This window comes from Rutidosis leptorrhynchoides, chromosome 8 (genome assembly GCF_046630445.1).
Source record: "Rutidosis leptorrhynchoides isolate AG116_Rl617_1_P2 chromosome 8, CSIRO_AGI_Rlap_v1, whole genome shotgun sequence".
NCBI lineage: Eukaryota > Viridiplantae > Streptophyta > Magnoliopsida > Asterales > Asteraceae > Rutidosis > Rutidosis leptorrhynchoides.
The window spans coordinates 3,112,142-3,184,230 of NC_092340.1; positions in this window are offsets into that span (position 1 = coordinate 3,112,142).

Genomic DNA, 72,089 nt, shown 5'->3' on the forward strand with positions numbered 1-72,089 from the left:
TTGTTGTTGGTACTCCTTGGTATCTATGGTGCGTATGACGTTGATGCTCGTGGGACAGATTGTGAAGTTGAGGTTTACGACGCGGTTGTGGTTGGAGGTGGTAATGGTACTGTTGGTGTTGATGATGGTGGTACTGGTTATGCTGCTGCTGCTGCTGCTGGTGTTTGTAATCTCTGCACCATATTCTCCAAAGCCACTACCCGAGCGCGAAGCTCGTTGACTTCTTCTATTACACCGGGGTGATTGTCGGTTCGGACGATCGGATAAATAAAATCTAAAATTTGATGTAATATATAATCGTGACGAGATACTCTAGAAATGAGCGAGAAAATGGTGTTCGGACAGGTTCTTCGGTAAGTGCTTCAGGTTCTTCATCAAGAGGGCAATGTGGTGGATGGAAGGGATCACCTTCTTCTTGTCTCCAATGATTGAGGAGGCTACGAACCCATCCCCAATTCATCCAGAATAGGTGATGACTGATTGGTTGATCTATTCCGGTCACACTGCTTTCGGAGCTTGAATGGGATTCCATTTCGGAATCTGAGTGACTTGAACTGATGACGAATTCCATTTCGTACGATTGGATAAAGGATTTTTTTTTCGATATGAAATGATTTTGGCTAACGGATGGTATTCTAATTACATAGAATATATATATATATATATATATATATATATATATATATATATATATATATATATATATATATATATATATATATATATATATATATATATATAGATCAAAAGATTTCGTAGATTACGGAGGACTTTGCGGGATATGTCAGGCAAAGTTTAAAGTAACAGATACGATAAGATATGATTTAGCAGATATGCTAAGATATGAATTTTTGTCTATACACTATTCATGCAATCAATACAGCAAGACGTGTCTTAGACTAAAAATGATAAGCAGGTAATTTTCTGAGGATGATACGTAGTTAATTTTCGACACAAAATGATAAGCAAAACTTTTGACATGCAGATACGGTCGAAGTCCAGACTCACTAATGCATCCTATCGACTTATCAGTTAGACACACTAATGCAGACCTGGTTCGCTAAGACCACCGCTCTGATACCAACTGAAAGGACCCGTTCATATACATTATAAACGATTCACAATAGTTGATTACATTGCGAGGTATTTGACCTCTTTATGATACATTTTACAAACATTGCATTCGTTTTTAAAAGACAAACTTTCTTTACATCGAAAATTGACAGGCATGCTTACCATTTCATAATATCCACTATCCAACTATAAATTGATTTAATAATAATCTTTGATGAACTCAATGACTCGAATGCAACGTTCTTCAAAATATGCTATGAAAGACTCCAAGTAATATCTTTAAAATGAGCAAATGCACAGCGGAAGATTTCTTTAACACCTGAGAATAAACATGCTTTAAAGAGTCAACCAAAAGGTTGGTGAGTTCATTAGTTTATCATAATCATTTATTTCCATCATTTTAATAGACCACAAGAATTTCATTTTCAGTTCTCATAAATATACGTCCCATGCATAGAGACAAAAATAATCATTCATATGGTGAACACCTGGTAACCGACATTAACTAGATACATATAAGAATATCCCCTATCATTCCGGGATCCTCCTTCGGACATGATATAAATTTCGAAGTACTAAAGCATCCGGTACTTTGGATGGGGTTTGTTAGGCCCAATAGATCTATCTTTAGAGTTCGCGTCAATTAGGGTGTCTGTTCCCTAATTCTTAGATTACCAGACTAAAAAGGGGGCATATTCGATTTCGATCATTCAACCATATAATGTAGTTTCAATTACTTGTGTCTATTTCGTAAAACATTTATAAAAATTGTGCATGTATTCTCAGCCCAAAAATATAAAGGGTAAAAAGGCAAATGAAACTCACCATACTGTATTTCGTAGTAAAAATACATATAACGTCATTGAACAAGTGCAAGGTTGGCCTCGGATTCACGAACCTAAATTAATTATATATATTTATATGTTGGTCAATATTTGTCTAACAAATTAGGTCAAGTCATAGTGTACCACAATCCTAATGCTCGAGACTAATATGCAAAAGTCAACAAAAGTAAATTTGACTCAAAATAATTTCTAAAAATCTATACATGATTAATATATAGTTTAAATATCGTCGTTTTATATTTTTAAATATTTTAAAAAAGATTTATTAGAGTAAATAATATAATTTATTTATTAATAAATAAAATTTTATATTAAATTTATATAATCAAATATACTTTTATATATATTAAGTAATAAAATTTATAGGGTTCATTTAATATCATAAAGATAATATGATAGGTATTATTAAAGTAAGTTATTACACGTAGTAAAATATGTTTGTATCACATATTTATTTTATAAAATAATATCTATAATGATAGTAAGTAAAAGTTGTATTATTTTGTAATAATAATTATTATTATAAAAATATCAATATTTATAATTACTAAGATGACATTATGATAAAACGATAATTCTAATTATGATAACTTTAATATTTACGATAATTTTTAATATTATCTTTAAAATAATAATAATATTTAAAATAATAATAATAATGATATTTTATAGTAACAATGACATTTCTATTAAAATGATAATTTTTGTTAAAATGATAGTTTTAATACTAACGATACTTTTAATAATAATAGTAATGATAAAAATAATAAGAACGATAATTTTATCTAAATTAATATCTTATAATATTTTAATTTCATCATGATACTCTTACTCATTATTTCCTAATCGTTTCGTTTAATAGCTTTTAATCGTCTTTTATATCGTGTTCATAATAATGATAATAATAGTAATCAAAATATTTAGGTGTTACAATTATTTGTTTTAATTACACTAATATTAATAATGATAGTTACTATAATATTATTAACGATAATACTAATAATTATCTTAATGATAATATAGTAATAATAATAATAACAATAACAATAACCATTTTTAAATAATGATATATATATATATATATATATATTAATAATGATAATAATAATAATAATAATAATAATAATAATAATAATAATAATAATAATAATAATAATAATAATAATAATAATAATAATAATAATAATGATAATTGGATAATAATAATAATAATAATACTAATTATAACTTTAACGATAATAACGATAGTAATAAAAAAACAATTTTTAATGATAAATCCCTTTTATTGATAAAGATAATAATAATGATAATAATAAGATAAAACTAGAACGACGATAAAAACGACGATAACAATAATCATTTTTAATAAAAATATCGAAAATTCAATTGATTATAACTTCTAATCCGTTCATCGAAACCATTCGATATCTAAAGGAAAAGTTCTTAATTTTTCGCTAGCTTTCCAAGGACATGCATATCTTATACCTTATCTCAACCGCAAGTGTAACTAATTCAAGATTCAACCTAACCTGTCTAAGGGCAATATCAAAAGTACAAGCATGCATAATCCTAAATACTCGAGCACTAGTCAGGGATACACTATTAGTATGTAAAAGTTAAATTATGAGTACTCACGTATCAATATTGAGATTCAATATTGCAGGAAAGGTACGTAGACGCAACGGAAATGATAAACACTATATTGACCTCACGAGCATACCCATGAACCATACTCAATCACCTCCATAGCTATAACCCATAATTTCCTTAATCCTATCCTACTCGAAAAACAATTTCGAAATCACTCGGACAACACTCCGTCGTAATATTTTATGTATACTAATAATATCTTGAAATAATACGGAGTAAATATATATATGTAAATCGATTGAGAGAGTTTAGAGAAAAATATTTTCAAGTTTCTATGAAATAATGAAACCTATTGAATTCTATTTATAATAGATTTTTGAATTATTAAAATGAATTATTAAAGTATGAATTATTAAAGTGAATTATTAAAGTATGAATTATTAAAGTGAATTATTAAAGTATGAATTATTAAAGTGAATTATTAAAGTATAAATTATTAAAGTATGAATTATTAAAGTGAATTATTAAAGTTAAAGTAAAGTAAAAATAAAGTAAAGATAAAGTTTAAGTATAGTAAAAGTATAAAACTATGTACGTATTATACGCGTATAAATATATATAATATTAATTTAAATCGTTATATATATTTAATAAAATAAAATATAAATATCGTTATCTTTATCATACTAGTTAAGTAATGAGTTGTCAAAAGTGGTTCTAGATATTTATAAAAGTTATATACGTTTTAATAATAAAGTTCTTTTTAAACTGAAAACGTTTTTGTACGTTTGAAACTAAATAGATCAATCGAGTCTTTATGAGATTCAATCTTCCACTATCCTTTGTCTAGTTCTCAATGATTGACAATTTGTTCTTATTTATAAATTACTTTACCATTTTCCGAATATTGTTAAAATGGAAAGATTTCTCAAATCAACGTGGGCCTTTCAACAGAGACTTGTAATCATAATTTAATATATCTGATAATTCAATCAGTTGATCTTATCTTCTAATTCCATTGATAAACATTTTGAAACAGATACAATCATATAAAGTATTTAATCTAATATTTCATTTACGTTTCAAGTTATAATATATATACACATATACATATATAATCATATTCGTTTAATGGTTCGTGAATCGTTGGAACTTGGTCGAGGTTGAATGAATGTATGAACATAGTTTAAAATTCTTGAAATTTAACTTAACAAATATTGCTTATTGTGTCGGAAACATATAAAGATTAAAGTTTAAATTTGGTTGGAAATTTCCGGGTTGTCACAGTACCTACCCCTTAAAGAAATTTCGTCCCGAAATTTAAGTGGAAAGGTCGTGAATGATAATAAGTATGTTTTCATGATACATACGGGCTGAAAATTAGAGTTTTATCATCAGCGAATAATTTGGATAAACAATCCATTTATATGAAGAGTACGAATGAAGCTAACATAGAAGAGTGAAATGAGTAAGTGTAGATTCTTCTTCTTCCCCTTTTCTTTTTTCTGTATTTCTTCTTTAGAAAAGCTATCTCAAATTACTATCTCTCCAAAAATCAACATAAATATACACTACTTGCTTAGAATCCAGGTGGGGCGAGCGCCCCTCCTGACTACCACTAAGATCCGCCCTTGGTGTCACAATTGCATTGATGTGTATTACAAAGTGAGGTTGAGAGAATATGGTGACGTAGGTGTTTTCTAAGGTGTAAGTATTAGTGTAAATGTGACTATGGATTAGAAATCTCGAAGTAGTAATGATATTTATACTCCATACTATCACAACTTACATTAGTTCGTACTACCACAACATACATCATAATTTGAAACTTAACACTAATATATAGTTAGTGAGATTCGAACCTAAATATCATTTAGATATTCTCAAAAATTGAAACACTAAACCACCTCCTTAGGTTGTTTTTAAAATAATATATAGTAACCATGTGTACAAACTCGGCACACAACGTTTAGAACTTTATACGAATTGAAGTATATTAGTTTGTTTAGCATCGATTCATAAAGATAAATAAGTGATATTTTTAAAAAATAATAATAACTAGTTGTGGAGCCCTCGCTTCGCGCCGGGGCTCCGTTTTAAATGCGAGTTAAAAAAAGTGTTGATCTATTTTGTAAAAAAAAAAAAAAATCGACATCTAACATTGAAGGGTTGTTCCTTTGTGAAAGTTGCTTCTTTTAGCGTTCGAGTTTTTTTTTTTTTTAAAGTTAGTTGATCTATTTTGTAAAGAAGATTATTTTTCGACATCTTTTTGTAGCATTGAAGGGTTGTTCCTTTTATGAAAGTTGCCTTTTTATCGTTTGAGACAAAAAAAAAAGTAGCACAGTAGTAGCGTGGTGAGTGTTATTATTCAATATTTTTAGTGTTAGTGATGAGATAAATAATATTTTAGAATATAGGTATAAAATGGGGGGTTCGATTTGTATTTTAATGAAAGTTAGGGGGTTGGTGTGTGAAAAATGAAATATTAAATATACTATAAAATGGGGGGTTCGATTTGTATTTTAACGAAAGTTAAGGGGTTGGGTGTGTGAAAAATGAAATATTAAATAGTACTATTCATAACTAATAAGACAAATTTTGTCTATTAGTTATATTAGTAATAGTAATAATGATTGATATAGATAAAAAAAAATGGTTAGAAAACGTGGATCATGCGCTTATACTTTGTGATACAGCTTTCGATATTGGGTTCGAGTTTTTATGTGGTGGAAAATTGGTACACTAGTAAATCGAATAAGAGTACCCTCGACTGTCATCGTTGGTGTCACGACCCTACTTTTTCCGTTATCTTTTTCAGTTAATTATTTAACGGCCGTTAACTGTTAGTGTGCCACGTCATTTCTATGATCTATATTATTATTTTTGTATTAATATATATATATATTAATTATTATGTGTTATGTGAATATTTGTATTCATATTTTAAACTTATACGTTTCTACGTCTCGCGGATTTCCATCCGGCGAATCTTTTTGGTTTTCAAAATAACGGTCGAGTTTTTGAGACATTTAAATCCTAAATATTTTAAATATGATATTTTAAGATCATATTATTATATAGTGTATTTATATTTATTTTTCGTCGCGCGTTTGTTATCTTTCCGAATTTTTAATCGTGTAAGTGCGTTTTCGCGTTTCGGGACTCGTTCGGGCTTTCGGGCCATCAGGAAATAACATTTAAGTGAGATGGGCCAAGTGAGACCCACCCCACCCCTAGAATCGGCCGAATGGATGGGGAGGGGATATCCCCTTTTGTTTTTAATTTTTCTCTCATTTATTTTTCATTCCATATTTTCCATCTAAACCTAATTTTGTGCTCTCCTCCTCTCTTCTTCTTTTTTGGGCGACACCACCACCAACCTTCATCATCATCATCATCATCTAAAATTATAGCTTGGATCAAGGAGTAATTAGTATAAACGCGTTCCTCGTTCCGTTCTCTACGCGATAACATCAATCGTTTCTCGATTAGGGTATAAACCCTAACCCTAGAACTTTCAATTTTTCATTTATTTTCTGTATTTTGATGATTATTTAGTAGTATGATGTTGGTGAATTATTGTAATGGTGTTTGTATGCATAGATGTACTCAAAATCACATGTTTTCGGTTTGTAAAATTCTGGACAGCAGCTAATTCGTGTATTCTGAGTTTGTGACTGATATAAATGTTAAAATAAACTATTTAGATGAGTTCCTCTCATCAAGACATTAATTTTAGACTCCGGATTCATGTCGTTTCGATTCCCGGAGCCCTAGTTATGATCAAATTACTATTTTGTTAAAATTGAAATGTGGATTGACATGAAACCAGGTTTGGTCCGACTTTGTGACCTTCCTTGGAGTCTTTAGGGTGTGTTAGTGTGTTAGGACTGATGGTGGGACGAACTTTCATGTTCGGGTCACCTAAATCCGAGCCACGGTTCACCCGGTATGACTAAAACACGGTTTTGAGTAAATTGAAGGTCCAAGTAGTGTCATGGCTGATTACCACGACTTGTGGACTGTTCTTGGTGTGTTCTTGAGTGCACCATTGTGTCGGGTGGTTTGAATAGGCGGAGATGCATATAAGGCTCGCCAGAAATCGACACCCGGGGCTCAGAATACGACCCGATGAACTTTTGAATTAAAACTTATGATTAATTCTAAAACTTATGATAAAAATAATAAATTTCATTATTAATTAATTACTTATGATAAAAGAAGTAATTATTATTATTTAAGACTTATGATATAAATATTTATTATATCATTTAATTATTATTTATGATTTAATTAACATTTTAATTTAACTTACGATTAATAATACTTTTATTATTATTGGAAAATACTTATGATAAGTATTAAATTTATTTTATGAGAATATTATTATAAGACTTATAATAAAGATTAAATAATTATTTAATTATTATAAGACTTAATTATTATTTAATTATGATTTAATTATTAAATACTTATGATTTAATAATTATAATTAGAAACTTATGATATGGTTAATAATTCATTATTAATTAATAATACTTATGATATGATTTAAAAATTTATTATTAATTAATAATACTTATATTATGATTAATATTTAATTAATTAATTAAATACTTATGATATATTAATTATATCACTTCAACTTATATTAACTTTAATAATTCATCTTATTTAATTAAACTTATGTTATGACTTAATTATACACTTTTAACTTTAATAAACATTATAACTTATGTTATTATTATAATTTACACTTTTCAAATTAATGTTGACTATGTTTGACCAAGGTTGACTTTTAAGTTGACTTTCGGTTGACTTTGACTTTCAGTTGACTTTTGTTGACTTTCTAAATAAGGAAACTTTCCTAACTTAAAAACTTTCTAAAAATAGAACTTTCTAAATTTGGAAACTTTCCAAAAATAGAAACTTTCTAAAAATAGAAACTTTCCTAAAATAGAAACTTTCCAAAAATAGAAACTTTCCAAAAATAGAAACTTTCCAAAAATGGAAACCTGCTAGAAATAGAAACTTTCTATAAATAGAAAGTATGTGTCCGTACGCTGTTCCAGTCAAACCGATGCTTGCCGAGTATTGTTCTATGACTACTTGCAACATGTACAATAGCTATCATACTAAGACTTGACCTAAGTTAGTTATTTATATCGACCTGCTTTATTTATAGGTCGGCGTTGTGATCGTTCATGATCACTTTACTCTATTTGCTGTTCGCTTGTTTGTGTAGTTTCTTCAGTTGCTTTTAAGGTGAGTTATAGTCCCCTTTTTTTATACTTTTCAAAGTATATTTTTGGGATGTGATTACATGCATTTTTATTTACGTTTAGACACAAGTAACAGTTAAATTTAATTATTCATTGTGAGTTGGACAAAAATATTCCCTAGTCTGGTAACTGTAATCATTGGTTTCTACCGGTGAACGCGAATCCTACGGATAGATCTATCGGGTTTGACAACCCCATTTCGAGCTAGTCGCGCTAGCAATTTATAATCGGAATGTTTAGTACTTCGTAATTTGTTGTAGATACACTGTCCAAGTGTATATTTTTATTGTATTTGGCAAGGGTAAATAAAGGGTTAAGTGGTTACCAGGTGGCTCATTGATAATGGAATAATGTTTAATGTTTTCTAACATTTTTAAATCTTGTGGTCTAAAGTTTACTTATTATTTAAACCTATAATTCACTCAACCTTTGTGTTAACAGTTTACTTGCATGTTTTCACAGGTACTTGAGTTTTGTGATGCTTCCGCTGTGTTTAGAGGAGTCTGCATGCATTTGGGCAGATTTTATGAAACAATTTATGAAACTTAAGCTTGCATTCTATTTTTGGATAATTTAAACTTGTGGGTTTGTTGGCAAGGTTTTGTGTCAACTTTTGGTTTATTACTATGGTTGGTTGTTTTGAAACTACATATTTTGGTTTATTTCCTTTTTGGGAAACATTTGAAATAAAAGAATGCAACTTTGTTTATTTAATTCATTTAAGTCCGATCAAGCTGTGGGACCAACTGACGGATCCGTTAAGTGTTTTGATGGGGTCGTCACATGTGGTATCATATCGTTGGTTGTAGGGAACTAGGCGGTCTTAATGTGGTCAACCCGTGGTTATTAGGGTGCATTAGAGTCTAGTCTACAACCCGACCTTTTTGCTATAACATTATTATGCATTTCATTTACTATAAGTTATATTATTAGCTTTCATATCTTTTTGGTATGTGGTTTGCGGTTTTGCTGTTTGCAGATGTCGACTTCGAGCGATAACTCTGTTGCTGCTCCTGCTCCACCGTCTCCTGCTAGACGTCGTGCTAATCAACCAGAGATCGATGATCCTGTTCATTACTATTTTTCTACCATTACTCATATGAACCGGGCTTATAATGAAGTGACACGTATTAACGCCCTTAGTGATTGTTTGCGCACTTTGCCACATAATGAAGTTATGGACGAGATCCGTGCCGACATGGGTAACTTTATCACTTTCAAGCATAGGGTTGAGGATGCAAACCGTAAGCGTGATCGAGAAGTTAATGCTAAGTTCGAGGCTCTCGAGAGCACTGTTCGTGTGTTGAAGGAAGAGTTGGATGTTGTGAAAGGGAAGTTGCGTAAGTATGAGGATCCTGCTGAGACTCATGCTGGACCAGCTTATCACACCCGCTCTAAGCGAATGTGATGTGATTATTCATATTGATTATCTATTTCATCAGACTTAATGTCCTTTTTATACATACATTTTGGGTTATGTACGGCGTTTTACCGAGGATTTTATTAAGATTTTGTTATGGGATATTTTTCATTATGTATGGATGGTTATTTTTATGACATCTATTATCATTATCATGTTTTATTTCTGATGTTGTGGCTCTTGGCATGTTATATTATGCGTAATATATGTTCATGTATGTTAGGTGCTATGTATGTTGTATGATGTTATCATAAAATATGTATGCATGTGATGGTTATTTCTATAACAATCATAACTGTCATGTTATTACTCATAGTATTTGTTAACTATTATTTATGATGGTTAATCTTTTCGTGTATTGATCTATTCCTTTATGACACTAGTATTATTCTTGGTATTAACGGATGTGTTGTTCTATTTTGAAGATCATGCCTCCAAGAGAGTCCACTGAAGCGCGTATGCAACGCCTGATCAATGAAGGAATTGCTGCTGCTATGACAGCAAATGCTAATGTTAACGCCAATGTGAACAACAACCAGGTGGGATGCTCCCACAAGACTTTTATGGCTGGTCGACCCCAAGAATTCAGTGGTACGGAAGGACCAATAGGGCTTACTCGTTGGTTCGAGAAGATCGAATCCATTTTCAGGGTCAGTCGGGTCCGTGAAGAGGACAAAGTTAGTTTCGCTAGTTGCACTCTCAAGGATAGTGCCTTGACATGGTGGAACAATCTGGTTAGTAGTTTGGGAAGCGATGTAGCTTATGGTTTGGCCTGGAATGATTTTAAGGAAAGATTGATCACCCGCTATAGACCTCGGGGTGAGCTTAAGAAGCTAGAGGTTGAGCTCAAGAATTTGAAAATGCATGGCACCGAGTTAGATGCCTATGAACGAAGGTTTTTCGAGTTAACTTTGCTGTGTCCTAGGGTTTATGCGGATGAGGACCGCAAAATTGAGGCTTACATTGATGGTTTGTCCGAGAAGATTGAACACGGGGTTGAGTCTAGTGAACCCCAGACTATTGAGGCGGCTATGTCTATGGCCCACAAACTTAATGACAAGGTGTTGAGAAGAAGCAAGACTACAGTTGCTGAAACTAATGAGGAGGTTGTCAAGAAGGCTGATAATGGGAAACGAAAGTGGGATAACAACCGCAATCAAAATCAAAATCAAAATCAGCAGAAGAAACAGGATACCTCAGGTGCTAACAACAGAAATTAGCGTGTGTGTCCTCGTTGCTATAAAGCTCATGATGGTTACTGCACAGTTACTTATAAGAGGTGCTCCAAGCAAGGGCACATTGCTAAAGATTGTACAGTACTTTTGTCGGGTTCTGCTACTCTCGCGGCTGGTGGTAATAATAATAATGTTGGTAATAGAGGTGGTAACGGTAGTGGTAATGGGAAATCGAATAATGGAGGTAATCAAAGGGTTTGTTATGAGTGTGGGAAGCCGGGGCATTTCCGAGATGCTTGTCCCAACAAGAAGACTGCTGAAACTGCACGCGGCCGAGCGTTCAACATTAATGCTAAGGATGCGGAGGAAGATCCTAAGCTTGTTACTGGTACGTTCTCAGTCAACGATTTATCAGTTTATGTACTATTTGATTCAGGGGCTGATTTAAGTTTCGTGTCGAGTAAATTAAGTCCGAGAATCAAAACGCCGTTAACTCCCTTAGACAATACTTATGTTGTTGAAGTAGCTAATGGTAAAGAACTTACTGCTAAGACTGTACATCGTAAATGTAACATTAATCTGGGTGGTAGGGATTTTGAGATAGACTTGATACCGATTGAACTTGGTAGTTTTGATATTGTTATTGGTATGGATTGGTTATCTGCGAACCGTGCTGAGATCGTGTGTTATGATAAGGCTATTCGTATTACTGATGTGATTGGAGAGCCACTGATGGTCTTTGGAGATAAGAAATGCACACAGTTAAATCTTATTAGCTGTATGAAAGTTCGTAAACATCTCCGCAAAGGTTGTCATGCTATTCTTGCTCATGTTGTTGATCCTAGTAAGGAAGTGAAGAACGTTGATGACGTTCACATTGTTAGGGATTTTCCCGAGGTGTTTCCCGATGACTTACCTGGCCTTCCGCCGCAACGCGCGGTAGAATTTCAAATTGATCTTGTTCCCGGCGCTGCTCCTGTAGCACGTGCTCCTTATCGTCTTGCGCCTTCTGAACTTCAAGAATTGTCGAGTCAACTCCGTGAGTTGTTAGACAAAGGTTTTATTCGTCCTAGTTCGTCCCCTTGGGGAGCTCCCGTTCTGTTTGTTAAGAAGAAGGATGGTTCTTTCCGTTTATGCATTGATTATCGTGAACTGAATAAGCTCACTGTTAAAAATCGTTATCCTCTACCGAGAATTGATGATCTGTTCGATCAGCTTCAGGGTTCTTCTGTTTATTCAAAAATTGATCTTCGTTCTGGCTATCATCAGTTGCGTGTTAAAGAATCTGATGTTTCAAAAACTGCTTTTCGCACCCGTTACGGTCACTTTGAATTTCTTGTTATGCCGTTCGGGTTGACAAATGCACCTGCTGTGTTCATGGACCTCATGAACCGTGTGTGTAGACCCTATCTGGACAAGTTCGTTATTGTTTTCATCGACGACATCCTTATCTATTCTAAGAGTGATGAAGAGCATGAAGAACACTTGAGGTTAGTGCTTGATTTGTTAAAGAAAGAAGAGTTGTACGCTAAGTTTTCTAAGTGTGCTTTTTGGTTAAGAGAAGTTCAGTTCCTTGGTTATATTGTTAGTAAACAGGGAATACAAGTTGATCCTGCTAAAATTGAGGCGATTGAAAAGTGGAAAACCCCGAAAACTCCTACTCAGATTCGTCAGTTCTTAGGGTTGGCAGGTTACTATCAAAGGTTCATTCAGGATTTCTCTCGTATTGCGAAACCTCTGACTGCTTTAACGCATAAGGGGAAGAAGTATGAGTGGAAGGATGAACAAGAGGATGCTTTTCAGATTTTGAAGAAGAAGTTGACTACCGCTCCGATTTTGTCACTACCGGAGGGTAATGACGATTTTGTTGTTTATTGTGATGCATCGCGACAAGGCTATGGTTGTGTTTTGATGCAACGAAAGAAGGTTATTGCGTATGCGTCACGACAGTTGAAGATTCAAGAACAGAACTATACAACTCATGATTTAGAGTTGGGGGCTGTTGTTTTTGCGCTTAAAATTTGGAGACACTATATTTATGGTGTTAAGAGTACTGTGTACACCGATCACAAGAGTCTTCAACATATCCTCGATCAGAAACAGTTGAACATGAGACAACGAAGATGGATTGAGACGTTGAATGATTATAATTGTGACCTTTTGTATCACCCGGGAAAGGCCAATGTTATGGCTGATGCATTGAGTCGTAAAGAAAGGACTGAACCTCGCAGGGTTAGGGCCTTGAATATGACAGTTAGATCAAACCTCGTTAGGCAGATTCTTGAGGCACAACAAGAAGCCTTAAAGGAGGAGAATTTCGTGAAGGAGAATGTAGAAAAGGTAGCTAAGAAGTTTGAAGTACGAGCTGATGGTACTAGGTATTTTGCGGGACGTCTATGGGTTCCGAAATTTGGAGGTCTTCGACAACTTATTTTGGATGAGGCTCATAAGTCTAGATACTCTATTCATCCTGGTTCAGGAAAGATGTATCAGGATCTTAAGGAGCTGTATTGGTGGCATAATTTGAAAGGTGATGTAGCTAAGTATGTGACTAAGTGTTTGACCTGTGCTAAGGTCAAAGCTGAACATCAAAAACCGTCTGGACTTTTGGTGCAACCATAAATTCCCGAGTGGAAGTGGGAAGGTATCACTATGGATTTTATTACTAAGTTACCAAGAGTTTCGGGTGGCTATGATGCGATTTGGGTGATTGTAGATCGACTCACTAAGTCGGCTAACTTTTTGCTGATTAGGGAAATGGATTCGATGGAGAAACTCACCCGTTTTTATTTGAAAGAGATTGTTTCTAGGCATGGTGTCCCCGTGTCCATTATTTCCTACCGAGACAGTCGATTTGTGTCGAGGTTTTGGCGATCTTTACAGGAAGCCTTGGGTACTAGGTTGGATATGAGCACCGCTTATCATCCTCAAACGGATGGTCAAAGTGAAAGGACCATTCAGACATTAGAAGATATGTTGCGAGCGTGCGTCATCGATTTTGGAAATGGGTGGGATAAATATTTGCCGCTAGCTGAGTTTTCTTATAACAACAGTTACCACGCAAGTATTAAAGCCGCACCGTTTGAAGCTTTGTACGGTAGGAAATGTAGGTCTCCTATTTGTTGGAATGAGGTTGGGGATGCTCAACTTACAGGTTCAGAGATTATTCACGAGACTACTGAGAAGATTGTACAAATTAAAGAAAGGTTGAGAACTGCTAGAAGTCGGCAAAAGAGTTATGCCGATAAGGGAAGGAAAGATGTTGAATTTCAAGTTGGTGATCGTGTTATGTTAAAAGTTTCGCCTTGGAAGGGCGTAATCCATTTTGGTAAAAGGGAAAAGTTAAGTCCTCATTTCGTGGGACCTTTTGAGATCATTGAAAGAGTTGGACCGGTGGCTTATCGTTTGAAATTGCCACAAGAACTCAGTGCTGTTCACGATGTTTTTCATATTTCGAATTTAAAGAAGTGCTTGGCTGAATTTGATCAGACTATTCCTTTGGAGGAACTTCAAGTTAATAAGCAATTGCATTTTATTGAGGAGCCTGTTGAAATCATGGACCGAGAGGTTAAGACTCTTAAACAGAGCTGAATTCCTATTGTTCGGGTCAGATGGAACGCTAGACGCGGTCCCGAGTTCACTTGGGAGCGTGAAGACCAGATGAAGCAGAAATACCCGCATTTGTTCTCAAATGCCGAGTCAACCCCTGCGCCTGCTTAAATTTCGGGACCAAATTTTCCTTAACGGGAAGGTACTGTCACGACCCTACTTTTTCCGTTATCTTTTTCAGTTAATTATTTAACGGCCGTTAACTGTTAGTGTGCCACGTCATTTCTATGATCTATATTATTATTTTTGTATTAATATATATATATATATATATATATATATATATATATATATATATATATATATATATATATATATATATATATATATATATATATATATATATATATATATATATATATATATATATATATAAATTATTATGTGTTATGTGAATATTTGTATTCATATTTTAAACTTATACGTTTCTACGTCTCGCGGATTTCCATCTGGCGAATCTTTTTTGTTTTCAAACCAACGGTCGAGTTTTTGGGACATTTAAATCCTAAATATTTTAAATATGATATTTTAAGATTATATTATTATATAGTGTATTTATATTTATTTTTCGTCGCGCGTTTGTTATCTTTCCGAATTTTTAATCGCGTATGTGCGTTTTCGCTTTTTGGGAATCGTTCGGGCTTTCGGGCCATCAGGAAATAACATTTAAGTGAGATGGGACAAGTGGGACCCACCCCACCCCTAGAATCTGCCGAATGGATGGGGAGGGGATATCCCCTTTTGTTTTCAATTTTTCTCTCATTTATTTTTCATTCCATATTTTCCATCTAAACCTAATTTTGTGCTCTCCTCCTCTCTTCTTCTTTTTTGGGTGACACCACCACCAACCTTCATCATCATCATCATCATCATCATCTAAAATTATAGCTTGGATCAAGGAGTAATTAGTATAAACGCATTCCTCGTTCCGTTCTCTACGCGATAACATCAATCGTTTCTCGATTAGGGTATAAACCCTAACCCTAGAACTTTCAATTTTTCATTTATTTTCTGTATTTTGATGATTATTTAGTAGTATGATGTTGGTGGATTATTGTAATGGTGTTTGTATGCATAGATGTACTCAAAATCACATGTTTTCGGTTTGTAAAATTCTGGACAGCAGCTAATTCGTGTATTCTGAGTTTATGACTGATATAAATGTTAAAATAAACTATTTATATGAGTTCCTCTCATCAAGACATTAATTTTAGACTCCGGATTCATGTCGTTTCTATTCCCGGAGCCCTAGTTATGATCAAATTACTATTTTGTTAAAATTGAAATGTGGATTGACATGAAACCAGGTTTGGTCCGACTTTGTGACCTTCCTTGGAGTCTTTAGGGTGTGTTAGTGTGTTAGGACTGATGGTGGGATGAACTTTCATGTTCGGGTCACCTAAATCCGAGCCACGGTTCACCCGGTATGACTAAAACACGGTTTTGAGTAAATTGAAGGTCCAAGTAGTGTCATGGCTGATTACCACGACTTGTGGACTGTTCTTGGTATGTTCTTGAGTGCACCATTGTGTCGGGTGGTTTGAATAGGCGGAGATGCATATAAGGCTCGCCAGAAATCGACACCCGGGGCTCAGGATACGACCCGATGAACTTTTGAATTAAAACTTATGATTAATTCTAAAACTTATGATAAAAATAATAAATTTCATTATTAATTAATTACTTATGATAAAAGAAGTAATTATTATTATTTAAGACTTATGTTATAAATATTTATTATATCATTTAATTATTATTTATGATTTAATTAACATTTTAATTTAACTTACGATTAATAATACTTTTATTATTATTGGAAAATACTTATGATAAGTATTAAATTTATTTTATGAGAATATTATTATAAGACTTATAATAAAGATTAAATAATTATTTAATTATTATAAGACTTAATTATTATTTAATTATGATTTAATTATTAAATACTTATGATTTAATAATTATAATTAGAAACTTATGATATGATTAATAATTCATTATTAATTAATAATAGTTATGATATGATTTAAAAATTTATTATTAATTAATAATACTTATATTATGATTAATATTTAATTAATTAATTAAATACTTATGATATATTAATTATATCACTTCAACTTATATTAACTTTAATAATTCATCTTATTTAATTAAACTTATGTTATGACTTAATTATACACTTTTAACTTTAATAAACATTATAACTTATGTTATTATTATAATTTACACTTTTCAAATTAATGTTGACTATGTTTGACCAAGGTTGACTTTTAAGTTGACTTTCGGTTGATTTTGACTTTCAGTTGACTTTTGTTGACTTTCTAAATAAGGAAACTTTCCTAACTTAAAAACTTTCTAAAAATAGAACTTTCTAAATTTGGAAACTTTCCAAAAATAGAAACTTTCCAAAAATAGAAACTTTCCTAAAATAGAAACTTTCCAAAAATAGAAACTTTCCAAAAATAGAAACTTTCCAAAAATAGAAACTTTCCAAAAATGGAAACCTGCTAGAAATAGAAACTTTCTATAAATAGAAAGTATGTGTCCGTACGCTGTTCCAGTCAAACCGATGCTTGCCGAGTATTGTTCTATGACTACTTGCAACATGTACAATAGCTATCATACTAAGACTTGACCTAAGTTAGTTATTTATATCGACCTGCTTTATTTATAGGTCGGCGTTGTGATCGTTCCTGATCACTTTACTCTATTTGCTGTTCGCTTGTTTGCGTGGTTTCTTCAGTTGCTTTTAAGGTGAGTTATAGTCCCCTTTTTTTATACTTTTCAAAGTATATTTTTGGGATGTGATTACATGCATTTTTATTTACGTTTAGACACAAGTAACAGTTAAATTTAATTATTCATTGTGAGTTGGACAAAAATATTCCCTAGTCTGGTAACTGTAATCATTGGTTTCTACCGGTGAACGCGAATCCTACGGATAGATCTATCGGGTTTGACAACCCCATTTCGAGCTAGTCGCGCTAGCAATTTATAATCGGAATGTTTAGTACTTCGTAATTTGTTGTAGATACACTGTCCAAGTGTATATTTTTATTGTGTTTGGCAAGGGTAAATAAAGGGTTAAGTGGTTACCAGGTGGCTCATTGATAATGGAATAATGTTTAATGTTTTCTAACATTTTTAAATCTTGTGGTCTAAAGTTTAGTTATTATTTAAACCTATAATTCACTCAACCTTTGTGTTGACAGTTTACTTGCATGTTTTCACAGGTACTTGAGTTTTGTGATGCTTCCGCTGTGTTTAGAGGAGTCTGCATGCATTTGGGCAGATTTTATGAAACAATTTATGAAACTTAAGCTTGCATTCTATTTTTGGATAATTTAAACTTGTGAGTTTGTTGGCAAGGTTTTGTGTCAACTTTTGGTTTATTACTATGGTTGGTTGTTTTGAAACTACATATTTTGGTTTGTTTCCTTTTTGGGAAACATTTGAAATAAAAGAATGCAACTTTGTTTATTTAATTCATTTAAGTCCGATCAAGCTGTGGGACCAACTGACAGATCCGTTAAGTGTTTTGAAGGGGTCGTCACTGTTGGCTTTCTAATCCCGATTCATTCTATATGTCAGTATTTCTAACAAAGTTAGTGTTGGCTTGTAGCTCGTCAAGTACTCACAACTTTTATCAATTTGTTTGCACTTCAGTTTGCAATCAACTACTTAGCTGCTGTCAGGGCCGGCTCATTGATATATTCTGGGGGCCCCGTGCGATACATTAAAAATGATACTTAAGTATTAATTATTTTTCAAGTTAAATTAGGTATCTAATCCGCTTTGTGAACCGACTTATCCTAAGGTGATCACTTGCTTCGCCGGTCCTCAGGAGTTATCAACGACAAAATATTTAATATGAAAAGCTGTCGATAGAAAAACTTCTGAAAACAACCATAGAAATGGTCAATTTTAAATAGTTGCTTTATTTTATATTGGTAAAGCTGTCGATACAATTAGTAAGTATATAAAATTTTCGTCCTAGCCGAACCAAATCGACCCAACACTAATTAATTAAATTCCACATTTTATTTTGTTAATTTCTAGTTGGCCCAATTCAAACACACTACGAATTTCTCTAATAACTCTGCAAGTTAAATTTTTTATATACAATTATATTAATAAATGTATATAATTATAAATGATTTACAAACTTTCGAGCCCCCTAGAATTTTCCGGTCATGTGTGATGGCACACTTTACACATTTTCAAACACGTCCCTAGCTGCTGCTCTTCAAAGTTTTCTTTTGTTTTAAATGTTTAGCTTTTATCGTAAATGTTATGCTATGTAACTACAGGTCAAGTCCAGATCTTGTATATGAGTTGAACCATGTATATTGTAAACTGTTTATAGTTATAAAAAAAAATTAGCTGTTCAAAGAAAAAAGTTTTTAGAAAGAATAAACTCATTATTTAATGTAGTACTCTATTCATATTAAAAAAATGTCAACCTTATTAGTTATACTTGTTTCAAAATAATTATCTAGTTAAATACAATAACTATTAAATATTATTAAACTCTAAAATTTATCCTCATTTATTATTTTCAGTTACTTATATTAAATAATTTAATAAAACCTAACTTAAAAAAAAAAAAAAACTGACACATTTTTAAAGATTGAAAACATTTTAATATACCAATTAGAAGTACACAATTGGGAGCCTAAAGATATTGTGCATCCCACAAAAACTACATACAAAGAGCTATATGAAGCGACGAGATAAAGCTATTCTATACAAGCTGCAATAATCCTCACAAGTGGGCAAAAACAGGCTTAAAACGTACTTGCAAAGAACAAGCCAGAGGAGATAGAACTGCAATGCTGAACACTCAGCGACAAAGCGACCCAAATCAAACCCAGCCATACAAGATTACCCATTTGTCGGATAAAATACAGAATCAAAGGTTTACATTCTGACTCGAAAATAAGATGTTGGGACCAACACTATTTTTGAAGTAATCTATTCTGCACAAAACAGACCATCATCATCAAGAGTTAAGATGGTTACATGGGTAGGACCTGATGCACGACCCCGAATCATCGATCAAAACTCATGCATTTATTGTATCTATCACAACTTTAAGCTGATTAAATGAGCTGTCAGCAACGATAGTAGCATTAGGACCAAAATGATCTCTGAGTCAAAATAAAAAAGTTGTTTAACGAAAAATTGATACCTAGATCAACCAATACCAACCCGATCGGCAGGCACGGAGCTTGAAAATTAACATACCGGGGGCCGAATAACAACCGTAGTAAGATGTAGTGCAATACTTTGATCTCCAGCCATACCCCAGATGCCAAGAGTAAATGAAAATTAGGTTTAAAAAAAATGATGCTGCGCAAAGATTGAGGAACAAACAATAAACTTTTCGTTTTCACTTTGTAGATTAAAAACCTCAGCAAGTAGTGGGCCAAATCTATTAAAGCCCAAATATTTTAAAGCCTCAAACAGTCAAACATAAATCTACGTTGATTAATCAGGGGCCAAAAGTAGAATTTTCATATGCAGTCCCTACAAAATACGAAAATTACTATTAAGTAACCTTCGTAAGTAACCTTCGTCCTTGCCTATCGGCAAGATTAACATCATAGGAAAGGGGTTTTGAAATCCATTGTTGCCACTCGAGATTTATTTTATTCGATCTATCGGAGATCCACTAGAAGCTATTTAGGTCAATATCATTTAGGATATTCGCTCTAGTCGATTTGTACTTATTGATGGTGACCATATTTCTGTTCTTCCAAATCAAATAGCACGTTATCCATTCTACGGCTTGCCAAAGCTTCTTACCTGTTGAGTAGGAAAATTTATACCCATTACCCAACAAAGCATTGGTCGTACAAAGGTTGGGGATTGGGTGTACCTTCCACCATTTATATACTTGATTCAAAATATCATAAGCCATTTTACAAGAATAGATTGCATTATCAACGCATTCTACATTATCATCACAAAGTGGCACCTTATTGAACCAAGATCCATCCCTTCATTACCGAGTTCTACCCGAGTTGGTAACCTTTTTTCCGAACTCTCCAAACTAGCAATTCAATTTTGAGAGGCACCATCTTATTTCGAAAAGTTTCGGGTACATCAGGTATCACCATTTCCTATTGAGACTTAGCTTGCTCGATCAAATGAGATAGTCTTTTCATCGTGAAGATTCCGTCCGTACTTAGTGTCCATGCTCATTTGTCCCTGCAGTTATTGCGTACAACCACACTAGAAAGCGCATGCATTAGATAGATTGGAGAGATCCTCATGTAACCTCCGTGAGATACATCGGGACCAACACCAATACGTAGTAACTTTATTATCAGCTCAACAGACACAGTCATTCATGTACGGTTGCATATTTATCCACCTCAAGTCTATATAAACGATTAAATTTATCTTTTAATTTTGTATTGCCCAACCACATGTCTTTCTAAAAGTTAGTTAATTTGCCATCAGCTATTTGCTTAGAAAACGAGTTAACAAAGGAACATTCAAATATGGTAACCTTCTGCCCGTGTATTGTTTCAACAGAAGTGAAATTTTTTTACTTGACATTAAGAACCGTTTTACCGTCCAACCTCTCATCCCGCCCATATATACTAGATATCACCCAAATCCATAAGGAGTCACTTTCTAATTTAAATCTCCACCACCATCTCATTTTTATTAAACAATGAACCGATGTTTAACCTGCCCTTATTATAAGTACTCGTAATAGAAAATTTTCCCATTTAATCCAAGACGTTTTAGAGAATTCACTCGTACCGCCCCAAAACTGACATTTAGTATACCTATCTAAACCCTATTTATAACTTTTAATCACTTTTCTTGAGATGAAAGGAGTAAGCTTTACGTTTTATCTAGGAAATGCTTATTTGGGACAGGGTCGAATGTAACAAACATAAAAAAATCAATACTCGCATTTTAGATAGCAAAGATATATTTATGCATATTTTTAACCAACAAAGTTGTCATAATATTATCAAAATCTTTCCCTTTTCGTCTAATAAAGTTCTAAAGTTGATTTTTCCATAAAGAATAATATGCTTTCAATGCATGGTATACTTCCCTTGCAAAATATATTCCTCAAAACTTCTACTTTCTATAAAATGTTTTCCAAAAAGAGATACTTGTCTTAAAAGTAAAACTATTACTCGTAGTTTAAACCATAAAGGGAAAAATGAGATACTAAGAAAATATTGTTGATATATATATATATATATATATATATATATATATATATATATATATATATATATATATATATATATATATATATATATATATATATATAAATAATAAAATTCTATAAGGATGACATCATAAATAGGCATTTTCCTTCATTAAAAAAAATCAAAAAGAAAATAGAAAAAAATTTAACCTACTTGGATGACATCATAAATCAATTTAATTTACAATTAAAATTTAATCTTTACAATTTTTAATTTAAAAAAAAAATCAAAAGTCATTTGTTATTAGTAATAATAATTATTAAAAATATAAATACTCAATGTTTAAGCAAACTTTATTATTATTATTATTATTATTATTATTATTATTATTATTATTATATCAATATTCAAATATGAATTTTTTTTACGGAATTAATTATGTTACATATGTATGCGAAAATACATGTCTTTATATATTTGTAAAAACAACAAGTTTCTTAGTTAGAATCAGTGGTTTTACGAGCATTAAACTAAACGACTTTAGCATTTACATTTACTTAATTCCTAAAACATATCATTAAACTCTTTCGTTTAACCAAACTCGTAATTCCACGGGTCATGTCACTAGTTGGTGTTGTTAGTGAGATGTCTGGAAGCGTTGGGGCTATGTTGCTGAATGTCTTCTATGAAGGGGCTTTTTTTTATTTTTTCTTTTTTGTTTTTACTGAACAAGTCTAGAAGGGCTAATATGTTATTTCCCGAATTATAAAAATATATAAACCAATTTTTTATTTATTCTTTTCTTTTTACCTACCAAAATCTTAATAATAAGCTAGGAAAGAGCTAGAAAAAATAAAATACCAATATTTAAAGGAGAATTCAACCATATGTTCAAGTCACATTTCTTCTTTAGATATCTAGCAAATAATCAATTAAAATTACTTTTCTTCTTTTAATATCTAACAAATAACCAATTAAATATATCACAACGATACTATCAATCACATGACATTTTCGAAAGGCATGGTTTATTCTTCAATTTTGCGAGGTAATAGAGTAAGTACTAATAAAATATCAAAAAGAATAAAACACAACTGTATGTTACAGTTATACGTAAAAAGGGAGAAAAGAAGAAAGGAAGAAAGTGAGAAAAGGGAGAGAAGGGAGAAAAGGGAGCAACGCAAGTTCGTCAGTTGCAATTCACTATCTCACTTTGCCTATAAATAAGCCGAAGAGAAAACATAGAAGCCATGATGAATAAATACGTCTTTCACAATCACAATTACTTACAAATATCATTTATGAATATATGTGCGTAGAAAGTATAATCAAGCTCATACTTAGCTCATACTTAGGAGCTGATATGCTAACTCCCTCCATATAAACTTTAAACCCAATAAAGTCATGTCTTCACGTTCATATTCGATCGGTTCTTACATGGAATAAGTGGCGTAAAACCGATTATACATAAACGTGTAATACGAGTTACCAAATAGGGAATCGCCATCCGATACGATAAAATACCTAAACCCTCATATTAACCTAGGAAATCCAACCCCTCTCGTGAGTGATACCATTAAGCAAGTCCACATATACGGTCATCACGTACCGTATTAGTATCTTGCATTTTAAGGTACCATCACGAGGTGATCGTTACAAACTTCTTTTTGACCAATCCACACCTTTTACTCTAAAGTGGCCAGTATACCATTCACATTAAATTACATAATCTATCCTCTAACTATTTATCTTAACCATATTAAGGGTATAGTAGTCACTTTAGAATAAACTTATGTATACATCAAAAAATAGTGTGTGAAGATCATAACCCTTCATTTTTAATACACACAAAATATCACATCTCTCTCCTTTCTCGTGCATTCGATCAGATTTGGTTTCATACTTTTATTATTCTAGATTGCAACTTCTTGATTTTCTAGAGTTGTTTCATTCTTTTGTGTTTGTATGTTCTTTGATCATCTAACATAGTGTTAGGTGATTGCAATCGTTCGATAATATCATTCGTTTGTATTGTAAAAATTGGTTAAGATTTTGGTTTTAATAACAATTGAGGTATTGTTGATTATTCTGGTGTATATATTATGATAAAGATTAACTTAATGTACGTTAGCCTTATTTGCAAACTAATACATGATAAAAATAAGGTTGAAAGTATAAATGCATTGACACTTTCACATGCCTCGAAGACGTATCCAGCCAAACGTAAACTATTAAATCGGCAACTTTTTTGTTGTTAAAATTGTTAAAAGTCAAATACCTTTTGCCATATTAATTAACCTTCCCAATTCGACCCGCTCTCGTTGCGAATGCAACTCGAGCAGTTCGCCGATACTCGACGTGTTCGAGACTGAGACTCTTGTGCCCAGCCCTCAGAGCCAATCTTTTTTACGAGATAATGGATCCATTTTGCTAACTTCCCCACCAACACCCCCAGGAATCCCTAACGTTGAAGTCAGCCGCGACGTCCCGGTTTCAGAAATTTTAACCCGATTTCCTCTCGAAGCTCACAAGAAATGCGCTACCTCATGTGCTTCCCCCGTCTTTTATGATCGACTAACACATGTGCAAGTGTCGTTCACATGGAACTTTTCCCTTGTTCGGCCTTCAAAGTTCACGTTTGAATATTTACTACTATTACCAAGATCCGCACCGACGGCCGCTCCACCCAGGCTCACGCCTAAGGTTCTATGGCGACCGTCATGCCCTCCTACTCATCGGGGTCGGGCACTTACCTCGATGGCCTGGTGTAGGTCGCGCACTTAAGCGCCATCCATTTTTCGGGGCTAGTTGAATCGACAAATGAGTTGTTACACACTCCTCGGCGGATTTTAACTTCCATGACCACCATCATACTGTCATAATCTACTAGCCCCTTTTGTGGGTTACAGGTTTGCGCGCAGTTTGGCACCGTAACCCGACTTCCGGTTCATCCCACACCGCCAGTTCTACTTAGTAAAAATGGCCCACTTTAAGCTCTCGATTCCATGGTATGGCTCAACAAAGCAGCCGCACCGTCCTACGTATTGAAAGTTTGAGAATAGGTTGAGGACGTTGTGCCCCGATGCCTCTAATCATTCGGTTACCCGACAGAACTCGCATCCAGGTTCCAACTATTATGAGGGAAACTTCGGAGGGAATCAACCACTAGACGGTTCGATTAGTCTTTTGCCCCTACCTAAGTCAAACGAACGATTTTCTTGTCAGTAATTGTTGTGGGCCTCCACCAGAGTTTCCTCTGGCTTCGCCCCGCTCAGGCATAGTTCACCATCTTTCGATACCCAACATGCATGCTCACACTCGAACCATTTACAAAAAATTAAGGTGGGTAGGCGGTGCACCCTTCAAGAGGATTCTCGCCAATCAGCTTCCATACGCCTTTCGGATTTACTCACTCGTTAACTTGCACACATGTTAGACTCCTTGGTCCTTTAAGACATGCCGAATAAGGTACTTGCAGGCCGGTTCCATGAGCGCGCATGTGCTGAAGGACGCCGAAAGGCGCTCTGGCACCACGATCGACACGACGACATCTCCACAGACACATGAATGATCAAGGAAAAATGAAATCAAATCAAGGAAAAAGAAATAATAATTCGTCCTCTCAAAACTACAAGAATAACGACTTTATAGAATGTAAAGAGCAAACAAAAATTTCTACAAACAAAAAAAAACTCATACTAGAGCCAACTTTATAATCGATATATCGATCGATATATAGTACAATACATTAATCCCCACACATAATAGTTCAAAAAAAAATATACCTAGGTGGAATTAAGTTATTCTGTTTAGGGATGGCAAAAGATGTTTTATCCATGGACATCCACCCGATCCGATCCATTTATAATGAATATGGATGATATAAATGGACGATTAACGGATATGGATATGGATATGGATATGGATGATCTAAATATTCCGTCGATCGGATATGAATAACAATTTTTCATCCACAATTATATCTATTATCTCCCAAAATACATCTATATGACTATATATATACATATATATGTTCTAAAATATATTCACATACATCTATATGTCGATATACATATACTTATAACCTACAAATTCTTAAATTATTAACGAAAATAGGGTTGTTATAGTCACAATTATTAAATTGTCTTTAACAATATTCAAAGTTACATATTTAGATTAGTTTAAAGGTATGTATACTTATATTATAACGTATTTTGCTCAATTAAATTTACAGTAGGTGACAAATTATATTCAAAACATATGTAATGAATCAAAAACTTAAAGATTAAATATTTACATCTATTATAATCTATATTAATTGATAAAATCGTCATTAGATTAACATTTCATTTTATATCCATCGGATATTCGTTAACCCGCTTAATTCATCGAATATGGATATGGACGGATGAACTGAAATTAAATGGATATGAATATGGATGAGTAAAAATTAAATAGATATGGATGTGGATATGGAGTCATCCGATCCTTATCCGATCTATTGTCATCCGTAATTCTGTTTGTGTGTTAATTAATGGTACTTGGAATTTAAATGCAAGTTGTAATAGTCACGAATCTTGGAATATGGCCCCATTACCATTGAGCCAAGTGAACCATTAACTACAACTTCTAAATATATGAGATATGAGACAAGTAATATCAGGTACATGGAGCTCGACAAAAATTATTATGTTAGTTTAAAAAACATAACTTACTAGTCTTTTATTTGTAATTTGTAATTTGTAATTTGTAATATGTGTTCGATGCCTTGTGAGATTTTGATATGGTAAAAGTCAAATTATTAAGTCACAAAATCCAAGATTATATACAGTATTATTTTTAAGTCAATTAAATAAACTTTTCATCAAATTCTAGATGATGCTCCTCGATCCCTTGATTCTAGCCTTCACCACTGCAACTATATATATGATCTATGTATCTTATACTACAGTTTTCGACACACACGCATACATTAAAAGTTGTACGTTGTACTTTTAATTCGAACTTTGCTACCTCTTTGTAAAAATACAAGAAACTGTACATGAGTGTTCGTTGGTTCGTTATAGCATCTTTAATTAGTAAATTTCTGATGATCGTCGTGTTCTGCATACCGGAACCGCTACTATTCTATGTTCTTCCTGAAAGCGTTCGATTTCTTCGATTTCGAAACTATAAAAATCAAAACAAAAATTCGAACCAAAATCGAACCGAAAATCGAATTTGAATTCGGTTCAATTTCAATTATAACCGAATTTGACTTCAAAATCTGTGACGACCCGTCCAAATCCCTTTGGACGAATACATCATTCATCGATTTCATAGTGAGGTTTTGACCTCTATATAATACGTTTTGTAAACATTGCATTCTTTTAAAAAGGCACACCATAAATGAATATATAAATTCAAGGTTTTCGACGTCTGATGATTTCTACGTATAGACAATTACCGTATATAATAGTTTACAATACTACATCCGTTGACAATGCAGTCAAAATAAGATACACGGTGATGATTTTGTGAATGCAAAGTTTTCTTGAATAAAGCATGTATGACTCCATGCACATAGCTTGTATAACGTATAAGCGAACAGCGGAAGACTTCTAGAAATCTGAGAATAAACATGCTTAAAAGTGTCAACACAAAGGTTGGTGAGTTCGTAGTTTTAATGTTTTGCATAATCTGTACATAAAGGTGGATCACAAGATTTCAGTTGTTTAATCCATAAACGTTTATCAAAATATTCTACGAAATTGAGCACCCTGGTAACTAAACTTAACGTATATATAATTTATACCCTTTGTATAATCATCTTAATAATACACGCAAACCAACGTGTACGCTTCTCAAATAGCATACGTCCGTTAAAAGGCTAGTACTCTAGCTCGGACGGGGATATCAAGCCCTATGGATCCATATACTACTACTCGCGCCCACCAGTTCTTATAACTGGCAGTTACTAGTTACCAAAGCTAAGGGATTTTCGGTTCAAACTCAGTGTAGAATTTAGTATGTACTTGTATCCATTGCGTTTAAAATAAAGTGCATGTATTCTCAGCCCAAAAATATAGATTGCAAAGCAATTAAAAATGGAGCATATGAAACTCACCTTAGCAGCACATAAAGTTGTTCACCAAAACGTGATCGAAACTCGGAATACCAAATAACCGTAGATCTCAACTTAGAGAACATATGTTGGTCAATAAATGTCTATCAAGCTAGGTCTGGTCATAGTGTATCACAATCCTAATGCTCGAGATCGACATACAAAAGTTATCCAAAGTCGTTTCAAAAAGTCAATTTTGACAATAGTTCAACAAACGAGACGTACCTTATATAAGAATTCATTTACTCGGTTGGTAATATTCAAAAATCTAATTTATCTATCTTACAAACAAGTTGTTTAAATATCAATTGCAGATTCAAAAGCAATTTCAATTAATATTAATCATAATTCAGTTGTCCATATCTTTTAATTCGTCATCGAAATTACGAGATTTCTAAATGAAAAGTTATTGATTTTTCGCCAGCTTTCCAAAAACATGCATATCATATACCTTTTATCAGTAATATATGTATTAAATTCGTGATCTATTATAAACTATTTAACGACAAAATTAATCGTACTAGCATGCATAATCCTATATACTCGAGTACTAGTCAGTGATACACTATTAATATATAATAGATAAGATATAAATGCTTACGTATCAACATTGTGATTCAATATTGTAGGAAAGTAAGTAGAAGCAACAGAGATGATAAACATTAATTTGATCTCACGAGCAATACCCCCGAACCATACCCATCACTCCTTAGTTATAACCCATAATTTTCTTAGCTCTATCTCACTCGAAAACTCGTTTTGGAAATATTTGAGCAGAACCTCGTCGTATTATTTTATGTGTAATACTAATTATAATATTACTAATACTACTAATAATAATAAGATTAATAATAATATTAATCTTAATTATATATATATATATATATATATATATATATATATATATATATATATATATATATATATATATATATATGAGAGTTTGAGAGATTGAAAGATTGCAAGATGGAAAGAATTCGGTACCAGAAGAGTCGAGCTTTATACACAATTCCTGACATCTCTCCTCATGCGATCGCATGGGTTATGAGAGTGATTCTCATGCGATCGCATGAGCACTCTGGTGACAACTCATTCGCACGATATATTTCTGCCGACACTCATATTCATATTCTATTACATATGTATTATTTAATATATATATATTATATTTAATCCTTAGAATTAATTAAATATTATATTATATTCTCGTGCATGGTAAAAATGTAATTTTTGTTCAAATGACTCATACATTGTCACTCGACTCATGTACCACTTTCGGTTTCTCGAGCGCTCGTTCGTACGTTTAGATAACTAGCCTTTTACGTTATGTGACGTGTACCCTTATCAATAATTTGACATACTTATCAAAAAAATTACATTATAATAAATGTAACTTATAAAATTGAGCGTTGTGGTCATTTACTTCTATAAATCAGTGACTCGTTATTTGTCAAAATATATTATTTTAAATCAGGACGTTTTATGACTAAGTTAAAATATATATATATATATATATATATATATATATATATATATATATATATATATATATATATATATATATATATATATATATATATATATATATATATATATATATATATATTTATTTAGAATCGTAAATTTGTACGTAATATATATGTTTGAAATATTTATCTAATGATATAAAGATAAAGTTTAAATTTGTTCGAAAATTTCCGGGTCATCACAGTACATACCCGTTAAAGAAATTTCGTCCCGAAATTTGAGCGAGGTCGTCATAGCTAAGAATAAAAATGTTTTCATGATGAATATGAGTTGATAAATAGAATTTTATCACCGTTGAATAATATGGATAAAACAATCCGATTACTTGAAGCGTATGAGAGAAGTTATCGTAAAAGAGTGAAATGAGGGAATAGAGATTCGTTTTAACTCTTGACGTAGTAACGATTGATTTCCGGAATTTAAGGAATAGAGAATCTTCATAATCTAAATAAGATTTGATTTTCGGGATTTAAGGAAATTATGATTTCCTTTGATTAAATGTGTAATCTGCCTCGATTGCTATGTCTGATATTTCGCTATAAATTGACCTTTTCTGTTTCATTTATTTTCACCACTCCTATAATCTTCTTCCTTATTTCATACTTCTTAATAGATTGTGAAAACGCTTAATTCAGTTCTGATCCTTATCCTTATCCTTACTATCGCAACAATCATTCTCCTTTTTCAACTTCCACCAGAGGAATCTGCTTACTTCTACTTTGCTCTTGGGGTTATAGTGCTTTTAATTCTCCCGTGTCTTTATGTTGCGATAAACATTGATATTCACGGTTTGTAATTTATGTGTTGTTATCGGGTTTTATATCTCCCCTTATATTTCAATGTCCCTACTTTTGTCTTCTATAATCATTGTCATCCACAGTTAATACTCCCTCATATTTGCTGCAATTTATACTCCAATTTCTATTTCGGAGCTTTGTCCCTTCATTTCTTCTTCTTGCGATTAGGCATCTCTTGTAATGGTCCAGAATTCGCATATATAAATTTCGAAATGAACATTGTTAATGTTTTAGGAAGGAAATGATAATGGCACTATTTTGATTTGTTAAATTACCAGAATACCGTGGAAAAGATCGAATCATCAAGAAATATTTTCTTGATATTTTAGAGATTAAATAGGATACAAGAGTCGTGTAACATGGCACATGATGATGTTATGATCTGTGAATCATTACATTTTATTTAGAAACTCAGCATGAATTACTGTAATATAATCACGTTGATCAAGTGTCATTATATTATACTAACTCATGTTTCAGTTCCCAACACTACTTCAAAATATTCCTATTTAAGTTCAAACTTTTCAGATTTTAGAAACTAAAACTGTTTCCTTTCTGATGTAACACTGATATTGTGAAGAGATAAATGATTTCAGATAAGAATAGTTATGAAAATATCTTCAGAAATATCGAGGATATTTATAATGAAAGATACGATGATATCTTAGAATTTCTAATATCGAAAGATGATGAAGAAGTTTTGTCCGTAAAGATTTAGAGTCAGGAGTAAGGTATTCGTTAATGACTTCAGCAGATATTGAATCATTTGGATTCTTTGAAGGCAGGTTTAGTCTTTGTGATTTATCCACAGCCTCCTTCATATTTTGCTCAATCCGTTTTCCAGTTCCAAACCTTCTCTTTTTCTGAGCTTTGCCAACACACTATTATTTATCATCAAACTCTTGGCTGTTAAAGTCGTTTACAGTTTTTGCTGCTTCATCAGCTTTCAAAGTTATCATAACCGAATCGTCGGTTATCAATCCGAGGTGTTTTCAAAAGTTTGAAGGGTTTGCATGAAGATTGTAATTGTCAAAATACATATGATGTTCTAGAATTTTGATTGATACAAATATTTTTCTGGGTTTTATGAATAGAAATGATGTTCTAGCACAGTTTTGAAGTCAAAGTATAGCTTTGAAAGATGTAAGAATCTAAGAGTGATGTTTTCTGTTAAATCTTAACTTGGATTATGATTTGTCAAAATCAGAATATGTAATCAAATTTGGGTAGAATGGTTGTTTTGATTTCTATGAAAGAATGTATCTCGTTGTGAAAGTAGTGGGTATAGTTGATGATTTGCTGAATCAAAATCGAATATATTAATTGTGACTTTATATATCTCCCGGGTATTATCTACCAGTTAAAAGTTTCACAAGTAACATTTTGTATAAAAGAATTTTCATTACAGTCTTTATGAAAATATATGTGTGTATATTTTCTTCAGATGTAATACAGATTTAATGAGTTAATATCATATTAAGCTTATTTGACTTTTTGGCTGGAATTAGAAGTGAATAATCTCTAAACCATCAGAGATTACATAATTTTCGCGGAGTATTTCACTAATATAATCAATACTTCGTTATTCAATTTTATTGATATTTCCTCAGTGAATCATGTTGGTACTTATGGAACTCTTGCTAACTTCGCAAGGTACGAATGATGTTTTCTGGAAAGTTTCAAGTACATCAAAAATGAAAGTGTAAAATCAAACATGTATTTGAATAATACACTTGATTTGGAATCTATTAAGTCGAAGCAGAGATTATAGTTAACGATTGTTAAGTCATTAACGAAGGATGTACATCATAGCATATTAATAACATGAACTAACCGAGTAGTTAAGATTCACACGTAATAGCTTAGTACAAAAAGATTTATTTTGATCTCAAAATTCATATATATATAAAATATGCATATAATTTCTTCAGAGGGAATGAGTTAATACTTCATAACTCGTTAATACGATATGTGCGTTGTTGATTAGTGATGATGTTTGCGGTGATGATGGATCTGGCAGAGCTTGTGATGTTGTATATGCTGCTGATGCTGATGATGCTGACGGTACTATTGATGCTGCTGGTAAAACAGATCTAGCTTGTAAATCATGCACCATTCCGATCAGGGTTTTATTTCATCATTTCTATTCACTCAATCATTTGGTTTACAATTAGAACTAGAATAAGTAATCTCTAAAACTTTTAGAAACTACATATTCTCTGCAGAATATTTCTTCGATGAAGATATGAATCAATACTTCATCGCTTGTTGTTGTTGGTATTCCTTGGTATCTATGGTGCGTATGACGTTGATGTTCGAGGTACATATTATGATGTTGAGGTGTGGGATGCGGATGTTGTTGTTGGTGGTGGTAATGATACTGTTGGTGTTGATGATGGTGGTACTGTTGATGCCGGTGATGCTGCTGGTGCTTGTAATCTTTGCACCATATTCTCCAAAGCCACAACCCGAGCGCGAAGCTCGTTGACTTCTTCTACTACACCGGGATGATTGGCGGTTCGGACGAGCGGATGAATAAGATCCAGAATTTGAGATAGTATATAATCATGACGAGATACTCTGGAGATGAGAGAGAAAATGGTATTACGAACAGGTTCGCCGGTAAGTGCTTCAGGTTCTTCGCCAAGAGGGGAATGTGGTGGATGGAAGGGATCACCTTCTTCTTGTCTCCAATGACTAATTAGGCTACGAACTCATCCCCAATTCATCCATAATAGATGATGGCTAATTGGTTGCTCCATTCCGGTCACACTGCTTTCGGAGCTCGAGGAGTTTGAGGAATCAAGGGAGAAATCCATATTATATGATCGGATAAAGGGTTTTCGATATGAGATGAGTGTTGAATACTGAATGATATCTTCATCTCCTTGAATACGTATATATAGCAAAAAGATTCCGTAATTTATGGAGGAAATTTAGGAAAAGTGTCAGACAAAGTCTGCTGAGATAAATATGATAAGATATGATTTGTCTATATACTTCCATTTATGCAATAATTGCAGTAAGACGTGTCTAGACTAAAGAATGATAAGCATGTAATTTCTGACAAGAAATGATAAGAAAAACTTGGTAAAAACAGATACGGTCATAGTCCAGACTCACTAATGCATCCTAACAATTACCAGTTAAACACACTAATGCAAATTCTGGTTCCCTATGACCTCAAGCTCTGATATCAACTGTGATAACAGTGGGGACGCATTCCACTCAGTGCCTTCCCAGCTAATCACCTGGTGACCACTGAGCGTACCTCAGACACTGATTTTACGGCCCGCCTCTCGGCAACATACAACCAACCCTAATAGGGACCGCGAGGAGTAAGAGCCAATGCTTCGTCACAGGTAACACTGTGAGAACCCCCTCTACGATTAACCCGCTAATAAACGGCATTAAACCAGCTCTGATACCAACTGTGACGACCCGTCCAAATCCCTTTGGACGAATACATCATTCATCGATTTCATAGTGAGGTTTTGACCTCTATATAATACGTTTTGTAAACATTGCATTCTTTTAAAAAGGCACACCATAAATGAATATATAAATTCAAGGTTTTCGACGTCTGATGATTTCTACGTATAGACAATTACCGTATATAATAGTTTACAATACTACATCCGTTGACAATGCAGTCAAAATAAGATACACGGTGATGATTTTGTGAATGCAAAGTTTTCTTGAATAAAGCATGTATGACTCCATGCACATAGCTTGTATAACGTATAAGCGAACAGCGGAAGACTTCTAGAAACCTGAGAATAAACATGCTTAAAAGTGTCAACACAAAGGTTGGTGAGTTCATAGTTTTAATGTTTTGCATAATCTGTACATAAAGGTGGATCACAAGATTTCAGTTGTTTAATCCAGAAACGTTTATCAAAATATTCTACGAAATTGAGCACCCTGGTAACTAAACTTAACGTATATATAATTTATACCCTTTGTATAATCATCTTAATAATACACGCAAACCAACGTGTACGCTTCTCAAATAGCATACGTCCGTTAAAAGGCTAGTACTCTAGCTCGGACGGGGATATCAAGCCCTATGGATCCATATACTACTACTCGCGCCCACCAGTTCTTATAACTGGCAGTTACCAGTTACCAAAGCTAAGGGATTTTCGGTTCAAACTCAGTGTAGAATTTAGTATGTACTTGTATCCATTGCGTTTAAAATAAAGTGCATGTATTCTCAGCCCAAAAATATAGATTGCAAAAGCAATTAAAAAGGGAGCATATGAAACTCACCTTAGCAGCACATAAAGTTGTTCACCAAAACGTGATCGAAACTCGGAATACCAAATAACCGTAGATCTCAACCTAGAGAACATATGTTGGTCAATAAATTTCTATCAAGCTAGGTCTGATCATAGTGTATCACAATCCTAATGCTCGAGATTGACATACAAAAGTTATCTAAAGTCGTTTCAAAAAGTCAATTTTGACAATAGTTCAACAAACGAGACGTACCTTATATAAGAATTCATTTACTCGGTTGGTAATATTCAAAAATCTAATTTATCAATCTTACAAAAAAGTTGTTTAAATATCAATTGCAGATTCAAAAGCAATTTCAATTAATATTAATCATAATTCAGTTGTCCATATCTTTTAATTCGTTTATCGAAATTACGAGATTTCTAAATGAAAAGTTATTGATTTTTCGCCAGCTTTCCAAAAACATGCATATCATATACCTTTTATCAGTAATATATGTATTAAATTCGTGATCTATTATAAACTATTTAACGACAAAATTAATCGTACTAGCATGCATAATCCTATATACTCTAGCACTAGCCAGGGATACACTATTAATATATAATAGATAAGATATAAATGCTTACATATCAATATTGTGATTCAATATTGTAGGAAAGTAAGTAGACGCAACAGAGATGATAAACATTAATTTGATCTCGTGAGCAATACCCCCGAACCATACCCATCACCTCCTTAGTTATAACCCATAATTTTCTTAGCTCTATCCCACTCGAAAACTCGTTTTGGAAATATTTGAGCAGAACCTCGTCGTATTATTTTATGTGTAATACTAATTATAATATTACTAATACTACTAATAATAATAAGATTAATAATAATATTAATCTTAATAATAATAATAATATATATATATATATATATATATATATATATATATATATATATATATATACACACACACACACACGAGAGTTTGAGAGTTTGAAAGATTGCAAGATGGAATGAATTCGGTACCAGAAGAGTCGAGCTTTATACACAATTCCTGACATCTCTCCTCATTCGATCGCATGGGTTATGTGAGTGATTCTCATGCGATCGCATGAGCACTCTGGTGACAACTCATTCGCACGATATATTTCTGCCGACACTCATATTCATATTCTATTACATATGTATTATTTAATATATATATTATATTTAATCTTTAGAATTAATTAAATATTATATTATATTCTCATGCATGGTAAAAATGTAATTTTTGTTGAAATGACTCGTACATTGTCACTCGACTCATGTACCACTTTCGGTTTCTCGAGAGCTCGTTCATACGTTTAGATAACTTGCCTTTTACGTTATGTGACGTGTACCCTTATCAATAATTTGACTTACTTATCAAAAAAGTTACCTTTTAATAAATGTAACTTATAAAATTGAGCGTTGTGGTCATTTGCTTCTATAAATCAGTGACTCGTTATTTGTCAAAATATATTATTTTAAATCAGGACGTTTTATGACTAAGTTAAAATATATATATGTTTTTTTATTTAGAATCGTAAATTTGTACGTAATTGATAATGCTAAAAACGAACATATATTTCATAGCATTATTCCCCAAGAAAGACAAGCTTTTAGTTGCAATTGTTCTATTTACAAGTGATATTCGTTTAAATATTAAAAGGTGAAGACAAAAGACAGATTCGACGAATTGAAGACGCAAACGACCAAAAAGCTCAAAAGTACAAAATACAATCAAAGAGGTTCCAATTATTGATAAGAAACTTCTCGAAATTACAAGAATACAAGATTCAAAACGCAAAGTACAAGATATAAAATAGTACGCAAGGACGTTCGAAAATCCGGAACCGGGACCAGAGTCAACTCTCAACGCTCGACGCAACGGACTAAAAATTACAAGTTAACTATGTATATAAATATAATATAATATATAATTAATTATATTAATTATATATATATTATATTTATAAAATAAATCGTCGACAAACAAAGAGCCAAATGTGGGTGAGCTGTAAAAACGATCTCCGCGACTCGCGGAGTTTGAAGAAGGGAAGGGCCGCAAGTCGCGGAGCCCCAAAAACTGAAACTCCCTATAAAAGCAAATGAATTCTGATCATTTTAAAATCATAATATATCAATCTCTCTATCTATATACGTAAATATATATATATATAATTTATATTTTAATTTTAATTTTAATTTTAATCCTAATAATAAGGGTATGTTAGCGAATGTTGTAAGGGTGTAAGTCGAAATTCTGTCCGTGTAACGCTACGCTATTTTTAATCATTGTAAGTTATGTTCAACCTTTTTAATTTAATGTCTCGTAGCTAAGTTATTATTATGCTTATTTAATACCGAAGTAATCATGATGTTGGGCTAATTACTAAAATTGGGTAATTGGGCTTTGTACCATAATTGGGGTTTGGATAAAAGAACGACACTTGTGGAAATTAGACTATGGGCTATTAACGGGTTTTATATTAACTAAACAATACCTTGTTAATTTAATATACAAACTTATAATTCGACGTATTTATATATAACCACATACGCTTGACTGGGTACGGTGGGCGGGATATCTATAAATACCAATAATTATTCATTTTACCGGACACGGAACTGGATTAATAGTTAATAGACTTGTTGAAACAGGGGTGAATTACATTCAAGGGTAATTGGTGTAATTGTTAACAAAGTAGTAAAACCTTGGTTTACACGCAGTCGATAACCTGGTGTATTCATTAAACAAAGTATGAAAATCTTGTTACAATTCGAATCCCCAATTAGTTGAAATATTTGACTTCGGGATTAAGAATAATTTGACGAAGGCTTTCGCTCTTTATATTTATGACTGATGGACTATTATGGACAAATCCGTATGGACATATTAAATAATCCAGGACAAAGAACAATTAACCCATGGGCATAAAACTAAAATCAACATGTCAAACATCATGATTACGGAAGTTTAAATAAGCATAATTCTTTTATTTCATATTTAATTTCCTTTATTTTATATTTAATTGCACTTCTAATTATCGCATTTTTATTTATTGTTATTGTATTTAATTGCACTTTTAATTATCGTACTTTTTAATTATCGCAAGTTTATTTTATCGCACTTTTATTATTCGCAATTTCATTATCGTTATTTACTTTACGCTTTAAATTAAGTCTTTTATTTAATATTTTACATTTGGTTTTAACTGCGACTAAAGAATTAAAATCGACAAACCGGTCATTAAACGGTAAAAACCCCCCTTTATAATAGTAATATTACTTATATATATATTTGTATTTTTATAAAATAAAACTAATATAGCGTTAAGCTTTATTTAAAAGATTCCCTGTGGACCGAACCGGACTTACTAAAAACTACACTACTGTACGATTAGGTACACTGCCTATAAGTGTTGCAGCAAGGTTTAAGTATATCCATTCTATAAATAAATAAATATCTTGTGTAAAATTGTATCGTATTTAATAGTATTTCCTGCTAAAATTTAATAGTATTTTATACCCCTTAGCTTTAACTATCAGTAATATATATGTTTGAAATATTTATCTAATGATATAAAGATAAAGTTTAAATTTGTTCGAAAATTTCTGGGTCATCACAAAATCCATTTTATTTTTCTAAGTTTTCCCCACAAGAGTATTAACTTTGTAAAGTATTATCTGGAACTAATAAAATAATTGAACATATATACAAATTCACAAAATATATTAAACTTATTGAATAGATTAAGTAATAGATTACCCGGACCCAAAAGTAATTTTTCATTATTTACTATCATAACTTGGTCTAGTTGAAATTTAACTAAGTATTTTTGTGTTATGTCTTCTTAATTAGCTAAAATTTGACTAAGTGTTTGGTATGTCTTTTTAGTCAGCTGAAATTTGGCTAAGTGTTTGGTGCTCACTCTGAAGAGGGAGCACAAGAGGCAGCAAAGAAAACACTTCTGAAATTTAGATAAGTGTTTGTTGCTCCCTCTGAAGAGGCAGCAAAAGAAAGTGCTGAAGACGCAACAAAAGTTTGGTGCTCTCTGTAAGAGGTAGCAAGGATTCCATGCTCCCTCTTAAGAGACGACAAGAAAAACACTTAGTCAAAGTTTAAGATTTTTCGTGTTGTCCAAGTTTTAGTAAAATACGGAAGGATTATTTTTGTAACCGTTTATGCTATATTTGTGAAAAAGGATAATTCTTGTTTATGCAAAATATTATTATCTTAACTTCTTTGAATATTATGGGAGATATTTGTGAAGAGTCAATGGGTCAATTGATTCGAATATCCCTTCTTCCATAATTATGGGTGCCTATAAATACATAGACGAATTATTCATGAAGATATACAATTCGAAACCTAAATACTCTTTTGCCAAAGGTTTCTTGTTCTCTGTCAAAAACAAGAACATAATCTCTGTCTTAAACCCAAAATGATAATTGTGAAACCCAGGCAACAAGGGTGGAATAATTAGTTACATTAGGAAAGTGAAACCACGATTAAGTGATTTATCTAGTCATCGATTATTTTACCCTACACATAAGTTTAAAACATCCAACAAAATATAATAAAATTGAAGATTAAATTTAATTTTATTTTTGAGAAAGATAACTTGACTGGTAAATAGGATTTTAAGCTTAATAGGTTTTTTTAATATTAAATAAACTGAATTCGGTTTGATATTTGATATTCGGTTAAATCAAATTTACAATTTTTAATACCGAAAATCGAACCAAAAAATAAAATTCAATTTCGGTTTGCTTGATCTGAAAACCATAAAACAAATTTGATCAGGTTTTTAATTTAATTTTGATCTATTATTCGGTTCAAATAGTTTCAAACCAAATTTTGAACGCTTCTACAAATGTATGTGGGGCCTTCGTATTCATAAAATTAGGATTCTAAATTTCAGAACTGTGACGACCCAGAAATTTTTGACTAAATTTAAACTTAATCTTTATATAAGTTCGACACGATAAGCAAAGTCTGTAATGTTGAGTCTAGAAAATTTTAGAACGATATTCATATATTCAATTGACCTTCAACTGCTCTCGACGATTCACGAACAATTAATTGTAAATAGATATGTGTGTATGTATATATAAATAATAATTCGAAATATAATTTGAAGTATTATATGTTGTTGTTATTAAAAAATTAATAAAATAAAAATAGGATATTATAATAATTAGTATTTAAAATATATCTCTATATATAAATAACGTATATTAAAAATAAATATTAAATGATTGAAATACTCGTTTGATGTTTCGATTGATATTAAGCAAGTTAAATTCAAACTTATGTAATTTTAAAATAAACAGTGTTACAAAAATGAGTTCTATAAATTTTAGGCTTACTAAAAATGTATTTAGGAACTATTTGTTAAGTTTTAACACCTTTTATATTTTACCCAAAAATGAGAGGGACAGTTGATGTAATTTTTATTTAACAAATTTAGGATCGAATTTTATACCATAATGACCAAAATAAATAAATAAAGTTAATTTAAAAATATGGGATTTTTCTGAACACTTTTATCCGCCACTGATTTCGCACGATACACAGTCCGTAAAAACTATCGGCACATTAATCCAATTTTGAGGGCTGCTATCCTATTTAGTTACTATTCGTCACTTTACTGTGTTTATGATTGATAACCTTTAAGACTTATATATAATATACTACATATAGATGCTTTATGCCATGAAACCATTTACTCCTTGTTCCATTCCTATTGTAACCGAGAACACCACTAACCCGCAACCATACCACAGCACCCCAAAATTTGTTTTGTTACTGCTATTGTATGATTGTTTCTAGTTCTGTCCAAAAGTTAACCAACCACACCATCACCTGCAAATATCGTAGAACGATATGAAGATAAAGATATGATATATGATGATAATAAATGATGAAGTTATGTTTTTGCTTCTAACCCAAATCCACCGTGACCACAAACATCACCTCAAAACCCACAAGAACCACCGTGATCCGTCACACAATTATTGCTGCAACAGTAAACACGACTACCTTTTTCGCCATCTTTTATCACCCGCCAAAGTTGCCACACCACCTTAATCACCTCCACGATAACACCCATCACCACCTTCCTTCAACCCACCTTCGTGACTCCATTACAACACTCTTCTTCTTTTCATGACTAAGATCACCAAACCACCGTCACCCATCTCAAAACCACCCAAACCGCCACCTATCAACCACTTCTGCTACAGTCACCATTCTTACTTCAGGGTTTCTATTTTGAATGAAGAATCACTCAAGAACAACACTACACAACTATATCTATTCGAAATGCTTTCTTGCTCATTAATATTCTGTGTTTCTATTAAAAGTAGAGATGATGATAAACGGGGAAGAATGTGAACAGTGAACATGAACCCCCATGTTTCCGTGTATATTTCTGTTTGAAGTGAAAACCACCGCCAACTGGGTTTGTTATTCAAACAAGATTGATGAACGAAAGGTTGCTTTTGTTCTCCTATTCTCTGTTACTATTCGGATAACACCACCACCGACACACCCATCCCGTTCGAACTTTTGTACTGTACGAAAGCTACCAGAGTTGATGCAGATTATATATAGATTGGGCTTTTATATTTGATCTATTTATATATGGACACCAAATAAATGGGTTTAGCTAATTGGGCCGAGATTTTATTTTATATGTTGGGCCGTGAAAATTGTTAGTTGTTTGGGCCGAAACCCAATTGTATCTAGAATGAAGAATGCTTAAAATGAGAAAATAGAAAAGATGGGTTAAATAAGATAAAATACGGATAATACTAGAAAAGGAACAGTAGAGCAGTTGGTCTATGGTGTTTGGCTTAAGTGAGAGGTCGCGAGTTCGAGCCCTAGCAATGGTGTTTTATTTTTAAAGCTCCTTTCTTCAAAGGTTGTACTCTTTCATTATTATTATTATTATTATTATTATTATTATTATTATTATTATTATTATTATTATTATTATTATTATTATTATTATTATTATTATTATTACTATTATCATTAATATAAATTATATTACTATTATCATTAATATAAATTATATTACTATCATTATTATTATTAATATAAGCATTATTGTTATTATTATTAATAGTAGTATGATCATTAATATTATTATCATTAAAACTAAGATAATTAAAAATTATGAATATTAAGTTATGATTATTAGAATAAAAATTATAAATACAAATATTATTATAAGCTCGATTAAAGTTAAGATATGATATAAATGGATTAATGGTATGAATTTAAGAAAGAAATAATATGGCTATAGCAATTATAATAAAAATGATGATATAATAATCTTATTAAGATATTAGGACGATTATAGTTATGGTCACGATCACTGAAATATTAAGTATAAATATATGTATCTCTTTATTATTATTTTTATCATTATTATTTAAACTACTATTATTACTAGAATTAGCATTATTTTTATCATTATTATTTTTACTATCATTATTATTATTTTTATAAAAGTTATGATTTTTATTATTATTATCATTATTATTTTTATTATTTTTAACATTAATAGTATTATTTTTAACATTATTATTATTATTGCAATAAAATTAGTGATTAGAATACTTATATAAAACATATATAAAAGTATATACATATAAAAATATAGACAATTGAAATAATATATATATATATATATATATATATATATATAACTTGTTCGATTATGATGTGTTAATATATATAAATGATATATGTTCGTGAATCCGAGGCCAACCCTGCACTTATTCAGTGCCGTCGTATGCATATTTTTACTACAAAATATCGTATTGTGAGTTCATTTGATTCCCTTTTACTCCTTACATTTTTGGGACTGAGAATAGATGCGCTGTTTTTATAAATGCTTTATTAAATGTTTTTTAGATATATTTTTGAACTGAGAATACATGAACTGCTTTTATAAATGATTGACGATATAGACACAAGTATTCAAAACTACATTCTATGATAGAATTATTTGGATTTAGAGGTTCGATTTCTATAAAGATTGTATTATCGACCATCGGTGAGATGATTTTGCATTGCACTTCGCACTAGCTACTGAAATGGTTAGATTTAGTAGTTAGTAACGGTGAGATGATTTTGCATTGCACTACACATTAGCTACCGTTTTAGCTACCCTCGGTGAGATGATTTTGCATTGCACTACGCACTAGCTACCGTTGTAATATTGTTTATGATTCGATTTAGTAGTTAGTAACGGTGAGATGATTTTGCAATGCACTACGCACTAGCTACCGTTTTAGCTACCCTCGGTGAGATAATTTTGCATTGCACTACGCATTAGCTACCGTTGTAAAATTATATTGTATTAACTACCACGGTGAGATGATTGTGCATTGCACTACGCACTAGCTACCATTGGTGAGTTGTTTTGAAAGGTTCTGGTGTTCTTCATATGAATGATTTTATAGCAGGAGTAGACCTGCACAGATTATTTTTCTAAATATGAGTATCTTGTGGTCTATTATATTATTGAAAATAATTGTTTATGATAAACTAATGAACTCACCAACCTTTTGGTTGACACTTTAAAGCATGTTTATTCTCAGGTATTAAAGAAATCTTCTGCTGTGCATTTGCTCATTTTAAAGATATTATTTGGAGTCATTCATGGCATATTTCAAAAGACGTTGCATTCGAGTCGTTGAGTTCATCAAGATTGGTAATAAGTCATTCATAGTTTGAATATATATTTTGAGATAGTATGCATGTCTGTCAACTTTTGTTGAAATGAAAGTTTATCTTTAAAAAAAACGAATGCAATGTTTATAAAATGTATCATTTAGAGGTCAAATACCTCGTGATGTAATCAACTATTGTGAATCGTTTATAATATATGAACGGGTCCTTTCAGTTGGTATCAGAGCGGTGGTCTTAGCGAACCAGGTCTTGCATTAGTGTGTCTAACTGATAGTTGTTTAGATGCATTAGTGGGTCTGGACTTCGACCGTGTCTGCATGTCAAAAGTTTTGCTTACCACTTCTTGTCTAAAAATTACTTGCTTATCATCCTTAAAGTCTAGACACGTCTTACTGCCTCTATTGCATAGATAGTGTATAGATAAATTCATATCTTAGCGTATTTGTTACTTTAAACTTTGCCTGACAGCTTCTGAAGATTCCTCCGTAACTTATGGGATCTTAGTATTCTATATACATATGAAAATTATGTGTTTCTAAGTCCTATAATCTATTTCATATCGAAAATCAATTCCTTGATCGTACGAAATGGATCCTTCAACTAGTTCCAGTTCCTCGGATTCCGACAGCTATTCCTATATGGATTTCCACACGAGCTCCGGCCACAGTATAACCGGACTGGATCAACTAATTAGTCATCTTCAGTTCTGGATGAATTGAGGATGAGTTCGTAGCCTACTTAATCATTGGAGACAAGAAGAAGGCGATCATTTCCATCCACCGACTTTCCCTCTTGACGAAGAACCTGAAACACTTACCGGCGAACCTGTTCGAAACACCATTACCTCTCTCAGAGTATCTCACCACGACTATATCATAACTAAGATTCTAAACCTTATTCATTCGCTCGTTCCTATCAACAATCATCCCGGAATAATAGAAGAAGTCAACGAACTTCGCGCTCGAGTAATCAATTTGAAAAATATGGTGCAAAACGTACCAGCTTCAGCAACATCAACGGCACCAACAGTACCACCAACATCAATACCAGTACCACAACAACTCATGTTTCAACATCACACGCCTCAACATCTCATTATGTACCTCGAGCATAATCATCGTTCTACGAATCGTTCTACATATTTATCTTCGTTCTTCATGGCGATTATATAATCTCTAATGTTTTAGAGATTATGTATTCTAGTTCTAACGGTAAATCAAATGAGATCAATAGCTTATTGACTCATTAAATCCATGATTACATCTAAAGAAAATATATATGTATATATATATATTTTCATAAAGATTGTAATTAAAAGTTCTTTTGTACAAACCGTTAATGGTGAAAATATTTTAACGTGTAGGTAATACCCGAGGAATACTTAGTTTCACATTAATAAGTTACACTGTACATTCTTCGAATCTGATTCAAAAGTCATTTACTATCCTACTTACATCCACAGATATACGAATCCGATTCACCACAGAATAACCATTTTCATTCAATTTCATATTTGGATTTGGACTTATCAGAATCCAACAAGTGGCATAATGAAGAAATATCGGACAAAATAAAATTTGTTAGAAATAAACAAATTAACGATGAGAAAAATTTTGTTAAGAATCCACGCTAACTGTTTCTAGCTAACTGTTCCTAGCTAACTGATTACATTTAATTTATCGCAATTTATTTATCACAATTTTATTTATCGTCATTTAATTTCTGTTATTTAATTTACGCACTTTAAATATCGGGACACGTATACAAGGTTTTAACATATCATATTGACGCATCTATATATATTATTTGGAATAACCATAGACACTCTATATGCAGTAATGCTCGAGTTAGCTATACAGGGTTGAGGTTGATTCTATAATAATATATATACTTTGAGTTGTGATCGAGTCTGAGACATGTATACAATGGGTCACGATATGTATTAATTAATTCGAATATTATATATTAAACTATATATGAATTATTGAACTATTAACTGTGGACTACTAACATTGGACGGTTAAAATAAATTAAAATATCGATTATAACATATGAAACTAAACATTTCTTCAAGTTTGCCACTTGATTTCATTTTAAACCCCATTTGTATCTTGACGATCACAATCTGCATTCAAACCCATCATGATTCTTGAAAACACCTCAATTAATGAACCATCTGGGAGGAGGAACCAACCACGCGTTATCTACGAGAAGAAAGGTTTAGACAATAATCATGCACCTAGAAAACTCTCGAGAACTAAGTAAAAGTTTAACTCATATCAGTGTCAGATCCTTGGCATTTATTACCAAAAACAACTTTTCAATCCCTTTTCAAAGTAGACAAATTTGTCACAGCTTCAGCAAATCAATTTCGACTTTTTCGTTCTAAACAACGTTATTATAACCTTGATATATATGAGTGCTCTTTTATTGTTACCGGAGAACCGTTTATATCTCACTACATTAGCAGTAAACTTACCAGCAACTTCATTACTCATTGGCTTAAGTCTCTCTGAAGAACCATTATTTTTGTTCATTAAAACCCTATTATATACTCATTTGCATCTTGTAACGAGAATAGCCATACCAATTACCGAGAATCGGCAATCAGTATTTTGAATCTAGCAACGTATCTACATCAACAGTTATATGTATAACCTTTATCTCTTAGAATTATGACCTTCCATTCTGAAATTCTGAAAAGCACACAGTCTGCGAATCAATACTCTGAATTTTGAAAAGCCTAATGAAGCAACAAAAACTGTAAACGACCTTAACAGTCAAAAGTTTGATGATAAAGAATTGTATGTTGGCAAAGCTCAGAAATGTTGGAACTGGAAAACGGATTGAGCAAACCATGAAGGAGGCTGTGGACAAATCACAAAGACTAAACCCGCCTTCAAAGAATCCAAATGATTCAGTATTTATATTAACGAATACCTTGCTCCTGACTCTAAACCCTTACGGACAAATCTTCTTCATCATCCTTTGATATTGGAAATTCTAAGATATCATCGAATCTTTCATTATAAATATCCTCGATATTTCAGAAGATATTTTCATAACTATTCTTATCCGAAATCATTTATCTTCTCGCGTTATCAGTGTTACATCAGAAAGAAAACTGTTTTCGTTTCTAAATTCTAAAAAATTCGAATCAAAATGTGAATGTTTTTGAAGTAGTGTTGGGAACTGAAGCATGAGTTAGTATAATATAATGACACTTGATCAACGTGATTATATTACAGAAAGTCATGCTGAGTTTCTAATGGGACATGATGAATCACAGATCATAATGTCATCATGTGCCATGTTACATAACTCTTTCATTCTGCTTAACTTCTGAACATATCAAGAAAGTATATTCTTGATAGTTCTATTTTCAGTGATTCTGGTATTTTGACAAATCAAATCTTGCTATTACGTTCTTTCATGTTTAGAACATTAAGTTCATTCGAAATTCCATACTTACGAATTTTGGACTATTACTTGCTTTACTAGAGGTCGAGAAGATAATAAAAAGGCAAAGAGCTCCAAAATATAAGAGAAAATATAAAGTCCAATAGCAACACGGAGGTTACAAACCGTGGGTATTAATACGAATAGCAATATAAATACACGGTAGAATTAAGAATAGTATCACTCTAAGGTAATAGTAGAAGTAAACAGATTTTTCTGGTGGAAGATTGAAAAGAAGGATGACAGAAATGATAATTAGAAAAATATCAAGGATTAGAACGGGATTAAGCATTTTCACAATCTTTTGGATGTATGGACTAAGAAAGAAAGTATAGGAATGGTGAAAATAATAGAACGGGAGAGATTAATTTATAATGGAAATATCAGACAGAGTAATCGAGGCAGATCACCGTATCTAATTATAGAGATCTTAATTTCCTTATTCACCGAAGAATCAAATCTGTAATGACCCGAAAATTTGCGACTAAATTTAAACTTAATCTTTAAAGGATTAATGATTTCGACACGATAAACAAAGTCTGTAAAACTGAATCTCAAAATTTTTGAACTATTCAAGTACCCTTCGATTTTCTCAACGATTCGCGAACAATTATATGTAAATAGATACATATATATACTATAACTTGAAAACGTAACAAAGTTTTAATTGCATAATACCGTACATTAAACTTATTGGTTTATATATCTAATTAAATATATATGATTTCAAGTTATTTAGTAAACGATAGTAACATTCGATTATTGATTTGATTGATATTTAGATAAATTAACTAAAACGTTTAAGATGAACCAGTAAAACACTAATTTGATAAAGTATTTTCAAATTGCTACAGTACCCAAAATGCTACAGTGTTTTCGAAAATCACTATTTGCTACAGTAAAATTGACTTTGCTAAAGTGAATTGCTACAGTAAAAATTGACTTTGCTACAGTAACTTTGCTACAGTAAAACACTATTTTAAAAATGTATTTTAACAAATAGCGAGACGATGATTTATAGAAGTAAATGATCAAAATACTCGAAAGTTTAAGATATACTTTGAGTGGTATAGTTTAGGAATAATTTAAGGCTATATTTTAACAAAGGTACGAGTCACGAAATGTAAAATGCAAGTTTTCTCAGCATACGAAAGGACATTCGAGAAACCGGAACCGGGACATAAGTCAAGTAACAACGTACGACTTATCGGAACAAAAGTTACAAGTTAACTATGCATGTAAATATAATATAATATATAAATAATTATATAAATTAAATATAATATATTATATTTAAATATGTCGACAAACTAAAATACAAAACGATTGTGAGCTGGAAAAAGAGGCCATGCGATCGCATGGCCATTGTGCCTCAGACCCATGCGATCGCATGGGAAGGCTGGGCAGGCAACCTCTATAAATTCAGTCGAATTCTTCCAATTTTTTTTACACATATATTACTCCGTATTTATATTATTATTATTATTATTATTATTATTATTATTATTATTATTATTATTATTATTATTATTATTATTATTATTATTATTATTATTATTATTATTATTATTAAGATTATTATTATTATTAATCTTATTATTATTATTAGTAGTATTAATATTATACATAAAATACTACGACGAGGTCTTGAGCGTGTTACTTTCAAAACGAGTTTCCGAGCGAGCTAGAGCTAAGGAAAATATGGGTTATTACCAAGGAGGTTATGGGTAATGTTCGGGGGTATTTTTGTGAAGCAAACCTCGTGTTTATCATCTCCGATGCGTCTACGTGCTTTCCTACAATATTGTATATCAATATTTAACTGTGAGTTTCATGAGATCCCTTTTACTCTCTACGTTTTTGGGCTGAGAATACATGCAAATATTTTATTAACCGATATACAATATTTATATGTGTGAGTTTCATTTGCTCCCTTTTTAATTGCTTTTGCAATCTATATTTTTGGGCTGAGAATATATGCACTTTATTTTAAACGCAATGGATACAAGTACATACTAAATTCTACACCGAGTTTGAACCGAAAATCCCTTAGCTTTGGTAACTAGTAACTGCCGGTTATAAGAACTGGTGGGCGCGAGTAGTAGTATATGGATCCATAGGGCTTGATATCCCCGTCCGAGCTAGAGCGCTAGCCTTTTAACGGACGTATGCTATTTGAGAAGTGTACACGTTGGTTTGCGTGTATTATTAAGATGATTATACAAAGGGTACAAATAATATAAGCATTAAAGTTTAGTTACCAGGGTGCTCAATTTTGTAGAACCGATTGATAAACGTTTCGGATGAAACAACTGAAATCTTGTGATCCACCTTTTATGTAAAACCTATTGATAAACGTTTTGAATAAAACAACTGAACTTTTGTAATCCACATTGATATACGGATTATGTGTAATATTAAAACTATGAACTCACCAACCTTTGTGTTGACACTTGAAGCATGTTTATTCTCAGGATTCTAGAAGTCTTCCGCTGTTTGCTTATACGTGATACAAGATATGTGCTTGGAGTCATACATGCTATATACAAGAAACTTGCATTCACCAAACCATTACCATGTATCTTATTTTGACTGTATTGTCAACAGATGTATTATTGTAAACCATTAAATGGTGATTGTCTATACGTAGAAATCATCAGATGTTAAAAACCTGGAATTTATATATTCATTTATGAAATACCTTTTCAAACGAATACAATGTTACAAAATGTATCTGATGTTTGCAGCGGGGTATACGAAATAGTTTATATTTTACTAGGAAAAACTATTAAATACGATACAATTTTACACAAGATATTTATTTATTTATAGAATGGATATACTTAAACCTTGCTACAACACTTATAGGCAGTGTACCTAATCGTACAGTAGTGTAGTTTTTAGTAAGTCCGGTTCGTTCCACAGGGAAATCTTTAAACAAAGCTCAACGCTATATAAAAATACAAACATATATATAAGTAATATTATTATTATAAAGGGGGATTTTTACCGTTTAATGACCGGTTTGTCGATTTTAAAACTTTAGTCGCAGTTAAAACCTAATAAATAAAAGACTTAATTTAAAGCGTAAAATAAATAACGATAATGAAATTGCGAATAATAAAAGTGCGATAAAATAAAATTGCGATAATTAAAAAGTACGATAATTAAAAGTGCGATTAAACAACAATAAATAAAAGTGCGATAATTAGAAGTGCAATTAAATATAAAATAAAGGAAATTAAATATGAAATAAAAGAATTATGCTTATTTAAACTTCCGTAATCATGATGTTTGACGTGTTGATTTTAGTTTTATGCCCATGGGTTAATTGTCCTTTGTCCTGGATTATTTAATATGTCTGTCTGGTTTTTGTCCATAACAGTCCATCAGTCATAAATATAAAGTGCGAGTGTCCTCGTCAAATTATTATTATACCCGAAGTTAAATATTCCAACTAATTGGGGATTCGAATTGTAACAAGGTTTTAATACTTTGTTTAATGAATACACCAGGTTATCGACTGCGTGTAAACCAAGGTTTTACTACTTTGTTAACAATTACACCAATTACCCTTGAATGTAATTCACCCCTGTTTCAACAAGTTTATTAACTATTAATCCATTTCCGTGTCCGGTTAAATGAACGATTATTCGTACATATAAATACCCCGCCCATCGTGTCCGATTGAGTGTATATGGTAATTTATAGGGACGCCCAATTGTAAATATTTATATTAACATTAACAAACTATCATTTAGTTAAACAAATATAAAGCCCATTAATAGCCCATAGTCTAATTTCCACAAGTGTCGTTCTTTTGTCCAAACCCCAATTATGGTACAAAGCCCAATTACTCAATTTTAGTAATTAGCCCAACATCATGATTACTTCGTTTTAAATAAGCATAATAATAACTTAGCTACGAGACATTAATGTAAAAAGGTTGAACATAACTTACAATGATTAAAAATAGCGTAGCGTTACACGGACAGAATTTCGACTTACACCCTTACAACATTCGCTAACATACCCTTATTATTAGAATTAAAATTAAAATTAAAATTAAAATATAAATTATATATATATATATTTTACGTATATATGAGAGAAGAGAGAAAAAGATTATGAATTGCGATCAGAATTCGGTTGCTTTTATAGGAAAAGTCGAATTTTGGGGCTCCGCGACTCGCGGTGAAAACCTCTTCAAACTCCGCGAGTCGCGGAGGTTACTTTTATAGCTCAGAGGAGTTTGGCTTTTTGTTTACCGACGGTTTATAATATATATATAATTAATATAATTAATTATATATTATATTATATTTATATGCACAGTTAACTTGTAATTTTTAGTCCGTTGCGTCGAGCGTTAAGAGTTGACTCTGGTCCCGGTTCCGGATTTTCGAACGTCCTTGCGTACAATTTTATATTTTGTACTTTGCGTTTTGAATCTTGTACTCTTGTGATTTCGAGACGTTTCTTATCAATAATTGGAACCTCTTTGATTGTCTTTTGTTCTTTTGAGCTTTTTGGTCGTTTGCGTCTTCAATTCGTCGAATCTGTCTTTTGTCTTCACCTTTTATTATTTAAACGAATATCACTTGTAAATAGAACAATTGCAACTAAAAGCTTGTCTTTCTTGAGGAATAATGCTATGAAATATATGTTCGTTTTTAGCATTATCAAATATTCCCACACTTGAGCGTTGCTTGTCCTCAAGCAATATCGTCTTGAAATACAAGAATCACTTCTTTATTCTTCACACTTTGTACATCAGTGATTTCTATACGGTGATATAAACAATGGTAGTAACGATATGGTTTACAGTCCCACATGACTATAAAAATTTAGATCCATTAAGGAAATTGGATCTTTATGAAAACATTTGATCTTTTGAAATCTAGTTTTTACCCTAGATAACTTTTTCGGAATAACCCTTTACCGGTGTTTGCAAAATATTTTTGTGGGTTTGGTGGGTTTCAGATTTGAAAATTTTAGCTCAAAACTTGCGGTTTTGTGTCACCCACTTGCTAACCTTGTATTTGGAAAGCAACACGTCCAGTTTACTTGTCCCGTATATTACCTTTTGGTAAACTACCGTCCGGTTGTAAAGGAAAGCGTTGAACAAGCAACTGTTAAGGCAATGTCCCCTGACATGCTTTTAATTATGGTCTATAACGTGTCGGACGCAATTACTATCCTTGGTAGGAGCAATAGTAAAGCTCACCCTTATAATTTTTCGGTCTGGCACAAGGTCCTGTCTTTGACCATGCTATGCAACCACCTTTCTTACGGTTGACACCCGATTTAGTTCAGGTGACCTAATGAATTCTAGGTGAATTCCTAGGATTTTACGTTCAATGGTAATGAACGCATTGAAAATAAGGTTTTCAGAAAACAAATCGGTTTGTAATTTTTATCAAAATATTTTCTCGTTCAAGCTCGAGTTTAGATATCATTGAATTCAATGAGTTTGTAATTCTCAATCTTTAAGGTCAATCTCTAGGATTGAGTAATATCAGTCTTAAAAGCTGATTTTTAATCTTTAAGGAGATTATCCTTTCTGGGGATCTGATTCATTAGTCTTATCCAGCTAATTTGCATGGTGCCCCCCCATTGTACGAGATAAATCCTTCTCATGGTTAGGATAAATCTGACCACTTGGCGACCCTGTTTAATGCTGAGGTCCGTGGATTTCCTGCTGATTTTAGTGATGACTTTTCTAGATTTTTCGTCAACCTACAGCTGGTCTGGACGACAACTTCATGACCTAAATCAAGAAGCGCGTGTCTTTTTCGGAAGACTTTACTTCCTTTTAATGATGGAATTGATTCATCATGTAGATCCATCTCTTCTTTTCTTTCATCGGGTAAAAACAGTTTAGTTTAGTCCAAAGCAAAAGTATTTTCAGTTATTTGTTACAGATATATGTGACATATGTTTTGAATAACTTGGAGAATTTTCCCACACTTGGCTTTTATTTTCCTTTTTATCGTCCTCTATTCCATTTTAAATGAATTTTAACATTTTGATTTGTTTCTCAATTTATGTCCTTTCCGAGGTTACAATAATTTCGGTGTTAAAACCTAGTTTTATCGTTCATAAATATGTATAAACATGATTTTGAGTTCATTTAATTGAAAATTTTGAAAAATTTTTACTAGAATTGGGTAGTCAGTATATAAGACCAGGGCTGTTCTTTATTATCAGAGAGCACTAGATTCTAATACAACTACTGCTTTACTAGTATTTTTAATGGTAACCAAGTGTTTAAGATAAAAATTTTAAAATCCGAAAGAATTTAACCCCTTCCCACACTTAAGATCTTGCAATGCCCTCATTTGCAAGAAATCAGTAACAATTTAAATTATTGAGGGTGATTTGTGTGAAAATGATTAAATTTTACCAAAGTTTCCAAATATATTGGCGTTTGTTTGCTGAATGATAAATGGTGCACATCATTTGTTCATTCCGTCTTGTTGTTATTTCACATATATTTTGCATCTTGTCGTCAAAATTAGTTGCTTTTGCTGAACTTAATGCCAGTCTTTGAAAATGCGTTGTTTTACCCTGTTGTGTACATAAGATAAACTGCAAACATATATACATATTTTTGAAGTTTGGTATATTACCCCACATTCAAAAATTATTAAAATCTAAGAATAAAAGTTAGACAATTATAAAAATGATTACAATATTAACAAAAGTATTAAACGTATCAATAATTACAAATTACAAAAAAAAAAAAAAAATAATAATAAGTAAACTAAGGATGATATTGGTACCAATAGGGGTTCCAGGCATAACCATAGGTGCTATAGAATGCTTCGGCAGGGTCATACGTAGGATACGGTGGCTGCATCTCTATAGACCAGGGAGGGAAGATGGGTTTCGGTGTAGGAATATAGTTTCTACCTATATGTTGGCAATGAGCTATGATTTGGTTCTGATGAACTTGCCAATCTTCAAATGCTCTCTGTCTAGCATTTTCGTATTCCTAAGAAGCTATAAACCTATGCATTTCTTGCATCTCATTCCCCCCTCCTACATTACCTTGCTGCTGGTTTCTCTCCACCTGTGGATGTCTACCATGGTATCGTACTGCGGCGTTATTTCGCCTCTTCAAAACTTTCGCACCATGGTATACATTTAAACCTATAGTATCGCGGGGTTCCGGTTCTTCTACTAATAATCCTCCCCGACTTATATCCACACCGAGATATTCACCAATCAAAGTAATAAAAATACCACCTCCTATTATGCTATGTGGTCGCATCCCCCGAACCATAGCTGATAAATAATAACCCACACAATACGGTATACTTACAGCGCTTTGTGGGTCTCGAATACACATATGGTAAAACAAATCCTGTTCATTTACTTTTTCCTTGTTTTTACCCCTTTGTGTAATCGAATTAGCTAAAAACCTATGTATCACTCTTAATTCGGCTCTATCTATATCCAAATAAGAGTAATTTCCCCCTTTGAAACGGTGATGGCTTGTCATTTGACTCCACACACCGTGTGTATCAAAATTTTCATCTATCTTTCTACCGTTTAGTATCAATCCTCTACAATCGGCAGACGCTAACTCCTCATGCGTATATAACGTAAAGCCTGAGCCATGTCCAGTAAAGACATGTGGCGCATCGAACCGCCTAACAAAAATCTAATAAAAGAACGATCGGTTAAACTAGCTACCCGATCATTCAACTCTATACTACATAACAATTCTTCACACCATACTTTATATACAGGTCTACGTATGGTGAATAAATGTACCCAGTCATTAAAAGAAGAATTACCATACCTCTGTACAAGTAATTCCCTAATTGGCCCGGCCAATTCTACAGCTTCTAAGGGTCCCCATTCTATGACCCTTGGTACCTCAACAACCTTAGAATGAAGAGTATGCAAACCCCTTTGATATTTTGGATAATCTATCCAAAGTCTGTCAAATCTCAGGTTCGGGTGCAACTCTTCCAAGTGCATATCGGAAAAGGTCATGACTGGATGAGGTATATCCTGCTTGTAGTAGTTATCCACCTCCTGTTGTTCCAAATTCTCAGCAGGAGCATTGCGGGCTTGGGATGAAGATTCACCCCTTTCATTCTGCAAAACACATCAAACACAATTTTTGTGCATCCAAATATGCATTAGTGTCAGCAAAATCATCAATCAAAATAATTACAATGACATTATCAATTTATATCAAACTTAAGCTCATTTTCACATTTTTATCAAATCTACACTTTTTCAAATAAGCATATACGAAAATGTTCGCCAAGTTCATAAGCATTCAACTCAAATAACATGTCAAAATAATCATTACTAGCAATTAAACAAGTCTCAAAAGGCATTATCTTTCAAAAATTAAGTTCATGAATTTTAGACTTGAAAAAGTCCACTTTAATTCTCAAAATCATGTTTAGGCTCAAAGTTTGGATCATTCAACTACCTAGACATGTTACACTACTTATTTTAGCAACAATTCATGACAAAAATCGGCCATAACCTGTTTATATCAAAAAGCCCCAAATTTGCTCAAGAACACAAACCCTAGATTACTCAAAATTTAAAGTTTAAGGCTTCTAATTATGTTAAACAGCATCAATCTAAGTTATACAAGCATAATACATAAACAATTTAAGTTTAATTACACTAAAAAGCATCAAAATCAAATTGGAAAAAAATGACTCAAGAACACCAAATTTCGGATTAAATGGTGTTTAGGTGTAGAAATTTACCGTTTTTCTTGAGTAATTCTTAGATAGCATCCTTCTCAACATGATTTTAGCAAAAGATTTGGTGATTAACGGTTAAAAATTGTGATTTTTGGGGTTTTTTTCGTGTTTTTGCGGAGTGTTTTTCGTGCAGAATTCGCAGTATGTTTTTGTTTTGGGTTGGGGACTGATCTGTTCTGCGGGTATATTTTTTTTTTCGATTTTTAGTCTCTTCGCGACTCGCGGTGATACACTCTTCAAACTCCGCGACTCGCGGAGTTTTTTTTTTTTTTTTTTATATTATAATCATTAACTTATTAAAACAATTAAGTAATTAATTTTAAAATTTTGTTTCCCTTGTTATTTAGGACGAGGTCGTTTCGGATCGATGTCCTAGTCCGTCCCTCGACAAAATTTTAAAATTTGTCTTTTTGTAGCGATTGTTTTAAAAGCTAAGATTTTTTGGGGGTTTTTTTTTTTTTTTTTTTCCAATGTTTTTGGCATACTTTAATTCAATAAGATTAAAAATAATGATAATAAAAGTTCTCGTCCCTCCCTCGGGTAAAGCAATTTCGGTTTAAAGACCTAGTCTTCAACTTACGACGAATTTTAAAAATCATATTTTTAACTTAATGAGATAAAGTAAATTTTTTTGTTTTTAAATTCACACAACTTAAATATAAAATTCAAAATTAATATTAAAAATTCACACCAAACTCAAAATTTGAAATGCATAAAATTAAAAATTCATATTTTAAAAATTAAAAGTTCACACCAATATTAATTTAAAAATTCATATTATAAATTCACACCAAACTTATATTAATTTTTTCAAATATTTACAATTTTAAAAATATTGATTTTACAAAGTTTACAATATTTATAAAGGGTTCAAATATTAAATTTTTTTTTTTAAAAAAAAACATGGTAAAAATAAAATTAAAAATCTTTTTGTCTTTTTATCCCACTTTAATCAATCAAATATTATCAAAAATATGCGCCCCTCTTTTCGGTAAAGTAATTTCGGTTCCAAGACTTAATTTAACTCATGACGAATTTTTGAAATATTTTGTGTTGATTGATTAAAGATATTTATACCTTAAGAATAAACGTTAAATTTCGCAGTGATGTAATAAATTTTTGAATGATATCAATAATTTCGGTCGCCAAACCTAATTTTATTCAATACCAATTTAATACTTTTTAGCGAACAAATTAGCGTTTATTATCAAAAGGTTAAAAATAAAAATAAAATTAAAAACTGTACAGACATACCTGTGAAATAGATTTCTTAGTTATATGATCTATCCCATTCATAAGATAGTCGGTTTAATTGGTTTTTCATGGCTACATAGGCGTAACCTCGAGCATTCAGTATCTTTTCTTCTAAACATATGAACGGTCCGTCTCTGCATAAAGTAACAAATTCGGTATTTGAATAGGTTTGATTATTGGAACATTTACCTCCATGTGACCATTTTCCGCATTTGTGACATCGTTCTAGGTGTCGTGCTCTTCTTTTCGCTGCGGATTTTGATTTTCCTTTACCAAATTGTAACTTATTATCTTCGCATCTGGATTCTTTTCTAACTCCGTCCATTCTTTCTCTGATTACTGATACTATTTCACTCGGTAGTATGTCATTATTTCTTTTAGTGATCAAAGCGTGTAGCATTAGACCATGGTTTAGTTCACAGGCAGTCTTCATTTTGTAAAAACCTAAAAAAAATAAAAATTCAGAATGGGGGGAGAAGACTAGTTCTTTAGGGTCTGCTAGGGAAAGACCATTCGGGTTCCATTTTCGAGAACTACACGAAAACAGACAATCTAACTCTAACAGAAATACATATTATCCTTTAAAGACTTGATTCTCCCCACACTTAGTTAGCTGTGGTGTCGAAATTGTGATTAACTTCGTTGTCGACTTCCATCGGACCATGTATGTAATGTTTAACTCTGTGACCATTAACTTTAAATTCAATCCCATTTGAATTTATTAATTCTATCGTTCCGTATGGGAAAACTCTTTTGACTATGAATGGTCCAGACCATCTTGATTTCAATTTTCCAGGAAATAGCTTGAATCGTGAATTGAAAAGAAGAACTCTGTCTCCTTCTTTAAATTCTTTTGAACTTCTGATTCTTTTATCATGCCATTTCTTCGTTCTTTCTTTATAGATTAACGAATTTTCGTATGCTTCATGTCTTAATTCTTCTAATTCATTTAGTTGACTTAATCGTAGACGTCTGGCTTCATGTAAATCAAGATTACATGTCTTCAAAGCCCAAAATGCTTTGTGTTCAATTTCTACTGGAAGATGACATGCTTTTCCATAAACAAGTCTAAAAGGTGTGGTTCCAATTGGAGTTTTGTAGGCTGTTCTAAAAGCCCAGAGTGCATCTTCCAATTTAATGGACCATTCCTTCGGATTTGATCCTACGGTTTTCTCTAGAATACGTTTTAAAGCTCGGTTGGTATTTTCAACTTGTCCACTTGTTTGTGGATGATATGAGGTGGAGATTTTATGAGTTACTCCATATCTTTTAAGAACTTTCTCAAGTTGATTATTACAGAAATGAGTACCCCGATCACTTATTAAAGCTTTCGGTGTTCTAAACCTTGCAAAAAGACGTTTTAAAAAGTTGACTATAACTCGTGCATCGTTAGTTGGGAGAGCTTGTGCTTCTGCCCATTTAGATACATAATCAATGGCTACGAGTATATATAGATTATTATTAGATTTTGGAAATGGACCCATAAAGTCAATACCCCAAATGTCAAATACTTCACATACTTGAATGACATTTTGTTGCATTTCATCACGTTGACTTATTTTTCCGGCCCTTTGACAAGCATCACAGGATTTGCAAAGAAAGTGTGCGTCTTTGTAAATTGTAGGCCAATAGAATCCAGCATCATAAACTTTTCTTGCTGTTAGTTGAGGCCCATAATGCCCTCCTGTTGGTCCTGTGTGACAATGGTTTAAAATTTTACTAGCTTCATCTCCAAATACACATCGGCGTATTATTCCATCGGGACAACTTTTAAACAGATGTGGATCTTCCCAGAAATAGTGTTTTATATCACTGAAGAATTTCTTTCGTCTTTGGTACGATAATCCTTTTTCAAGGAATCCACAAACTAAGTAGTTTGCATAGTCTGCAAACCATGGGATTTCTTTATAATCTATCTTCAATAGATATTCATCAGGAAAGTTGTCTTGTATGGCCGATTCATTCAGAACTTCTAATTCGGGATTTTCAAGACGAGAAAGATGATCAGCGGCGAGATTTTCTGCTCCTCTTTTATCTCGGATTTCAATATCAAACTCTTGTAAGAGTAAGATCCAACGGATTAATCTTGCTTTAGCATCTTGTTTTGAAAATAGGTATCTAAGAGCAGAATGGTCGGTATAGACCACCGTTTTTGATAGAACGAGATATGATCGAAATTTGTCAAAAGCAAAGACAATAGCAAGGAGTTCTTTTTCAGTAGTTGTATAGTTCGTTTGTGCTCCTTGTAACGTCTTACTAGCATAATATATAGGTTGAAATCGTTTTTCAATCCTTTGTCCTAAAACGGCTCCCATTGCAAAATCACTTGCATCGCACATTAGTTCAAATGGTAGATTCCAATTTGGTGTTATCATGATCGGTGCATTAGTGAGTTTCTCTTTAAGAATATTAAAAGATTTGATACACTCATCTGAAAAGATGAATGGAGCATCCTTTTCTAGGAGTTTATTCATAGGAGTGGCAATTTTAGAAAAATCTTTTATGAAACGTCGGTAAAAACCGGCATGCCCTAGAAAACTCCTAACTCCTCTAACATTGGTGGGATGTGGAAGTTTAGCAATTACATCTACTTTAGCTCTATCCACTTCAATTCCTTCTTTTGAAATTTTATGTCCAAGAACGATGCCTTCTTTAACCATGAAATGGCATTTCTCCCAATTAAGTACTAGATTTGATTTTTCGCATCTAATTAGCATTCGTTCCAGATTAACTAGACATGATTTAAATGTATCACCGAAGACTGAAAAGTCATCCATGAATACTTCCATGCATTCTTCTATCATGTCGTGAAAAATCGCCATCATACACCTTTGAAAGGTTGCAGGGGCGTTGCAAAGTCCAAATGGCATGCATTTGTAAGCAAAAGTACCATAAGGGCACGTGAATGTGGTTTTCTCTTGGTCCTCGGGTGCTATTGGAATTTGAAAATATCCGGAAAATCCATCTAGAAAACAATAGTAACTAATTCCGGCTAATCTTTCCAACATTTGATCTATGAAAGGTAAGGGAAAGTGATCTTTTCTGGTGGCGTCATTTAATTTTCTATAATCAATACATACACGCCATCCTGTTACAGTCCTAGTAGGAATAAGCTCATTTTTCTCATTTGTAATGACAGTCATGCCACCCTTCTTAGGTACGCATTGAACTGGGCTTACCCATGGACTATCAGAAATTGGATATATCAAACCTGCATCTAGCAGTTTAATAATCTCTTTCTTAACTACATCTTGCATATTAGGATTTAGTCTTCGTTGGCGTTGCACATACGTTTTATGACCTTCTTCCATAAGGATTTTATGTGTGCAATACGAAGGACTTATTCCTTTAATATCATGAATCTTCCATGCAATGGCTGGTTTATGAGCTTTCAACACAGAAATGAGTTGTGATTTCTCATTTTCAGTAAGAGAAGACGATATTATTACAGGTAATTCAGATTCACCATGTAAATAAGCGTATTCCAAATGGTTTGGAAGTGGCTTTAACTCTAATTTCGGAGGTTCTTCTATCGATGATTTATATCGATATCTGTCTTCTTCTTTTAGCATTTGAATTTCTTCTGTTGTTGGTTCATATCCATTAGCTATAAGTGTAGCTAACATTTCAGCTTCATCAATTGGTTCATTACCTTCTCCTAAAGAACATTCTCCTGTTCCTTGTAATTCTGGAAATTCTTCTAATAATTCTGCATGTGCATCTATAGTTTGAATATAATAACATGTATCATCTGCAGATTGTGGTTGTTGCATTGCTCTATCAACTGAAAAGGTAACACTCTCATCCTCTATACTTAGGGTCAGTTTCTTACCGAACACGTCTATCATTGCTTTAGCCGTGTTTAAGAATGGTCTTCCTAATATGAGAGGAACTTGAGAATCTTCTTCCATGTCCAAAACAACAAAATCTACTGGAAATACTAAAGTACCAACTTTAACTAGCATGTTCTCCATTATCCCTCTAGGATATTTTATTGATCTATCGGCTAGTTGTATGCTTATTCTGGTTGGTTTCAATTCTCCAAGGTCTAGTTTAGCGTATAGTGAATACGGCATTAGATTTATACTAGCACCTAAGTCTGCCAATGCTTCTATTGAACTAAGACTACCCAGAAAACATGGAATTGTGAAACTTCCTGGATCAGATAGTTTTTCTGGTATCTTATTCAACAGCACTGCTGAACAATTAGCATTCATAGTAACAGCCGAGAGTTCTTCCATTTTCTTTCTATTTGAGATTAGATCTTTCAAGAATTTAGCATATCTTGGCATTCCTGAAATCACATCAATGAAAGGAAGATTTACATTTATCTGTTTAAACATATCCAAAAATTTGGATTGCTCGGCTTCAAGTTTCTCTTTCTTCATTTTACTCGGGTAAGGAAGTGGTGGTTGGTATGGTTTAACATAAGGTTTATCCTTAACTTTGTTATCTTCATTAACCTTCTCAACTACCGGTTCTTTTTCCTTATCTTGATCAGGTTGTGGTTCTTGTGGAGTAGGAATAGTTTCATCAGAAGTTACAGGTATTTCAGGCGGTTTAAGTGTTGTACCACTTCTTGTGGTAATGGCTTTAGCTGTTTTATTCCGGGGGTTAGCATTTGTATCGCTTGGTAAACTTCCCGGTTTTCTTTCACCTATTAATCTTGCTAGGTTACTTACTTCTTGTTCCAGATTTTGAATAGAAGCTTGTTGATTTCTAAATGCTTGAGCATTTTGTTCATTAGTTTGTTTCTGAGATGTGAAAAACTGCGTTTGAGTTTCAACTAGCTTCGTCATCATATCTTCTAAATTCGGCTTTTTATCATCGGTTTGTTGTGGTGGTTTGTTTTGAAAATTAGGTCTTTGCTGGTTGTAAGTATTATTGGATACTTGTTGATTGCTAGGACCTTGTTGGTTGTTGTATGGAATATTTCGGTTATAATTCTGGTTTTGATTGTAAATCGGTCTTGGCGGTTGATAATTATTCTGATAATTATTTCCAGGCCTTTGGTTTATGTATGAAATATTCTCTCTTTGTTCCATTGTTAATTCAATACTGAGACAATCTTTTGTCAAATGTGGTCCTCCACACTGCTCACAACTAATTCGTATTGAGTGAATATCTTTAGTCATCTTTTCCATTCGTCTCTCTACAGCATCTATCTTTGCGGAAATGGAATCTAAGTCATGGCTAGAATCGGCTCTAGCTGCTTTAGATGATCTAATGATGTCTTTTTCTTGGTGCCACTCATGTGAGTGGGAAGCAGTATTATCAATAATTTTGTAAGCATCAGTTTCGGTTTTCTTCATAATAGAACCACCAGCTGCTATATCTATGTCTTTTCTTGTAGTGATGTCGCATCCTTAGTAGAATATTTGTACTATTTGACAGGTGTCTAAACCATGTTGCGGACATCCTCTTAACAACTTTCCATATCTTGTCCACGCCTCATATAGAGTTTCATTTGGTTTCTGTGTAAACGTAACAATTTCTGCTTGAAGTCTTACGGCTTTAGATGCAGGAAAGAATTGTTTAAGAAATTTGTCAACTAAAACGTCCCATGTATCAATCGCCCCTTCAGGTAACGATTCCAACCAATCTTTGGCTTCTCCCTTTAAAGTCCAGGGAAATAACATGAGATATATCTGTTCATCCTCCACTTCTCGGATTTTAAATAGTGTGCAGATCCTATTAAAGGTACGTAGATGTTCATTTGGATCTTCCTTCGACGCACCACTAAATTGGCATTGATTAGTCACCATGTGTAGAATTTTTCCTTTGATTTCATAATCTGGCGCATTAATGTCTGGATGAGTAATTGCGTGACCTTGGCCAGTGCGTTTAGCTCTCATTCGGTCTTCCATACTTAAAGGTTCCAGATTCTCCATAATTGAATTTGTTGAATCGGTATCACTAGATGATTCTGATTTAATGGTTCGTTCCTCAACAATCTCTGTTTGAATGATTAGTGGTTCCGGAGGAAGGTTTAGTGGTTTAGGATCTACGAACCGTTCCTGAATATTTTCCGGATTCTCAATTGTGATGTTGGGTTCAAAAAATGGATTATCGGAAATTTGAACTGAAGTACTTGGTCGACTGGATGACGATTCTAAAGAAAAATCAACGGCGGTTATATTTGCTAAATGTCTTGATCTAGTTACAGGTGGTGAACGTACAAAAGGTGATGAACGTCTTGCTCGGTGCATTCACTGAATATCCTATTAGTTTTTAAAAGGAAAGAAAAATTATAATAAGTTATCCAATTAATAGACTTTTCTGATTTTGCCCACGTTTCGAATAGCCAAAAGATGCAGCAGAGGGGCAGGATTCGTTTGGTCTCAATATAATTGAGGACTGTTTAGCTCCAATAACCCGGTCCACGTACAAATCCAACTATTACTACGAACCAGAAAATTTTGATGTCTATCAATTTAACCACTTAAAATAAATTTTCGTAATTTTAAGAAATTTAGATAAGAAGTAGAATAAAAATCTATGTCCTAAAACTAGAATAGCGAAAAATAAGAAAGAAAAAGAATTCGTCGAAAAAGGTCGAAAAAGAAAAAATGGTTGAAAAATAAAAGGTGACGGAAAAATAAAAGAAACTTATAAAAACTTAAAAATACTTGACTAACCTAACCTTATTACTACAACTAACTTAAAATTATAATCGCAAATTGAAATTACTAATTGGAATGATAATTGATACATAGTAAAAGGTGTCTAAAAAATATTAAAGCTTACAGGAAAAACTAAATACCAAATGGAAATAACTTAAAAAGAAACTAAAACTTAAAAAGGCGTCGCAAAATTCTAAAGCACCTAAATCTTAGTCTAAAGAAAAAGCACTTAAGGAATTCTACGGCAAAGCCTAAAAATCTAGGAGTAAAAATAACTATAGCAAAAACTAAGTTTAAAATTAAATATGAGCGAAAAATACAAATATTATGCTACAACGATTAAAAAGGGACAAAATATAAAAATATACAAAAAGTTGTAAAAAGTACAATTTTTATAAAAATATTATTTTTATATTTTTTTATTTAATAAAACTACTAATTTTACAATTTAATAAAACTAATTAATACTAAATACATAAATTAAATAAAAAGTAAAAGTTAAAATAAAATTAATTATAATAATAATAATAATTAGGGTTTAATAATAATTAATTAATAATTACCGTAATAAATGCAAGATTAGGGTTTCTGTTCGTGTGTCAGGTACCCTCCGCGAGTCGCGGTATTTATTGCATCAAACCCCGCGAGTCGCGGGGTTCCAGAATTCAGCTGACAGGTTTAAATATTCGACGCGTTTTTTCTTTATTTTTTTTTTATTTTCTGTTTTCTGTTTTTAAATAAATAAAAGATATTAAAATAAAACTTATATTTTTATAAACTAAAATAAAAATAAAGAAACTTATAAAACTTAAATATTTAACAAAAATCTTAAAAATACTTATATTTTTGTTTTTCTTTTTATATTTTCGAATATTTAAAACGTATTTTTACAAAAGCGAATTTTAATAAAAGTAAACAAAAAATCCTTTTTTTTTTTTTTTTTTTATATTAGCGTTGCGCTTCCGGCGTTTAAGAGTGTTCCCCGGCAGCGGCGCCAAAAATACTTGATGTTTGCAGCGGGGTATACGAAATAGTTTATATTTTACTAGGAAAAACTATTAAATACGATACAATTTTACACAAGATATTTATTTATTTATAGAATGGATATACTTAAACCTTGCTACAACACTTATAGGCAGTGTACCTAATCGTACAGTAGTGTAGTTTTTAGTAAGTCCGGTTCGTTCCACAGGAAAATCTTTAAACAAAGCTCAACGCTATATAAAAATACAAACATATATATAAGTAATATTATTATTATAAAGGGGGGTTTTTACCGTTTAATGACCGGTTTGTCGATTTTAAAACTTTAGTCGCAGTTAAAACCTAATAAATAAAATACTTAATTTAAAGCGTAAAATAAATAACGATAATGAAATTGCGAATAATAAAAGTGCGATAAAATAAAATTGCGATAATTAAAAAGTACGATAATTAAAAGTGCGATTAAACAACAATAAATAAAAGTGCGATAATTAGAAGTGCAATTAAATATAAAATAAAGGAAATTAAATATGAAATAAAAGAATTATGCTTATTTAAACTTCCGTAATCATGATGTTTGACGTGTTGATTTTAGTTTTATGCCCATGGGTTAATTGTCCTTTGTCCTGGATTATTTAATATGTCCGTCTGGTTTTTGTCCATAACAGTCCATCAGTCATAAATATAAAGTGCGAGTGTCCTCGTCAAATTATTATTATACCCGAAGTTAAATATTCCAACTAATTGGGGATTCGAATTGTAACAAGGTTTTAATACTTTGTTTAATGAATACACCAGGTTATCGACTGCGTGTAAACCAAGGTTTTACTACTTTGTTAACAATTACACCAATTACCCTTGAATGTAATTCACCCCTGTTTCAACAAGTTTATTAACTATTAATCCATTTCCGTGTCCGGTTAAATGAACGATTATTCGTACATATAAATACCCCGCCCATCGTGTCCGATTGAGTGTATATGGTAATTTATAGGGACGCCCAATTGTAAATCTTTATATTAACATTAACAAACTATCATTTAGTTAAACAAATATAAAGCCCATTAATAGCCCATAGTCTAATTTCCACAAGTGTCGTTCTTTTGTCCAAACCCCAATTATGGTACAAAGCCCAATTACCCAATTTTAGTAATTAGCCCAACATCATGATTACTTCGTTTTAAATAAGCATAATAATAACTTAGCTACGAGACATTAATGTAAAAAGGTTGAACATAACTTACAATGATTAAAAATAGCGTAGCGTTACACGGACAGAATTTCGACTTACACCCTTACAACATTCGCTAACATACCCTTATTATTAGAATTAAAATTAAAATTAAAATATAAATTATATATATATATATATATTTTACGTATATATGAGAGAAGAGAGAAAAAGATTATGAATTGCGATCAGAATTCGGTTGCTTTTATAGGAAAAGTCGAATTTTGGGGCTCCGCGACTCGCGGTGAAAACCTCTTCAAACTCCGCGAGTCGCGGAGGTTACTTTTACAGCTCAGAGGAGTTTGGCTCTTTGTTTACCGACGGTTTATAATATATATATAATATATATATAATTAATATAATTAATTATATATTATATTATATTTATATGCATAGTTAACTTGTAATTTTTAGTCCGTTGCGTCGAGCGTTAAGAGTTGACTCTGGTCCCGGTTCCGGATTTTCGAACGTCCTTGCGTACAATTTTATATTTTGTACTTTGCGTTTTGAATCTTGTACTCTTGTGATTTCGAGACGTTTCTTATCAATAATTGGAACCTCTTTGATTGTCTTTTGTTCTTTTGAGCTTTTTGGTCGTTTGCGTCTTCAATTCGTCGAATCTGTCTTTTGTCTTCACCTTTTATTATTTAAACGAATATCACTTGTAAATAGAACAATTGCAACTAAAAGCTTGTCTTTCTTGAGGAATAATGCTATGAAATATATGTTCGTTTTTAGCATTATCAGTATCACATAGAGGTCAAATACCTCGCAATGAAATCAATGAATGACGTGTTCGTCCATATGGATTTGGAGCGATCGTCACAGTTGGTATCAGAGCATTGGTCTTAGCGAACCAGAATTTGCATTAGTGTGTCTAACCGGTTATTGTTAAGATACTTTAGTGAGTCTGGACTTCGACCATGTCTGCATGATAAAAGTTGTTGCTTATAATTTTTTTTGTTAGAAATTACCTGCTTATCATTCCTTGTGTGGAAAATTACCTACTTATCATTTGTAGTCTAGACACACCTTATTGCATGGATTGCATGACTAGTGTATAGACAAAATGAATATCTTAGCATATCTGTTACTGTTACCTTTACTTGACAGTTTTCGAAAGTTTCTCCGTAATTTGCGGAACCTTTGTACTATATAAAGGTATTCTATGTAATTAGAATATCATCCGATATCCGAAAATCATTTCACATCGAAAATTCTTTATCTAACCGTATAAGATGAATTCTACAAGTAATTCGAGTTCTTCGGATTCCGATATGAATTTCCACCTGAGTTCCGAAAGTAGTGTAACCGGAATGAATCAACCAATCAGTCATCACCAATTCTGGATGAATTGGGGATGGGTTCGTAATCAACTTAATCAATGGAGACAAGAGGAAGGCGATCCTTTTCACCAACCGAATTCACCTCTTGGTGAGGAACCTGAGGCACTTACCGGCGAACCCGTACGAAACACTATCTTCACCCTCATTTCCAGGATATCTCGCAACGATTATATGATAACCAGAATTTTAAACTTTATTCATCCTCTCGTACCAACCGCCAATCATCCCGGAATAATAGAAGAAGTTAACGAGCTTCGTGCTCGAGTTGTGGCTTTGGAGAATATGATGCACAATTTGCAGGCATCACAGGCAGCACCGGTAGCACCACCAGTACCAGCAGCACAACCAACAACAGTACCAGTACCACCAACAACAACATCCGCACCGGAAACCTCAACCTCACAATCTGTTCCACGAGTATCAACCTCTTATGCACCGTAGGCACCGAAGAATACTAATAACCATAAACGATGAAGTATTGATTCATAACTTCATTTGAGAAATATCCTGCGACGATTATGTAATCTTTAATATAGAAGAGATTATTCGTTTCTAGTTCCAACCGAAAATCAAATGAGTTTAATAACTCATTAAATTTATATTACATCTGAAGGAAATATACATACATATATTTTCATAAAGATTGTAATTGAAAATCCTTTTGTACAAACTGTTAATGATGAGAATATTTTAACGGGTAGGTAATACCCTAGAAATATATAAATTCCACATTAATATGTTACACTATACATTCTTCAATTTTGATTCAACAATCATTAACTATACTGCTCAAACCTATAGATATACGTATCTGTTCATCGCAGAATAACTATTTTCATTCAATTTCATATTCTGATTTCGATAGATCAGAATCCAAGTCAAGATTAAACGAAAAACATCACTCTTAGATTCCTACATCTTTCAAAACCATGCTTCGAAAACCATGCTTTGAATTCAGAACAGTACTAGAACATCATATGATTACATTTTGCGTTCAAACCCATCGAAATTCTTGGAAACACTTCAACTAATGAACAAACGAGAAGACAAACCAACTACACGATATCTACGAGAAGAAAGATTTGTAATTATAATCATATATCTGGAAAGCTCTCGAAACCTAAGTAAAACTTTAACACGTATCTGTGATAAATCCTTCGGCATTATCATTACTGAAAATAACCTTGCAATTCCTTTTTAAAAGTATCCAGTATTATCACCCATTCAACTAGTCAACGACGACCTTTCAGACTTATAACTTTGGCATATACGTTTTTGTTACTGGGGAACCTTTTATGTTCCACCATATTAGCAGTAAATGTACCAGCGACTCCGTCACTCTGCTATTTGAATCTCTCTGGAAATCACTATATATACATTGAAACCCTATCATGTACTCATCCACATCTTGTAACAATAGTTGCCGTTCCAACTATCGGGAATTTGCAATCAGTATTTTGAAATCTTGCAGCACGTCTACGCCAACAGTTATATGTGTACATATAACGTATACCTCCTCGAATTACATACTTCGAATGTGAAGTTTCCGAAAAACACCCCAAACTATGAAACTAGTTCTCTGAAATTGGAACAATTCTGATGAAGCAGCAAAAACTGTAAACGATCTTAACAGTCAAAAGTTTGATGATACAGAATAGTATGGTGGTAAAGCTGAGAAAAAAAAAGGTTTGAAACTGGAAAACGGATTGAGCAAAGTATGAAGGAGGGCTGTGGATAAATCACAAAGACTAAACCTGCCTTCAAAGAATACAAATGATTCAGTATCTGCTGAAGTCATTAACGAATACCTTGCTACTAACTCAAAATCCGTTACGAACAAATCTTCTTCATCATTCTTCGATATTAGAAATTCTAAGATATCATCGTATCTTTTATTATAAATATCCTCGATATTTCTGAAGATATTTTCATAAGCATTCTTATCTGAAATCATTCATCTCTTCGCGCTATCTGTATTACATCATAAAAGAAACTATTTTAGTTTCTAAATTCTGAAACCTTCAAGTTTAAAATTTGAATGTTTTGAAGTAGTGTTGGGAACTGAAGCATGAATTAGTATAATATAATGACACTTGATCAACGTGATTATATTACAGTAAGTCATGCTGAGTTTCTAATAGAACTTGATAAAGATTCACATATCACACCCTCATCATGAACCATGTTACATAACTCTTTTATTCTATTTAAACTCTAAACATATCAAGAAAATATTTTCTTGATGATTCGGTCTTTTCCGAATATTCTGGTAATTTGACAAATCAAGATCGTGCCATTACGATTACCTTCTCAGAACATTAACTATGTTCATCCAAAACTCCATATCTACGAATTCTGGACCATTATTCGCTTGACTTGAGGTCGGGAAGAGAAAACAAAAACCTAGAACTTCGGAATATGAACAGGAGTATACATCACAGCAAACAAGAAAGATCATAAACCATGTATGTCTATGCGAATAGCAAGATAAAGACACGGGAGAATGATAAATACAACAATCCCTAGAGCATAATAGAAATAAACAGATTCTTCTGGTGGGAGCTGGAAAAGAAGGATGATTGTGGCAAACGTCAATATTAGGTCAAGAACCAGAACTGGATTGAGCATTTTCACAATCTTTTGAATGTATTAATTGGGGAAGAAAGTAGGGATGGTGAAAATAATGAGACGGAAGAGGTCAATTTATAGCGAAATATCAAACATAGCAATCGAGGCAGATTACACATTTAATCAAAGAAAATCCTAATTTCCGCAAATTCCGAAGAATAAAATCTTATTTAGATTATGAAGATTTTCTATTCCCTAAATTCCGGAAATCAACTCTGACTACGTCAAACGATAAGACGAAGCTTTAATTACCTCATTTCACTATTTTGTGATAACTTCACTCATACTATCCGTGTAATCGAATTGTTTTATCCATATTTACACATAGGTGAAAAACTTGTTATTTATTTAACTCACGCTATTCATAAACGAAACTCGACTAATTTAAGGTATACAAAACATTTCATTCTATTATATCCTTTTGATGAGGATTTTATGAACAAACGAATTCATGATGAGAATTCAAACTATATCATATTCTTTGATACAAGAATATCCTGATCTACGTTATTAAACTTTCCTTCACCAAATTTCGGGACGAAATTTCTTTAACGGGTAGGTACTGTAATGACCCGAAAATTTGCGACTAAATTTAAACTTAATCTTTAAAGGATTAATGATTTCGACACGATAAACAAAGTCTGTAAAACTGAATCTCAAAATTTTTGAACTATTCAAGTACCCTTCGATTTTCTCAACGATTCGCGAACAATTATATGTAAATAGATACATATATATACTATAACTTGAAAACGTAACAAAGTTTTAATTGCATAATACCGTACATTAAACTTATTGGTTTATATATCTAATTAAATATATATGATTTCAAGTTATTTAGTAAACGATAGTAACATTCGATTATTGATTTGATTGATATTTAGATAAGTTAACTAAAACGTTTAAGATGAACCAGTAAAACACTAATTTGATAAAGTATTTTCAAATTGCTACAGTACCCAAAATGCTACAGTGTTTTCGAAAATCACTATTTGCTACAGTAAAATTGACTTTGCTAAAGTGAATTGCTACAGTAAAAATTGACTTTGCTACAGTAACTTTGCTACAGTAAAAACACTATTTTAAAAATGTATTTTAACAAATAGCGAGACGATGATTTATAGAAGTAAATGACCAAAATACTCGAAAGTTTAAGATATACTTTGAGTGGTATAGTTTAGGAATAATTTAAGGCTATATTTTAACAAAGGTACGAGTCACGAAATGTAAAATGCAAGTTTTCTCAGCGTACGAAAGGACATTCGAGAAACCGGAACCGGGACATAAGTCAAGTAACAACGTACGACTTATCGGAACAAAAGTTACAAGTTAACTATGCACGTAAATATAATATAATATATAAATAATTATATAAATTAAATATAATATATTATATTTAAGTATGTCGACAAACTAAAATACAAAACGATTGTGAGCTGGAAAAAGAGGCCATGCGATCGCATGGGAAGGCTGGGCAGGCAACCTCTATAAATTCAGTCGAATTCTTCCAATTTTTTTTACACATATATTACTCCGTATTTATATTATTATTATTATTATTATTATTATTATTATTATTATTATTATTATTATTATTATTATTATTATTATTATTATTATTATTATTATTATTATTATTAAGATTAATATTATTATTAATCTTATTATTATTATTAGTAGTATTAATATTATACATAAAATACTACGACGAGGTCTTGAGCGTGTTACTTTCAAAACGAGTTTACGAGCGAGCTAGAGCTAAGGAAAATATGGGTTATTACCAAGGAGGTTATGGGTAATGTTCGGGGGTATTTTTGTGAAGCAAACCTCGTGTTTATCATCTCCGATGCGTCTACGTGCTTTCCTACAATATTGTATATCAATATTTAACTGTGAGTTTCATGAGATCCCTTTTACTCTCTACGTTTTTGGGCTGAGAATACATGCAAATGTTTTATTAACCGATATACAATATTTATATGTGTGAGTTTCATTTGCTCCCTTTTTAATTGCTTTTGCAATCTATATTTTTGGGCTGAGAATATATGCACTTTATTTTAAACGTAATGGATACAAGTACATACTAAATTCGACACCGAGTTTGAACCGAAAATCCCTTAGCTTTGGTAACTAGTAACTGCCGGTTATAAGAACTGGTGGGCGCGAGTAGTAGTATATGGATCCATAGGGCTTGATATCCCCGTCCGAGCTAGAGCGCTAGCCTTTTAACGGACGTATGCT